Source organism: Nyctereutes procyonoides, unplaced genomic scaffold (genome assembly GCF_905146905.1).
Source record: "Nyctereutes procyonoides isolate TBG_1078 unplaced genomic scaffold, NYPRO_anot_genome, whole genome shotgun sequence".
In the NCBI taxonomy this organism is placed as follows: domain Eukaryota; kingdom Metazoa; phylum Chordata; class Mammalia; order Carnivora; family Canidae; genus Nyctereutes; species Nyctereutes procyonoides.
Window position 1 is genome coordinate 60,522 of NW_026575034.1, and position 70,757 is coordinate 131,278.

General features: G+C 40.5%; 2 protein-coding genes across 2 annotated transcripts; both read right to left on the reverse strand.

Annotated features, from left to right (window-relative positions):
• Window positions 1-2,298: 2,298 nt before the first annotated feature.
• On the reverse strand, window positions 2,299-29,596 carry MS4A14 (membrane spanning 4-domains A14). The gene is made up of 8 exons (XM_055317584.1): window positions 29,459-29,596; window positions 27,440-27,568; window positions 21,050-21,100; window positions 18,073-18,222; window positions 15,032-15,130; window positions 3,739-4,347; window positions 3,124-3,678; window positions 2,299-2,970 (listed from the first exon to the last, which is right to left on the reverse strand). Exons 1-8 carry the CDS (start codon window positions 29,594-29,596, stop codon window positions 2,299-2,301), a joined length of 2,403 nt encoding a protein of 800 aa, XP_055173559.1.
• A 5,431-nt stretch (window positions 29,597-35,027) lies between these two features.
• Window positions 35,028-54,426, reverse strand: MS4A7 (membrane spanning 4-domains A7). Its single transcript, XM_055317927.1, has 7 exons — window positions 54,348-54,426; window positions 48,331-48,490; window positions 43,989-44,123; window positions 42,492-42,548; window positions 40,558-40,764; window positions 37,264-37,365; window positions 35,028-35,610 (listed from the first exon to the last, which is right to left on the reverse strand). The coding sequence occupies exons 2-7, from the start codon at window positions 48,475-48,477 to the stop codon at window positions 35,563-35,565; spliced, it is 696 nt and encodes a 231-aa protein (XP_055173902.1). The 5' UTR covers window positions 48,478-48,490; window positions 54,348-54,426; the 3' UTR covers window positions 35,028-35,562.
• Window positions 54,427-70,757: the final 16,331 nt, after the last annotated feature.

Below are 70,757 nucleotides of genomic sequence, written 5' to 3' on the forward strand. Positions count from 1 at the left end.
CGTTTATTGGCTCCTAAATACATTTGATTCATCCGCTCTAGACCCAAACTCATTGGTGGGACAGTGCAAGGTATCTCAAAAAGGGGAGGTAACGGGGGAGAATTGCCTTTGGAAAAGCAGAGAAAAGGGGAATTCCTGCGTTGTAAAGGTGCCTGTGGGCTCAGGGGACATTAGGGGCTTCTGACTTGCTCCCTAGCATTCTCAGTGGGATGGAAAAAACTCAGAGAGGATGATTTTTAACTTTCTTAAATTTTCACATTGTAAGTCCAGCACCTAGGAACTGTATTTTTTGCAATTTTGGAAGAAAATCCTGTATTCCAAGTGTGGTACAGGAGCGTCAAATTCACAGGGCACTTAGAGTCTAATAGAACTGAGTTTCTCAGCGCTCTTTGGTGTGGACTGGCCAATGATGACAGGAATCACCTCTCCAATGGCTTACACTGTTTTAAGACTACAAGACCCTCTGCATGGGTGCATCAGTGTGTTCATGTGTGAGTCTGTTGGATGGGTATGGAGAAAAATGGGAAGAACTGACTGCGTGGGTTGGATTCTCAAAGAATATGATTAAGAGTTGCAAATATCTATTTCCTGAACACCTGCATTTGTGGGCTGAAAGTTAAACACCTCATATAAGCACCATATAATATATGCTAATCTAGCTGAAGCAAATGGGGGAATTAGTATTATTCAGAGTGATTTGAATACAAAGTAGCAACGGTTTAGGAGCTGAAGGCCAACTCAGGTAAGGACCCTACCAAGGTTGAACCAGCTTGGGAAGCTCAGGCAGCTGACCTTACTACGGAGGCAAAGGCAACAAGGATTGCTCGTCTCTCTGTCTCCATGTCTCATTATTCTACCACAGATAAGTTCCCTCACCTGTAGATGGAGAGATTATGCTTTTAAAAATGATTGAGTGCTTATTCAAAGTGAGCCTTTGTATGGAATTCTGCTGAAGACATAGCTATGACACTGTCTGGGGTTATTCACAAGGATATGAGATAATTATGTGATGTGTGTATATGATTTCAAAAAAGGAGTAAGTTGGAGAAAATCCTGGAAATACTTATTTTAGACTTTTTGAAATGGGAAGAAAATTGCAGAAGCCAATAAGAGTGAAGATTGCAGAGAGGAGGGCTGGTTTACAACTCCAAATGTATCCAAGAAATTGAGGAGAAAGAGGATTGAAAAAAGTTATTAGCCTTGGAGTATGCAGGGTAACTCATGGCTTTTGACCACAGACCTTACTATTAAAGGTCAATTTCCTTTGACCACTGAGGTCATAGAATTGATAAATTACAAGTGAGTGCAGACATTTGGAAGTAGAACTTCACTCAATATATCACAGTTTGTCATACTTTGTTATGACATTTTCATCTCTGCCATTCCCTGCCTCCTACCTTCCTGTCCCTAAGTATGTTTCGTTCTCTTCCTATATACATTCTGGGCTCATTGCCACATTATATCTCATTAATAACTGGACAAACAGATTATACATATCCTGAACACAGATTTGTGGAGAGAGGAGTAAATTGGATGATTGGAAACAGCAAAGCAGGGGAAGGTGGGATTGATTTTTACTTCTGACTCTTGGTTCTTGAACCCTTAAAGAACCTACATAGATTTCTTCCTGTTTGACTTACTAAGCCCCTGTAATACACAGAGGAGGAGGGAAGGAGGATTAGCACCATAGAAAAGTAGGTCCATTAAATATTAAGCTGTACAACAGAAATAGGCTCATCAATAGAGAACTGGTCATTGGCAGGGGTTGGCAAAGTAGGTGAAGGGGATTAAGAGGTACAGACTTTTACTTTTACAATAAAGTCGTGGAGATGAAAAGTGCATCACAGGGAGTATAGTCAATTATACTGCCAATAACTTTGTATGGTGACCGATGGTAATCACACTTACCGTGGTGAGCATTTCATAATGTATATAATTGCAGATCACTGTTGTATACCTACAACTAATAGTGTTATATGTCAACTATACTTCAACAAAAAAATCATTAAGCTGTAAAATGAATTGGTGATCACACATTGAAACACTAACACTGATAACAAAGTTTAAATATGAACTACTTCTTCAAACTCAGAAAGTTCTGATACAGCATTAATATTAGCTACCATTTTATTTTAATTAAGGACAAATCCTTTGAGTGTTATGCATGGCCTTTGTTTTCTGCTGAGTGAAAAAGGTAGCAGCTATGCTTGAGAACATAGGTTGGAGGAGACTATATTGTTTTTCCTTATTTTGTTTTCATAATTGGGAGCAGTATGGCATTTGGGTAGATTATGCACGTTAGTCAGAGTCTTCAGAATGCTGTTGGTCTTTCGGGTAACATGAGGTGGTAGTTAAAGTTATATCTTCTTGGTATGTAGTTGAGCAAATTGAAATGTTTTTCTGAACATCTTGTTCTGAATTTATATCGGACGTAGAGGTGAAATGTGTGTCTTGCACTGAGCTTTGGCAGGAGGAACAATTACAATCTGGCTTTTTGTCTTCCAACTGCAGGTTGTATAGGTTTTGGCTCTCACTTTTCATGTCTTCTGATTTGTTGTCTGTTTGCATGGTGTTTGTTTGCATATCTTCTTTTTGGGTATCTGTGTATTTAAGGTCTTGTTGGTTCTTATCTTGATACTGACTGTCTTGAAATGGAATGCTCTGTAATTGTTGAGGTCGAGTTATGGCATGCACAGCTTGGACATCTTGGTGTAGAGCTTTCTGCTTTAGGGATTCTTTTTCTAATAGATCTTGGGTTTGCTGGATTTGAGATTCCCACTTTAGGGAATGCGGCATTTCTAATTGCATTTCCTGCACTTTCCAGTCTTTGCTTCTCCAGCCTTGAGCTTTCCAATCTTGGGATTGTTGGCCTGAAAATTGCCAGCCTTGGTGTTCCTGGATTTGGAGTTGCCCATCTTGATGTGGCTGCTTTAGAGATTTCTCCTCTTGGACCTGCAGGTCTTCAGTTTGCTGGTATTTGCTTTGTTTCTTGATGGCTTGCCCCTTATAAACCTGTAGAGCTTTATCTTGTCTTTCTTTGTGTTGTCTCATTGGAGATTGCTTCTCTCTGTCCTGTTGATCTTCACCTTGCCTTTGTAATTGTTCCCATTGGACCACCTGGACCTCAGCTTGCTGATCTAGCTGTTGCTGTCTGTCTTGCTTAACTTGGATTTGCTTATCTATAGAGTGCCTCTTTGGAGATAGCCAGTCCTTGATGTGCTGGTCTAGGGATTTCCTTTTTAGGGATTGTTGGCCTTGAATTTGCTGGTCTAGGGCTTTTTGTTTTGGAGATTGCAAGCTTTTGTTTTGTTGCTCTAAATTAGGTGACTTTAGAGATTGCAAATTTTCGTTTTGCCAGTCTAGGGATTGCCACTTGGAGGATTTCCTGCTATGGAAGTCCTCCTTAGATTTCCATTCTTGGGTCAGTAACTTGACTTCTGATTGCATATCTTGATATGCTGCTTGCATATATTGTTGGTTTTGTTGTTGAAGCTCTAAGGACTGCTGATTTAGGCGTTGTATATTAGAGGACTGTGCAGCATGGAATGTTGGGGCTTCAAATAGCATGACTTGTGTAGGCAGAGTTTGTATCTGGGAAAGCAGATTTTGGTTAGGTATGTCTTGGGGTGGTAGATCTTGGGATAGCATGTCTTGAGATGGTATGTTCTGGGATGATATGTCTTGATAAGGAGAATTTTGATGTGCAATGCCTAGGGATTGTAAGTCTTCGGATGATATGTCTTGGTATGGCATGTCTTCTGATGTTAGGCCATGAGGCTGCATGAAATGGGGTTTTGGGGCTTCAGATACTAGGACTTGGGCTGGCAAAGCTTGGGATGGAAAGTCTTTAGGTGATAACGGTTGGGGATTTTTTACAGAATAGGATGGAGAAACTAGGGACGGCAAAGCTTGGGACTGCTGCAGTTGGGTTTGCTTTTTTGGGAGTTGTGTGATAGCAGATTTTAGATCTTCATCTTTTATTTGTTTAGTAGGCAGAATATTTTCTGTGGGCTTTTTCTTTGATGCAGGAGGAAAAGGTTTCAGTTTAGTTTCTTCCTCATAAAGTTGTGAAAGTGGAGGGATACTTTTCCGTTGTTCATCTAGCACAGACTCAGAAGATGTATAATAAGTATTGCTACCTCTCCTCCTTGAATATCGAAAGGTTAAAGGATTTTTTGAGATTCTTAACTTGAAGAAAGTATAGCCTCCAATGAAAACAGGCTGAGTGTTTGATATTGAATCATTAGTAGAAGACTGTTCATGAAACTCAAATTGTATTGCAGCATTTTCTTCAGGGGCAGTTGGTGAACTATCTTGAGTAACATCCGAAGGCAAGAAAAATACAATCTATAAAACCAAGGGGTAGGGGAAACATTAATGTAACAATCAACTTTTGATATTCTTTTCTTCTTGTATTCCCAAGTGATTTTTCATCTCTGCCTTAAGATAGTAGATAGAACATAATACCTACACAAGGAGTCAGAAAACAAATATAACTACTAGCACTGGCTTTGCCATCAACTCATTGGTTTTATTTTGGACAAGTCATCACCTACTATTATCTCAAATATTGAAAAGGGGAATTTGATTAAGATTGTCTGAAGTATTCTTCCCATACTTAATATTATAAAGCTTCTCAGAAATTTAAAATTATCCACTCAGTATTCATATATTCAAGGTTTTTTTTAAAGATTTATTTATTTCACTGAGAGAGCGAGTACAGAAGAGAGGGGGAGAGGGGAGAGGAACAGAAGGAGAGAGAGAGAGAGAGACTCAGTCAGACTCCATTCTGAGTGTGGAGCCTCAGGGCTCAACCTCACAACCCTGAGATCACGCCTGAGCTGAAAGCAAAAGTCCATTATTTAACTGACTATGTCACCCAGGTGCCCCCATATATTCAGTTTTATGATTTACTGTTGACCTACTAGATGAACTAGATACTGGAGATAAAAAAAATATTAGACGTGGGTTTTGCCTATAAGGTGCTCACAATGATAGGTAACCACCATATAAAGAGATGGCAATACAATTTAGCAAATGCTCTTATAGAATAGGTATTAAGCTCTTTGTGGGAATGTAGAGGATGATCAGATTTTGAGGGCCATGAAATGTTTCACTGAGGAGTAATAGCTGATGGTTGAGTAGGAATTCCTTATCCAAAAAGGTCAGATGAAGTAAGATAGGAGTTGAAATCCAGGTAGAAATAAACAATGGGCACCAAAACATAAGGTTATGATGCAGTATTATGTGACGAGAGGGTAAGCAGTTAGACATTGCTAGATGGTGTGCTAGGCGCTATAAATTGAATGCTTGTGTCCCTCCAGATTTATATGTTGAAACCTAATCTCCAATGTGATGGTATTTAGAGGTAAGCTCTTTGGGAAGGAGATTAGATTATGGGGCTGGGTCTCCTGTAAATAGAATTTGTGCTTTTATAAAGGGACTTCAAAGAGCTCACTTGCCCCTTACTCCAAGCAAGGACACAGTGAGACTAACAACTATGAACCAGGGCTCTGAATCTGCGAGGACCTTAATATTGGACTTCCAGTTTTCAGAACTATGAGTAATAAATCTTTGTTGTTTAAGCCACTCTATCTGTGGTATAGCAGTACAAATAGACTAAGACACAAATCAATACCAAGAAGTGGGAGTGCTGCTGTAACAAATACCTAAAAATGTAGAAGTAGATATAGAACTGGGTGATGTTTGGAGCCTGGCAGACCTTGGAGGTGCTTGCTAGAAACAGCTTATCTTGCTGTGAATGGACCATTAAGGGCTGTCATGGTGAGGGTCCAGAAAGATAAAAGCCATAGATAAAGTATAAAGTCTTGGTCTTCTTTTTTTTTTTTTTTTCAAACCCTTGTGTTGAGGGCTAAGTCTCGGTCTTCTTAAAGAATACCTAAGTACTCCTGAACAAAATGTTGGTGGAAATATGAAAGATAAAGGTGATTCTGCTGAGGTCTCAGACAGAAATGAGGAATGGGTTATTGGAAGCTGGAAAAAAAGTGATCTTGGCTATAAAGTGCCAAAGAACTCGGCCAAATTGTATTTGAGTTCTGGTGTTAATGGAAGGTAAAACGTGCAATAGTGAATGAAATGATGAAATTTCATGTAGTAAATGATATTATTAATAATTAACAATAAGTATTTTATGAAATTTAGCCAAAGCTATTTCTAAACAGTGTTGAAAGTGAGGGTTGGCTCCTTCAGGCAGCTAATAGTAAAATGTGAGAAGAAAGAAATTACTTAAAAATGGAATTCTCTAGCAAAAGGGAAGCAGGACTTGATGGTTTGGAAGATTCCCAGTCTACCCACATTGCAAAAAATGAGAACACTAAGACTATGAGGCTTAATTTTTGCCTGATGAGGAAATTGGTATAGATCAGCTGTCTCAATAGAAGCCAGAACCTATTCTCCAAAACAATGGAAGAACGACACTGAAGGTGATTCAGAGTGTATCAGGGCTGCCACTCCTACCATGGGCCCAGAGTAAAGGGCCCTGGAAGAAGGATGATTTCTAAGGGTAGGACCACCTCTGTGGTTTCCAGCTGAGCCAGAATGCCTCTCCTCGGGGGCGCAGAGCTGTGCCAGTGTTGAGAACTGCTGCATGGGTTGCAACCAGCTGAGCCATGGGATTGCGACCACATCCACTGAGATTTCAAAAGACGGGACTTCCTGACAGAGCCGTGGGCTTGGGATTCCAGCCTGCAAGGACTATAGGGCCCAGTCAGAGAGCTGCTGCAGGGGGCAGAGCTCAGGGGGAGAATGACTGTGGAGCCTTCCTGCTCACCCATGAGGGTGATGTCACCTCCACAGTGAGCTTGGAAGTCAGAGCGTCTAGCTAAAGAGAATTATTCCTGAGCCTTAAGGTTTGTTTACTCTGTTAGGTATTAGACTTACTTGGGACTTGAATTTTCTTTTTCTCCTATTTCTCCCTTTTGGAAGAATACACCATAGCATTTTGGAAGTTTGGTGTCATAACATGTCTGGTTTCATAGGTTCACAACTAATGGAGAATGGATCATACGTTGAGTCTCACCATATCTGATCTAGATGATATTTAGATGAGATTTTGGACTTGACTTTAAAGTTAATGCTAAAACAAGATAAAGACTTTTGGGGCAATTGGGATGTAAATAATATATTTTTCATATGAAAAGGACAGGAATTTGGGGAGCAGGAATGGATGGAATATTATAGATTGAATTTGTTCCCCCTAAATTCATAAAACTTAATCCCCAGTGTGATGGTATTTGGAGGTGGGGGTCTTTGGGAGGTGATTAGATCATGAGGGTGAAGCCTTTATGAACGGAATTAATACTTTTATAGAAAGAAACCCAGATAGTACCCTTTCCCTTCCCTCCATCTGAAAGCACAGTGAGAAGATGGCATCTATGAACCAAGAAGTGGGTGCCCACCAGGCTCTGAATCTACTAGCACTCTGATCTTGGACTTCCGGCCTCCAGAACTCTGAAAAATTTTTGTTGCTTGAGCCACCTAGTCCATGGTATTTTTGTTACAGCAGCATGAATATATCAGGACACTAGGGCAGGAAATTTGCGCTTTCCTCTACAGACAAGTGAGATCTACGAAGTTTTTTAAGCAACTAAATGACAGCATCTGATACCACCTTTAGCCAATGCTTCCAGTTCTTCACAGTTTTGTTTTTATTTTTTGTTTGTTTTGTTTTTGAGAAAGGCTGTCATTACAGACCTATCTACTTAGTTTTGTCAGCCTATGTCCTTTCTTAGGTCATCCATAGAGTCAGAAGAGACTACTTGTTCTGTTCGATGAAGTGATTGGCACTCTGGGTGATTAAATAACCTAATTGTGACTACCTATTTGATTGATGGCTGGCCTAAAATGAGTCTCCGTGTTCTCTTATACTACACATTGTCATTCTCCACCTTCTAATTTGTTTTCACATCTATGTTTTATTGCCTTTGAAAGGCTATTTATGCAAAGATTAATAGCACTTTAGGGGATATTTCTGCATTTTTACTCATCCTCAAACATTCATTTCATTTGAATAGTATTTTTTTCATTTGTAAAAAGAAAGATTTGAAGGCATGAATTATAATTTCTTTAATTTTATTTAAGACTTTAAGTGTATAACTTTAAATGTACTCATCAGTGATTACCAAATGCTAGACAAGGTTCCAAAGTCATCTCAAAAAATAGTTATAATATCCTTATGCGGTTATTAACCTTGTTTTATGACTCAGAGAACTGAGGTTTCAGTCAGTGTCACAGAGCTATTACTTGTGAAGCTAGGGGTCATACATTGCAGTTGAATTCTAGATCCTGTGCTTTTCTCTCTATCTAATATATTTAATTTCTAATACATGCTTATTTATAATAACCACTTCAGTTACACTTTACTCCAGGATGGCTATGACTGAAGACTATATAAAATAATGCCTTGGGCATTGTGGTTGGCACAGAGAAGTTACTCGGTAAATATTAAGAGTTCACTTTCCCTTTCCTTTTCTTGAGATCAGGGTGCATATTACATAGTACCTTTGCATTCCCTGTTATACTTTGCACATTACTATGCCATTAGAAAACCCTTTTTGTGGAATTAAATCGAATAGTTATTCAGTGTAACTCATTTTAATATTGCTCGTAAAGAGTTTCATACTCTTCTGTGTTGTATCAAGAAAAGAAGAGTATGCCAAATACCTGGGCTCAGATGAAATAATAAAAGTGTAAGCATGAGATGAAAAATTATAAAAATTGATATTCATTCATGATAAAAAAGTTTCTTTACAAATGAGGATAAATTTAGTCTATGAAAACCCTATAGGCAATATCATAATTAAGGGTAAAATATAAACCTTTTCAATCTATGGTTGGGAATCAGAAAAGATTGTTGTTGAAAACCAACAAAGTTGCAAGATTTATACTATCTGATTTTAAGGATTATTATTCTAGGGAAGCCCCAGGGAAGAAAGCAGAATAGGAAACTCCTGGAATTAATGTGTTCATCTAGACAACAAATGTATTGGCAGAAACACTCTGAAATAACTATTTTGCAACTCTGGAGTCTATGTGAACACTTGCAACTTCCAGGGGAAAACTTGGCTAGTAAATCCATGTGTTATGTAAGTCAATTTAAGCCTTCAGCATCATAGTGACTACTTATCACCCACTCCGAGCCTTTGACAGGCAGCTGGGGGATGGCAACCCATATTTCAGGAGCCATGGTGGGCAATTAGGATTATGTCTTCCAAATATCAGGTTTCTGTGTTTTAATTGCAGATTGCTGCTTCTAATCACTGATGTGTAGGCTCAGAGGCTAGATTCCATTATTTCAACACATCCTAACTGAAATAGCTCTATAGGAAATTACTCAACTTCCACTATTTTCTTTTTGAATTTTTAAAATTTATTTTATTTTCTTGATATTTAGAAACAATGGTATTTATGGGAGAATGTAGAAACCCACTATGCATGCCCAGGAAAAGATGCAGGCTCAGAAAAGACCTGAGAAGTCCTGAAGCTTATCTCTGGCATAGAGATGCTCTACATCAATAAAAACAAACAAACAAAAACCACCAAAAGCCCTAAGGCAGATGGATAAGCTAATTTCCAGAGTTAACACAGTATAAGGCTCAAATGTTGACTTTTACCAAGGTATACAAAGAATCAGGAAAGTTTGGCCTATTCAGTGGAAGAAAATTAAGGAACACAAACATACCCAAGAAAACTCAGACTTCATGTTTACTAGACAAAGACTTTAAATCAACTATATTAAGGATGCTAAAAGAGCTAAAGAAAGTCATGGGCAAATATAGGAAAATGATGTATGAACAAAATGAGAATATCAGTAAAGAGATATAAATTATAAAACAGAACCCAAAGGAATTTCTGGAGATGAAAAGTACAATTAAATATACACTAGAGGGGTTCCAAAGTAGATATGAGCAGTCAGAAGAACTAATCAAGAAACCTAAAGATAGAACAGTTGAAATTATTGAGTCTGAGGAACAGAAAAATAATTTAAAAACATGAATAGAGTCTATGTGACCCACAATAAGGCATTTAGAAAATAAATAAATGGTAGAAGTAAGTTCATCTTTATTAGTATTTACTTTAAATATAGAAGGTTTAAGCTCTCCAATCAAGAGACAGAGATTGGCTGGATGGATAAAAACAAGACAAAAATAGTTCAGTTTTGTACTGTGTACAAGAGACTGTAGATTCAAAAACACAAAGAAATTGAAAGTGAAATTATTGAAAAAATAATTCCATGTAAAAACAACCAAGAGAATGCTTGGGGAGGGGGCTATATCAGAGAAACTTTAAACCAAAAAAAGATTATAGGAGACAAAGAAATACTTTATATATTAATGAAAGTTTTGATAGAACATGAAGATATAACAATTATAAACATTCACACATCTGATAACAGCAGCATGAATATAAGATCCTCAAAATATAAGAAGCAAAATTGATATAGTGGAAAAATAGATAGTTCTACAAGAATATTTGGAGGCTTCAATACCTTACTTTCAAAAAGGGTAGAATGACCACACAGATGATAAGTAAAGAAACAGAGGGATAACTAACACAGTAAACCAATTAGACTTGACAGACATACACTGAACACTCCAACCAACAAAAGCAAAAAGCACATTCATTCATCTTAAGTGCATGCAGGACATTCTTCAGGAGAGACTACATATTATGCCACAAAACAAGTTTCAATAGATTTGAAAGATACCATGCAAAATATCTTTTCTGGCCATACCTGGATAAAAATAGAAACTAATAATACAAGGAAAGCTGAAAAATTGACAAATATGTGGAAATTAAACAGCATATTCTTAAACAACCAGCAAGCCAAAAAAGAAATAAAAAAAAGAATTTAGAAAATACTTTGATATTGAAGAAAACAAAAATAGCATACTGAAACTTACGGCATGCAGCAAAGGCTTTGTTAAGAGGGAAATATATAGCTGTAAATGCCTATATTTGAAAAGAAGATCTCAAATCAGTACCCTAACTGTATATGGAATCAGGACAAGTAAAACAAACTAACCCAAAGCTAGAGGAAGGAAGAAAATAATAAATATTAGTGATAAAATAGAGAATAGAAAAACAATAGAGAGAATCATTGAAACCACATATTGGTTCTTTGAGAAGATCAACAAAATCAACAAACTTATGGCTGGATTGAAAAAAGTAAAGAAGATACAGCAAATAACTAAAATAAAAGATGAAAATGAGGAGGCACTCAGCTGGTTAAGCACCTGCCTTCACCTCAGGTCATGATCTCAGGGTCCTGGAATCGAGTCCCATGTCTGGGCTCCCTTCTCAACAAGGAGTCTTCTTGCCCATTTTCCTACCCTCTGCCCTGCTTCTGCACCTGCTCTCTCTCTCTCTCAAATAAATAAAAATAAAATCTGAAAAAAAAAATGGAAGTGAGGACATTGCTATATTATTACAGAGATTAAAATGATATAAAAATATTAAGAACAATAGTATGCCCATAAATTAGATATTCTACAAGAAATGAATAAATTACTTGAAGCACACAAAATATCTTCACTGACTCAAAAAGAAACATAAAAAAACCCCTCTTGGATCAGATAGATTAACTGGTGAATTCTATTAAAGATTTAAAGAAGAATTAATACCATTCATTCTCTTAACTCCTCCAAAAAATTGAAGAGAAGGGAAAATTTTTCAATTCATTCTATGAAGCTGACATTACCCTGATACTAAAGCTAGATAAAGACATTGCAAGAATAGAAAATTATCAATATCTGGGATCCCTGGGTGGCTCAGCGGTTTAGCGCCTGTCTTCGGCACAGGGAGTGATCCTGGAGTCCTGGGATCGAGTCCCACATCAGGCTCACTTCATGGGACCTGCTTCTCCCTTTGCCTGTGTCTCTGCATCTCTCTCTCTCTCTCTCTCTCTCTCTCTCTCTGTCTCTCATGAATAAATAAATAAAATATTTAAAAAGAAAAGAAAATTATTAATATCTCTTGTCAAACATTTTCAGCAAAACATCAGTAAGTCAAATGTAGCAATATATCAAAAGGATTATTCATCATGACCAAATGAGACTTATGCCACATGTATAAAGATGGTTCAATATGAAAAAAATCAATGTCACATTAATATAATGTAGGGGGAAAATCCACATGATCATCTCACTAGGAGAAGAAAAGGCATTTAACAAAATCCAATACCTATAAAAGATAAAAAAAAAGAAAACTCTCAGAAAATTAAGAATAGAGAGAAAATTCCTCAATGTGATAAATATACAACCAACGTAATACTAAATGGTGAATGACTGAAATGTTTCCCCCTAAAATCAAGATTCAGACAAGAATGCCTGATTTCACCACTGCTACACAACACGGTAGTGGGAGCTGTACATATTATTGCTAAACAAAAAGAAGTAAAAGTTATCCAAAATGGAAATAAATAGGTAAAGCTATCACTTTTCATAGATGCCATAATCCTATATAGGGAACATGACAAAGAAACAACAAGAAAGCTCAAATAAATTCAGCAAAGTACAACATACAAGACCAACACGTGATAATCAGTTTTGTTCCTGTATACCAGTCATTAGCATTCTGAAAAGAAAAGAAAATTCAGAAAACAATTCTATTTACAATACCATCTAAAATAATTAAATACTGAGGGATAAATATAACCAAGGAGATGAAAGATTTCTGTGCTAAAAGCTGTAAAATATTGCTGAAAATAATTAAAGTAGGTTTAAATAAATGGAAAGGCATCCTGTGTTCATCATAGGAACATCTGACATTGTTAAGATGCTAATACTACCCAAAGCTATCTACAGCTTAAATGCAATTCCTATTAAAATTCCAACAGCCTTTTTCTCAAAAATGGCAAAACCATTTCTCAAGTTCATGTGGAATTCCAGAGGGCCCAAAAGATCAAAAAAATATATCTTGAAAAAAGAAGAACGATGTTGAAAGAATCACACTTCCCAACTTTGAAATTTATTTTTTTTTAATTTTTATTTATTTATGATAGTCACATAGAATGAGAGAGAGAGAGGCAGAGACACAGGCAGAGGGAGAAGCAGGCTCCATGCACCGGGAGCCCGACGTGGGATTCGATCCCGGGTCTCCAAGATCGCGCCTTGGGCCAAAGGCAGGCGCCAAACCGCTGCGCCACCCAGGGATCCCCCCAGCTTTGAAATTTAATAAAAAACTATAGTAATTAAGAAAGTATAGTATTGACATAAAGGCAGATATATGGACCAATGTAGTCAAAATAAACTAATGTAAATAGACTAATGTGGTCCAGAAATAAACCCTCATATGTATGGTCAATTGATTTTTTTAAATTTATTTATTTTAGAGAGAGTGAGCAAGGAGCAAAGGGAGATGGAGAGAGAATTCCAAGCAGACTCTGCCCCAAGCACAGAGCTCAGTTCCAGTTCCACAACCCTGAGATCATGACCTGAGCCAAAATCAATAGCCGGATGCTCTATTGACTGTACTACACAGGCACCCTCAGAGATTAGAACAGATATTTCTATACCAGTGTTCCTAGCAGCATTATTCACAATAGCCAAAGAGTGAAAAAAAGCTGTCAACAGATGAATGACCAGGCAAAATGTGGAATATACACAAAACGGACTACTGTTTATCTATTATCTATAAAAAGAATGAAATTTTGATAAATAAATATGAATGAACCTGGAAAACATTATGTGTAGTCAAGTAAAACAGATACAGAAGAAAAAGTATTATATGATTCTACTTTTATGAATTATCTAGAATAATCAGTAAATAATGGAAAATAGATGTAGAGACATAAAATAGACTAGAAGTTACCAAGGGCTGGAAGGAGGAGGAAAGGGGAATTACGTTTATGGCACAGAGTTTGTATGGCGATGATGAAAAGTTTTAAGCATAGATAGTGGTGATGATTACACATCATTATGAATATATTTAATGCCACTGGATTGTATACTGAACAAATGGCTAAAATGACAGTATGTTATGAATATTTTACCATGATAAAAAAAAAGATTACTACTCTAAAGCTGCAGAAATTAAGACAGTGTGGAATATGTGGAAGGACAGATCTACAGATCAATGAGACAAAATAGTGTCCAAGAGAAAACTATAAATAAGAGGTCAATTGATTTTCAACCAAGATGCCAAGGGGGAAAACGTTGCATTTTCAACAAATAGCATTGGCATAGCTGGATATCTTCCTAGCAGGGGGTGCATGAACTTCTTACCTCACAGCTATATAATATGTAAAAGTTAACTTGAAATCTGTTACAGACATAACACAAAAGCTAAAACTGTGAGACCTCTACAAGAAAGTAGAGAAGAAAATATTTGCAATCTTGGTGTAGGCAAAGCTTTGTTAGAACACAAAAAAGACTAACCATAAAAGAAAATAAATCATAGATTGGACTTCAACAAGTTTTTTACTTGAAAGAAACTGTTAAGAAAATGGAAAGGCAAACAAAGGCTGGAAAAAAATAGCAATACACATCTCTTAAAAAAAAGAACTTATATTAAGAATCATTTAAAAAAGAATCATTTAAGTTTTTGTAATATTAATGCATAATAATGCAGTAACTGTTGGCTAATGGCGGTAACAGACACCTCCCCCCCCAAAAGATACCAAGGACAATAAACGCAAAAAAATCTCATTATCATTTGTCATCAAGGAGGTGAAAATTAAAATTACAATGAAATTCTACTATATGCCCACTAGAAGAGCAAAAGTATTGATACAGCTGGCACGTGCAAGTGAGGGTGGTTATATAGAGCAGACTGGCAGGGGGACGAGCTATGTCTGAACAGAGGTGACCGGATAGCAGAGAGGGCAGGAAAAAGAAGCGTAGTTATCTCAAAGGGTGGAGTGAACCATCATGTTAAAGTTCTCTCTTCCTGACCTCTCTCACTTTAGAAGCTGCAGTCAGCATCTGAGAATACTGCTCTGGCGACTAACAGGCCAGAGGGCTCCTTGCAGTGTCCCAGTGCGAACCCTTTCTTAGAACAACACTGAACGCACCTCATTGGAGTTTGTCCAGCACTTGCTTCTGAAGGAGACGATAGTCACAGCGATGCTGAGCTCTGCTATGCTGATGATCAGTAAGACTGACAAAATTCCCTGCAAATAATGAGGATAAATATATGGCATTTGGAATGAAAGCTCTATCATTTTAAAGATATAAGCCAAGGACTTCTTACACTGTAACTGTAACACCAACAAGGGGAAATAACACATTTTAGAAGCTCCCATAGCCGTCAGTGATTGGACAATTTTCATCTTACCTCTTTTTTATAAGCAGAGATAACAAACGTCAATGCTTATGGGGACCAGGCAACCATCCCAAATGAGTGGACCAGTTAGGAGGGGGAGATGATAGAGAATAAAGGTATTCCCAGAATGCATACATTACTCAGTTCTGAGCAATAGTTGTCATGTGGGAACGTGGGCCCCGTGACATATTTTCCTTTCCTATGGATGCAGGATGTGCATATTTTTAATGTGAAAATTTCTGGCTATTCATTCACCTGTGGGAACCAAATAGGACAAAATGCAGGCTGGATATAGCCCACAGACTGCAGTTTTGCCCACTGTGCCTTAATGTAATAGTTAGATCAAAAAGCAGTGTAAGAAATAGCACAATGTCTAGAAAGCTTGGGCGGGGGAGACGGGAAGATCTGGGTGCACTCAGGTCACACGTAACCTGGTCAAGCAACTGAGTCTGTCTGAACCTTGGTTTCCCTGCAACACATCCAGAAGCTTGGATATTCCATTTGTTAATAAAACCAAAATGACGTGTCTACCATAAAGTTGCCTCCTGGTCATTGTGAAACTTCTATCATAACAAGGAAGCAAACAGAGACAAATAAGTAGACAATTATTTACTTTGCTAAGTTGCATTAAGTGCTTTGAGAAAGTATTGGGAGCTACACACTACTGTAATGGGAGATCCAGACAGGCCAGCACCGGGAAAGGTAGAGGTGCAATCAGGAAGGATTCCCCAATGAAGTGAAGTTTAAACTAAGCTTCAAGAACAAGGAGGGGTTGTAATTGGGCAGGTGGAAAAGGGTAGGCACCAGACCGGGAACCGTTTGAAGCAAGAGACAGCTGGTCTGAAGGCCCTGGGCAGTGGGTATTTACCACATTAAGGAATTTGAGAAGGTGCCAGAAGTGTGGAGCGAGGAGGATAAAGACCTGAAACAATGTTGGAAAGGTAGACAAGATAGATGTTACAGGGTCTTGTACATCTTTGAAGATCTGAGTCTTAATTCTGTGTTTCACATGAAGCTATTGTGTAATGTGCTTAGATCTGCATTTTTGAATGATGGCTCTGGCAACAATGTAGACAGTGGATTAGCCTTTGAGACAGAGGTCCATTCAGGAGATGTTTAGAATCCACTGTTCTGGCTTAAAAATAAATAAATAAATAAATAAATAAATAAATAAATAAATAAATATAATAAATTTAAAAAAAAGCTTATTTGTGACACTGGAATTTCACCAAGGAATCATGAGTCATACACGTGGGGTCTCGGAACAGATCCTCCCTGATTTTGTATGTAAACACTAATCCTGCAGTTCTCATCTACACAGAGTCAAAAATCTGGAGATTTAACCCTGTCAGTATACAGTTTCTTCCTGATACGTACTAACATGTACAGCAGTGGTGATCTGTCCACTAGAAAAAAGAGTGAAGGATTATAATGTTGTATGTCTTGGCCCAATTAGGACAGGACTGTGTTCCTCTCATAGTTTTTCTGGCTTTGCTTAGTAACTTTTTTTGAGACTGATTCTGGAGTTTATCTCAGAACATATGAGAGTGTCCTTATGCTTGCTTTTATGGATCATTGTCAGGATCAAATAAGATCTTGTGTCCAGGAACTGGTAGCTCTTTTCTCTTTCCTTCTTTATTGGGAAAGACAGTTTCCTGTGATTCTCTTTCACTTCCATTCAAACAGGTCAAATCCCATTAAAGTTCAAGGACCAAAGGCTTCAAGATGTGGCTGACAGAAATAAAATGAAAGCCCAGGATTTACTTGGGGAAGTAAAGGGCAAGGCCTTTTGGAGGCATTGATATGTCAGCATAAAAGTGACAGCCACTGAATATTTACTCGATAAACACTAAAAATTACCCCTACAGTTGGGTTTCCTGGCTCATCTGCTGTGATGAATGAAATTGCTATATTGATATAAAATGACTTATGTTATAAAATAACAAAAATACTTTATGAAGTAGCTCAAACACCTTCTCCTACTATATTTTATTTTTAGTATTAATTGGGTAAACTTTTAGGGATCCCTGGGTGGCGCAGTGGTTTGGCGCCTGCCTTTGGCCCAGGGCGCGATCCTGGAGACCCGGGATCGAATCCCACGTCGGGTTCCCGGTGCATGGAGCCTGCTTCTTCCTCTGCCTGTGTCTCTGCCCTCTCTCTCTCTCTCACTGTGTGCCTATCATAAATAAATAAAAATTTTAAAAAAATGGGTAAACTTTTAAAAGAAAGATTTATTTATTTGAGAAAGAGAGAATGCATGCAAACAAGCATGGGAAGGGGCAGAGGGAGAGGGAGAAGCAGAACTCCCCACTGAGCAGGGAGCCTGTCTCAGGGCTTGATCCCAGAACCCTGAGATCATGACCTGAGCCCAAGGCAGCCAGTTAACTGACTGGGCCACCCAGGTGCCCCAATTGGGTAAACTTTTCAGACCATTTTGTTCTTTACTAATTCTGAAAAGGTAAAATTCAATCCAAATCCAGGTCAATACTACTAGTAATAGCTAGAACCTATTGACTGTTTACACTGTGCCAGGCAGTATTATTCTAATTTAAGTAACGCTCATGACAACCCAATGCAGGACATATTCTTATCATCTTCATTTTCCACACAAAGAAAACAGGTTCGGAGAGCTTACAAGATCAGGATCAGATCCTGCATCACAGTACACTTTCCAATAGTTCAAATGCTAACTAACTTCCGTTACAGGAATCAAAGTTAATGAATTGATGCATCATGATCCTAGTTCAAGTCAGATGGTATAGACTCACCGTACAGAGTAGGAGCACTTACATTGTAAAGAACTCTACCTATAACACAGATTCCTTCGAGGGAAGGCGTCTGGCAGTATTTGTGCTGATATCTGTAGCTGATAATGGTTAGAATAATCCCAGCCACTGCAACCAAGGAGCTGATAACATTCATGGCCGTGACACCTTGTCCCTAGAAAATAGTTTTAAAAATAATATTAAAATAAATAAAAATGAAATGACACCAAAAATAACCATGTAAGAAATTTGTAGTGCTTTTGTATTTCCAGATACCCCTCAGGGATGAATTACTCCATCAGGTCAGTATGCTTGAAAGGCATGGTAAGTTAAGTAGTGATTCACTGAAGTCAGAAGACAGACTAAGTTTTAGGATGAGCCAGTCAGCCAAGAAAGAGAATGAGTAGAGAAGAAGGAGTGCTCTATAGTTAGTGCTAAAAAAAATTTCATTTTATCCTGATGCACCATCTTTCATAATCTGCAAGCAAAATGGTATGTTAGGAAATATCTTCACCTTGTAATTAGACCCGAGTTTGAGTCCTAGTGAACTAGGACCTTGTGTAAGATAACTTAATCTCTTCAAATTTAAATTTCTACCTCAAAAAAAAAAAGAGAGAGAATAATGTCACCCAATTTTAGAGTAGTATCCATTTATTCATTTACTCTAATAAATTTTTAGTGTGCCCCAACTATGTGTCCAGGACTGCATAAGGCCCATGAGACACAAAGAGAGACACATGTCCTGCCTTCGTGTGACTTACATTCATTCCTCCAGGGATTCAAACAGTAGCCAACCACATCACCAACATATTTACTGATGGCAACAAATTTACACTGGGTTTTAATGATTTCCTTTTTTGATTGCAGTGTCCCAACATGGAAGGTATATAAAAAAGTCCAGATTGCCCCACCAAATTCCCTTCTCTTTCTCCCTACACACACACACACACACACACACACACACACACACACACACACGCTGGACTATCTTATTCATACCTCTCCCAGCACTGCTATCGCTTTTTTTTTTTAAGGAAAAACAACGAAAAACCTCATATTTCAAATCAGTAGATATTTACTAGATCTTGATTGTGTATGCCTGTTGTGAGGGCATGCAGTGATGCATTCACACAGCCTGTCCTATCCTGGAGCAGCTGTGGCTTAGGGCGGCAGGACTTGGAAGTATTCCTATGACTTAAGGGTTACCCCAAGCGCAGGCCTTTACAATAAATAGGCACTTTGGTGGAAAATGCACAGGATAGACAGATATTCTATCTCTATCAGTCCTCAGTCCTTTGCTCTTCTGGGCTCTGTTCTGGCTCCCATAGGACATTTAATGGACTAAAATTTCTAGATCCGCAATCCCCCAGTGTGTATTGTGCCTTATGGTTTACAGAGAATATGCCCAGTCTTTGTCTCATCTGACCCTCATTATGGTTTTGTGATGTAGGCAGATCACTTCCTATCCCCACAGTACAGCTGAGTAAGGTTCAGGGACGGAGTGATTGTAAGCAACCCTGCAGTTGGTGGAAGAGCTGAGAGGGAAGGCCAGATCTTCTGATGCCCGATTCAGTGTTTGTGCCTCCATAGTGATCTGCCTGCCTCTGTGTAGCTCTCACTGGGTCAGAGGTAGGTCCTTCGTTTATTCTTCCGCTCTGAAAGGAATTGATGTGGAGAGAAGAACAGGATTTGGGGCTTTATTTGCATTGTCTGTATTTATTTCTGCAGGTAGAGAGAGATGGGGACTTCTATCCCGTCAGAGCTGTCCTATGGTCTGTAGCTATCCCTAGAGGAAAATGGCAGAGGGCCATAAAAACATGGTTAAAATGGCTTCAAGAGAAGCCTTACATCTTCAGAGAGAAAAAAAAAGTTGTGAGAAAGAAGTACAAACTTTTAAGTATCTTTTATATGTAATATTTTTCTTAAAAGTTTGTCTTTATTTGTTTATTTGAGAGAGAGCAGAGTGAGAGTGACAGTGAGAGCACGAGGATGAATGGGGATGAGGGGCAGAGGAAGAGGGACGAGCTGACCACCTGCTATGCTGGGACCCTGATTGGGGCTTGATCCTGGGATCATGACCTGAACTCTAGGCAGATGCTTAACCGACTGAGCCGCTTGATGCCCCTATATGTAATATGTTACTAAATTTTCAGAATAACCCTTTGAAGTACTTTTCCCTTCAAGTTGACACAGCAATGAGTGATAGCCTTGATTCCAGCCCACAATGATCTGACATCAATGCCAGACTCTTTTCTTCAGACTTTGGGCAGGTCCCAAAGAAAATCTTCTGTAGGTGGGGGTGAGAGGCAGGGAGGTTACAGTGATCCTGAGATTGGTTTTGGTTAGAACAGGGTTTCTCAAACTTGGCACTACAGACATTTTGGGCTAGGTCACTTTTTTAAAGATTTTATGTAATTTACTTGAAAAAGAGAGAGCATACACACAAGCAGGCAGAGGGAGAGGGAGAAGCAGACTCCCCACTGAGCAGGGAGCCTGATGCGGGGCTCAATCCCAGGGTCCTGGGATCATGACCTGAGCTGAATGCAGATGCTTAACCAAGTGAGCCACCCAGACACCCTCAGATCATTATTTTTTGTTATGGGAGACTTTTCTAAGCACTTTAGGATGTTTAGAAACACTTCTACCCGCTAGATGACAATAGTAGCCTGCAACCTAGTTGTCCCACCTAAAAATATCTTCAGATACTGTCAGATATTTCTGGGGGAAGAGGCAAAATTATTCCCAGTTAAAAACCATTGAGTTAGAGGAATATAGAATGGTTTCCAACAAGAAACTCTTTCAGATTATTTGACCAGGGAAATGGGAACTAGTAGAAGGGTGAAGGTTAGTGGTGACATTGGCAAATAGGAATGACCGGAACTACAAAACTTGATGTTTAAGGATATTCCTGAGATCCTTTACTACTAAAGGTTTCATACACAAAGATGATGTAAAGTAAATAGATGATCTTAAATTACATAAAAGTCACAAAAGTAACTTACCATACATTTTGCCTTGTCATTGATTCCTGTGAGGTATCCTGTAATAACATACTGTTAAGAAGAAAAGAGATAAAAGTCAACAGGTGATGTGTTTTTGACTCCCTTACAATATAGTTTCCTTTGGAGGTTATATTGTAATCTGTATGTCTGCAAATCTCCTGGACCATGTAGTCTTTCCACCTGAGCATCAGGGAGGAAGAAGAGTAGGCACTGGCACCGATGCAAAATGAAATATTGTGCTCGGCATACTCAGCACTGAACAACAGGATCAGCTGAGAGAGGCAGGCCCCTCCTTACGGTCCAAAAGGTACCACTGAGATGTTTCTCCCAACTGGGCTCTAAATTGGAAGATAATTCTGGGCTCTGGGCCTGGTGGAGGGAAGGGAAGGGTGTTGGAGGTGTGGAAGGAGACTTTCTCAAGCAGAACACTCTAAAGGCTGATAAGAGGGCTTGTATCTAATATAATTATCTCAGCCACTTCTTTATCTGGGATATAGAGTCTAGTACAACTCAGGAAGATGAGAACTCTGTCACCCAAAGTGGAGTCCCTTACTTTTAATATTCTGGGCATAGAAACCTCTTTTGTAGGAATTGGTGTTGGACCTTGAGGACATCTGGATCTTGGTGTTCAGGGACCTCAAGGTGACAAGCAGAGATCAGAAAGTTACCTTTGATTTCTCCATTCACTTCATTGCCCACAATGGAACCCCACTGGATCAATTCTACCTCCAAATCACTCTCAAAGCTTTCTATCTCCACTGCCATTTCCATGCCTGGATTCTTGTAGCCTCCTCCCAACCAGCTGTCCCAGGTTTGCTGCTACCATCCTCGAATTCACTTACCACTCAGAAAAACCAATGATGTTTTAAAGATAACAGTCTTCAAATGTCACTCTCCTCTTTAAAGATTATTAGCAGGTTTTCTTTAATCTCATATTAAAATTCCATATTCTTGGGGTGCCTAGGTGGCTCAGGGGTTGAGCATCTGCATTTGACTCAGGGTGTGATCCCTGAGTCCTGGGGTCGAGTCCTTCATCGGGCTCCTGCAGAGACCCTTCTCCTCCCTCTGCCTGTGTCTCTGCTTCTCTCTCTCTCTCTCTCTCTCCTCTCTCGAATAAATAAATAAAATCTTAAAAAAATAAAAATTAAATAAAATTCCATATTGTTAATATGATTACAAAGGTCATGACCTATTTGCAGTCTACATTTTTGGTTTCATTTTGTACCACTGCCATAGGTCTTCTTTCTGTTGCTCTTTCCCACATCAAGCCTTTCACTTATGCTTTGCCTTTGTCAGGGCATGCTTTCCTTCCACTCCACCCATTGAACACCTATGTGCAAAGCACTTCCCTAATCTCCAAGCCAGGTGAATTCTTCCTTAAATATTCACAGGGCATCTAGAACTTCTCTCTTATTGAGTGCAAGTAAAATAACATATCTGTGGAGGGTTTTTTTGTTTTGTTTTGTTTTGTTTTTTACTTTTCCACTTCTAGCCTCCCTATTATATGACAAACCCCATCTATTTCTAAGAAGAGCAATTCATTACTTCCCTCAAAGAGAGCCTTGTTTGCCACTATGCTCAGTACCTGCAGCTCTACCAAAGACAGAGTACGGGCCTAGCAAATATCATTTTAGTGGAGAGTGGAGTTTTAAAGAGCGGTATGTGAGAATCTCACTAGAATTCATGCAAGTAGATCATACACAGTCACACTGGGGAAATTCTGTTGTGAAATGGGGAAGTGGGGCTTTGTCTTTTTGATTCTCTACAGTGCAGGATGTGTAGTATGAAAATTATAGTCATTATATTATTTATATTTGGAAAATGAAAACACTGCTAGTTGATTTTGAAATGCAGATTATAGAAAAGGTATGGCATATTTATATTTAACAAAAGAGATCTGGGTTTTTAATAGAGACAATAGCCTCATTTAGTTATTATTTCACTCATTTGTTCATTGAGTGATGAATTCATTTATATCTACTATACAGCAGGCATGATTCTAGCTTCTAAACAATTAAAACAGATAGTATTCTTACCATCCTGAGAGGGTATGTTCTGGTGGGGGAAGGTGTAATGAGTCTCCCCTTAAATATCGTAGTAGAAGATTAGGAACCAAAGCTGTGGGGATTGGATATAAATAACACTCTACTAAGAATTATATGTATGGCTCCATAATTAACTCGATGAGTGGCATTCATAAAATTGTCTCCGGGAATAATAAGGGGATGAAACCATAATAATCATCTTTATTTTTTAAATTTATTTATGATAGTCACACAGGGAGAGAGAGAGAGGCAGAGACACAGGCAGAGGGAGAAGCAGGCTCCATGCACCGGGAGCCTGACGTGGGATTCGATCCCGGGTCTCAGGATTGCGCCCTGGGCCAAAGGCAGGCGCTAAACCGCTGTGCCACCCAGGGATCCCAATAGTCATCTTTAGAATTCTTCTTAAGTTATGAGAGTCTATGATTCTATGAATGTTAGCTAGATATGTGTAAGGTATTATCTATTCTTGAGATTAAACTACATGATACTAAACAACCAATGAGTCAATGAGGCAATCAAAGAAGATATTAAAAAAAACATGTAGACAAATGAAAATGAAAACACATTGGTCCAAAATCTTTGGGATGCAGTGAAAGCAGTTCTAAGAGGGAAATAATATAGTGATACAGGCCTACTTCAAGAAGAAAAAACTCAAATAATTTAACCTTACATATAAAGGAACTAGAAAAAGAAAGAACAAACAAAGCCCAAGGTGAGTAGAGGAAGGAAATAATAAAAAGCATCGTACAAATAAATAGCATAGAGACTTTAAAAAATATAAAGAAAATCAGTAAAACCAAGAACTGGTTCTTTGTACAGATAAACAAAACTGATAAACAGCCAGATTTATCAAGAAAAAAAAAAAAAGGAAAAGGACCCAAATAAATAAAATCAGAAATGAGAGAGGGGAAGTAACAACTGACACCACAGAAATACAAAGGATTATAAGAGAATATCATGAAAATTTTATGCCAAATAATTGGACTACGTATAAGAAATGAATAAATTCCTAAAAACATCCAATCTTACAAAACAGAATTAGGAAGAAATAGAAAATCTGAACAGTCTGCTTACCAGTAACGAAACTGAATCAGTAATAAAAAATATTCTACTGCGGTGCCTGAGTGGCTCAGTTAGTTAAGCACCTGACTCTTGATTTTGGCTCAGGTCATGATCTCAGGTGAGACTGAGCCCCAGATTAGGCTCCGCAGTGTGTGTGGAGCCTGCTTAAAATTCTCTCTCTCCCTCTGCCCCTCCCCACATGTGCTTGTCCTCTGTCACAGAAACAAAAACAAAAACAAAAACAATCTATTCAAAAAGTGAAAGTCCAAGACCAGAAGGATTCACAGGTGAAATCTACCAAACATTTAAATAGGTTAACATCTCTTTTTCTCAAAATATTCCAAAGAATAGAAGAGGAAATAAAGCTTCTAAAGATATTCTATAAGGCCAGAATTATCCTGACACCAAAACCAGAGAAAGACACCACAAAAAAGGAAGACTACAGGCCAATATCCCTGATGAATATACTCAAAAATCCTCAACAAAACATTAGAAAGCTACATTCAACAATAACATTAAAAAGATAATTCACCATGATCAAGTGAGATTTATTGCAAGGGTGGTTCAATATTTGCAAATCAACATGATACACCACATCAACAAAAAGAATGATAAAAATTATATGATCAATTTGATAAATGCAGAAAAAGCATTTGATAAAATTCAATATCCATTCATGATAAAAACATTCAACAAAGTGGGTTTAGAAGAACAAGCCAGAATATAATAAAGGCCATGTATGAAAAATCCATAACTAACATCATACTTAATGGTGAAAAACTGAGAACTTCTCTGCTAAGATCAGGAACAAGACAAGGATGTCCACTCTCACCACTTTTATTCAACATATTACTGGAAGTCCTAGCCACAGCAATCAGACAAGAAAAAGAAATAAGAGGCAACACTATTGCTAAAGAAGTCACTATTTGCAGATGACATGATATTATGCATAGAAAAATCCTAAAGACTCTAACAAAACACTACTAGATATAATAAATGAATTCAGTAAAGTTGCAGGATACAAAATTAATACCAAGAAGTCAGTAGTGTTTCTATATACGAATACCAAAGTAGCAGAAAGAAAAGGAGACAACTCTATTTACAGTTGTACCAAAATGAATCAAATACCTAGAAATAAACTTAAGCAGGGAGGTGAAAGACGTGTACTCTGAAAACTATGAAACATAGCTGAAAGAAATTTAAGATGACACAATAAATGGAAAGATAATTCCCATGTTCATGGATTGGAAGAATTAATATTGCTAAAATGTTAATACTACCCAAAGCAATCTACAGATTCAATGCAATCTCTATCAAAATGTCAGCAGAATTTTTCACAGACCTAGAGCAAGTAGTACAGGAGTACTAAATTTGTATGGAACTACAAAAGACTCCGAGTAGCCAAATCAATCTTGAGAAAGAAAAACAAGCTGGAGGTGTCACAGTTCCAGATTTCAGGATATATTACAAAGTTGCAGTAATTAAAAGAGTATGGTAGTGGCACAAAAATATACACATAGATCATTAGATTAGAATAGAGAGCCCATAAATAAACCCATGATAATATGTTCAATTAATCTGTGACAAAGAAGATAAGAATATACAATGGGGAAAAGGCAGTCTCTTCAATGAATGAAGCTGGGAAAGCTAGACAGCTACATGTAAAAAAGTATGAAACTGAACCACTTTCTTCTCTGACACCATACACAAAAATAAACTCAAGATTAATCACACCTAAGCCTGAAACTATAAAAATATTAGAAAGGAACACAGGAAGTAATTTTTTCTGGCTATAGAAACATTTTTCTGGATATGTCTTCTAAGACAGGGGAAACAAAAGTAAAAATAAATTACTGGGACTACCTCAAAACAAAAGCTTTTGGACAGTGAAGGAAACCATCAACAAAATTTTAAAAGACTACCTAATGGATGGGAGAAGATATTAGCAAATGATATGTCAAATAAGGGGTTAATCTCTCAAATATATAAAGAACTTACACAACTCAACACCAAAAAACAAAACAAAACAAAAAACCAATCTGATTAAAAATGGACAGAGGACCTGAATAGATGTTTTCCCAAAAAGGACATTCACATTGCCAACAGACACATGAAAAGATGCTCAACATTATTGATCACCAAGAAAATGCAAATCAAAACCACAACTGGTGTCACCTTACATTTATAGATCAAAGAGAAATAACAAGTGTTGTTGAGGATGTGGAGAAAAAGGAACGCTCACGCAGTGTTGGTAGGAACGTAAATTAGTATTGCCACTGTGGAAAATAGTATGGAATTTCTTCCAAAAATTAAAAATAGAAAGACCATGTGATCTAGTAAATCCACTACTTATTATTTACTTAAAGAAAACAAAAAACCCACTAATTGGAAAAGTTATATGCACCCCTATGTTTATTGCAGCATTATTTACAATAGTCGATACAGAAGCAACCTAAGCGTCCATTGATAGATAAGGAAGATGTGGTACATACAGGGGAATATTACAAAGCTATAGAAAGGATGAAATTGTGCCATTTGAGACAACATGGATGGAACTAGAAGGTATTATGCTAAATGAAATAAGTCAAGCTGGAAAAGACGCCAAGTGATTTCACTCATGTGGAATCTCACAAAAAATGAATAAACAGATTCAGACCTATAAATACAGAGAACGAACTGACAGTTACCAGAGGAGAGGGGGTTGGGGCTGGAGAAAAAGGGTGAAAGGGAGAGGGGCATACAGGCCTCCAGTTATGGAATGAATAAGTCATGCGAATAAATGGCACAGCGTGAAGCATACAGTCGCTGATTCGCAGTAGAGATGTCTGGCGACAGGTGGAAGCTACGTTTGTGGTGAGCACAGGATAATGTATAAACTTGTGAAATCAGTATGTTGTTCACCTGGAAGTAATGTAACATTGTGTGTCATCCGTACTCAAATAAAAATTGTTATCTACTCTTAAATTCCATTTCCATATTTGCAAAGAAGAGAGTAGGATATTTATCCATCTGATCTCCCGTTGGTGATAAGGAGCAAATGACTTATTCTACGCACAGGGCTTTGGGAACTTTTAAGCACTGTACACCTAGGAGAAGTTACCGCTGTGATGATGGTAGTGCGATGACTAAATGAGTCACTTCTCTGGCCACAGAAGGGACAATCTGGTTTCCTTGGGGACTATATCCATGGGATTCATTATGCCAGGACCTGGGGCAGTTCAAACCAGTTTTGATCATAATCTTGACCATAATTTTTCCAAAGCTCCTAACTGACAGTACTCACAATAAGTGCTCCCCAGAATGGATATCCTGTGAGGAAAACGAGGGGAAACCTCTGGGAGAAATTGATGTAATTAAATGCAAATATACTTCCAACGCCCACAATGATCGATGCAAGCAGGATCTGGAGAGCCTGTGAGGAAAGAAATGGGTCCATGAGATCAGAAGTGCCCCAGCTCACTGGGCTCCTCCGGGTCCCTGGGCATACCACCTTGCTTACGTCACGCCTCCCTCCACATGAATGCCTTTCCCTTCCACCTGCCAGCTGCCCTCAGATTTTCCGTTGTCTGTTTCCTCACCACACTCACCTGGTCCTTCAGGTTCGTGACCCTCACTCTCGTCCTTCGCTACTTACTGAATCCCCCGTATTACCAATTTCCCTTGCACCAGACAGATTTAAATATAAGCTTGGCCTACTTGTAAGCTCCTTGAGGACAGAGACTGCAAACTATTCACCTTGCACGTTTTCCCGTCTATAGCTCCAGCATCCTCCTCCTGTCCCCAGTCCCCAGCACACACACATTTTCCGCACCCAGTGCATGCTTTTGGAGCCCACTTCTCTAAAAATTTGAAGTGTGCTGATCTAGAGTGGAGAGGCTGGGGTGAGTTCTCTTCTGCTCCTCAGACAGGAGCCTGTCTAGAGGTGACAGTAATCCACTGGGCTCATCAGGCTGTTAGGAGTCTGTGCCGTGGTGCTCTTGCAGAGAGGGCAGCTCTTCTTGGAACAGAGCTTCTCTTCAAGCATTCTGGATTTTTCCTCATGCATCGACCACAAGTAGTGATTTTCTTCTTTTACAAAGGGTGGAGGCTGTGTACACAGCCCTCCTCTAGGTGCATGTATGACTGAAAATATTTTGTCTAGTTTGTGGCTCACTATGAGCTTTGAATATAGTTTTCAAACAACTCCCAATGCCTGTGACAGCACAAAGGGGAAGTGTAACCTCTCCTTGAATGGCTTTTAGCTCCAAGGGAGGCGCCACCATGTCCTGAGGTCACCTCATCAATAAAATATTTGGAAAAATTATACCAGTTTCCTTCATCCTCTCTGATAGAATTCAAAGAGCAGTACTAACTCCTCATGAAACAGCCCTAGGATTTCCTCAGTGTTAGGAAGTTTTAGTCAAACTGTGGAAAGAGCCCAGATGCCCCTCAACAGATGAATGGGTAGAGAAGATGTGATAAATACACAATGGAATACTACCCAGCCAAAAAGAATGACATCTTGACATTTGTAATAATATGCATGGAAGTAGAGCAAAGCAAAATAAGTTAATCAGAGAAAGGCAATTATATGGTTTCACTCATATGTGGAATTTAAAAAACAAAACAGAGGAGCACAGGGGAAGGGGGGAAATAAAACAAGATGAAATCAGACAGGAAGACAAACCATGAGAGACTCTTAACTATAGGGAACAAACTGAGGGTTACTGGGGGGCGGGGGACGGGGCCACTGGGTGATGAGCATTAAGGAGGGCACGTGATGTGATGAACACTGGGTGTGATATGCAACTTACGATTAACTGAACTCTTCATCTGAAAATAATTTACTATATATAGTAAATTTACTATATATATTGTTGGCTAATTGAATTTAAAGAACAAAAATAAAGATGATAAATAAATAAATAAATAAATAAATAAATAAATAAATAAATGCTGTTTTTTCCAGCATTAAATAAGCCTCCAGAAGCATTTCTAAGACATGCTTATAAATAAGACATTTACAAGGCAAACTGTGCATTTCTAAGCAGAATTTTATTTCTCTTATTTATCAAATACCAGGGAAATGGTAATATTTGCTATATATTGGTTCTTCTACTGAAGATCAAGGTTATTTGTACAAGCAAGTGACTTAGAAGTTTTTATGATTAGTCAAGAAGGAAACATTAAGATGAAAAATGACAAAAAAAATAAAGAAGGGGAATCAAGTCCCTTCCTGAAAAAGCCTCCAGGCAGACACACCTGGAAAAAAACAGCTTCTTTTCTCCTTTCCAGGAAAACCCGCAGATGGGAGAGGACTTACCCCCAAGACTTTTGGCTCTCCCTTCAGGAAATCCAGCAGAGAGCTCTGAGGTCCATAGGGAAATGCAGTCAGTATTGTATCATTTGGTTGTATAGTGATGACATGGGCCGATCTTTTGACTTCAGATGATGACTCCATGATTCATTGGCAGAACTCTATTAAGAGTGAGTGAGTGAGTGAGTGATCGCTGCAGCCAAAACCATGGTCTTCCATCAGTCTTACATGGAGCGATGAACCTTCGTGGTTGCTCTCCTCGCTCCTAGAACCACAGAATCACAGTCATTGAGTCATAGAGTCTAAGAATTCTAGAGCACATCCAGCCCCCTGAATCCTGGTGGAAGATCCATCCAATTTTCCAGAAGACATACTTTCTTCTTTTTTTTTTTTTAGTATTTTATTTTTATTTTTATTTTTTTTTATAAATTAATTTTTATTGGTGTTCAATTTACCAACATACAGAGCAACACCCAGTGCTCATCCCGAAGACATACTTTCTTGTCAGTTTGATTATAAACAGTTTGCAAACACAAAACAAATAGACGATGTAGATGAAAACAAATCCCAATACCTAGGCTCACGAGATATAAAGGAACTAAAACTTATGGAATATCCATTATGTTCTAGGTACTGTAGACAGTGTTTGTTTTATTATCTATTAACCTTTATCCTTTTACAATTATATAGTGCCCAAATCGAGGCACAGAGAGACTATGTTACCCAAGGTAACACAATAAGGGATAAGGAAAGGAGCCAAACTCCACCTTTCTGTCTCTCAAATTCGTGCTTCTTCCACTCTCTTTCAAAAGGAGATTCCCACTTACAGTTGATAAATTGTCTCACTTGATGTTCAATCTTATTCCTTAGTAGTGTAAAAATCCATATTTAAGAAGGTACAGGACTAGATGTAGCTGACGCTTTAACAGAGCATATTTTAGCTTTCAGAAAGCCGCGTAAAGCTAACCCTGCTCAAAGCCTCCCTGATTTAAACTATACAAGTACAATGAAAAGAACAGAAAGTGCCTTTTGGAACTTTGCTTCTTACATTTAATCCTTTATATTCCTGTATTTATTAGAATTTTAACTATTTAAACCACAAAGGTAAATGATTTCACAGATTAAAAAAAAATGTTATCTTGAGTTTTTCCTAGTTTGTGGCAACCATGGATAGTGAGGTTTCTCAACCTCAGCCCTGCTGGCATTTGGGTTCTGCTAATTCTTTGCTGGAAGGAGTTGTTCTGTGCATTGTAGAATATTTGGCAGTGTCTCTGGCTAGTACATGTCCCCGTTGTGACAAGCAAAATTGTCTCCATACATTGCCAAATGTCCTGTGGGAGTAAGGGGCAAAATCATTTCAGGTTGAGAACCACTGATACAAAGAAATAATTGCAGACTGTGTTCTCTGTTAATTTTATTTTATTTTTCTGAAAGAATGACTCTGTGTTTCACATCCAAACTTCAGAGAGGATACATATTTCTCAATACAACATTTTTCTACCAACATTTATTCAAGTAAATTTTAATTTATGTACCCAAAGTGCAAGGCAACATTTTAAACAATGAAAAGTGTGGGACAAGTCTGTATTTAAATTGTAAGCAGAATTGATAGATCATCAGAATCATGTGGAGAAATTTTGAGAAGCGTACCGTCTCAATAAAGAGGAGGTGCACCCAGGATGGTGCTGACTCAGCCTGCACCCAAGCACTGAAAAAAAAAAAGGCATCTATTTGTTACTAACCATTGTGATGATTTGGCAATCAAGGAATTACAGTAGTTTAAGCGTTTTTATAACCTGTTAATTTACTATTCACACATGGTTATTTTACTTACATTTTGGGAAATTGGACAGGAGTGTGGATTGAGTAATAGCATATGATTTTTTTTCTTTTAAAATGATGGAAAAGAACTGTCTTCATGCAGAACACCTGATTTTTAGGAAGGAAAACTAATATTCAGTAGGAGACACTTAAAATTTTATCTGCCTTTTTTTAAGATTTTATTTATTTATTCATGAGAGACACAGAGAGAGAGGAGAGAGAGAGAGAGAGAGAGAGAGAGAGAGAGAGAGAGAGAGGCAGAGACACAGGCAGAGGGAGAAGCAGGCTCCATGCAGGGAGCCCGACGTGGGACTCGATCCCGGGTCTCCAGGATCAGGCCCTGGGCTGAAAGTGGCACTAAACCGCTGGGCCACCCGGGCTGCCCCGCCTTGGTTATTTCATAAACACATCTCATCTTATTATTTCAACTAGGTTATAGTTGTCAGCCTCAGCCCTATCTCCTGTTTCTTTTTTTTTTTTTTTTTTTAATATTTTTTTGAATTTTTATTTATTTACGATAGGCACACAGTGAGAGAGAGAGAGGCAGAGACACAGGCAGAGGGAGAAGCAGGCTCCATGGACCGGGAGCCCGACGTGGGATTCGATCCCGGGTCTCCAGGATCGCGCCCCGGGCCAAAGGCAGGCGCCAAACCGCTGCGCCACCCAGGGATCCCCTATCTCCTGTTTCTGACTTACATGCAGAACCTATGGGTGCTCTAATATCAGCCCACAGACTCACACCAGAAGGTAGGAATGAGGCTGTTCCTTGGAGAAGTGAAATGACAGTTACGGGCAGGGTGATATCCTTTGGGTGGAAGTGGCATTCTCCTTGCTTTTCACCTGCAGAAGACCACTCTTAGCATTTGACGGTAACACTTAGCATGTGCCAATACTGCTTTCATAAAGTGCGATGCGATATTTATTACTCCCTCATTAAATTCATCCTTCTGCATGCGCTACTGTGTCACTCTCCCAACAATCTTGGAAGGTAGGCTTTATTATCATATTCATTTTAAAGAAGAGGAAACTGGGGCCCAACATTACTGCTGGTAAGGGTGAAAGCCAAAATTTGAGCTTGGCTTCCCTCTTCCATTTTCAAGGCAACCATACTAGTTAGTTAGTTGTTAGTTTTATTGCTATGAACTACCATAAATTTAATGGCTCCAAATAACACACCTTTACTGTCTTACAATTTTTGGAGTTGAGTCATGGCCTAGTCAGTTGCCTCTGTTCAGGGTCTCATGTGGAGGACTACAATCGAGGTATTAGACAGCCTGTATTTCCATCTAGAGACTCAAGTGGGGAAAACCCACTTCCAAGCATAGTCAGGTTATTGACAGAATTTATTTCCTTGTGGTTGGATGACTCAGCCCTGGGCTTCTCCAGCTGAATGCCCTCAGTTCCTTGCTTTCTCAATATGACTGCTTACATCAGGCCACCGGAGAGAATCTTTCGCCTCGTTGGTTAAGATGGAAGGAAGGATGGAGAGTTTGTGATAAGGATTTGAGTGTGTGTGGCTCGGCCATTTTGAGTTTCCTTTTAGGGAAGCTGCAATTATTTCTAAAACACTGATAGAACCCAGAATTCTAGTATGTATGTTCAACATCTGCAAGGTCTGCTTGGACTTGGTTGGAACCATTCACTCTTCTTCCTGTGAATGTATTCGACCTTCCTGCTAGTGGTTCTTGCCTAATTGGAGTCCCAAAGTGAATATAGGAAGGCAAAAGGAGTCAAAAATGACTCCCAAATTTCTGACTTTAAAAACTGAGTGGCTGGTCATATCATTTATGAAAGACAACCAGGTTAGGGGGAACAGAGGGGAGTTGCAAATGAAATATGCATTGTCCTTACTGCGTCTACTATCAGTTTGGAATATTATTCCAGATAGTTCTAAGCACAATTCTCCAAATATTCTGAAGAGCCTTCCTATTAACAGAGAAACAAACAAATAAAAAAATAGATCTGGATTAGTTTATTGCATTGCTTGGTTTACAGAATAAGAAGGACTCTCTAAGGCTCTTCACCCCTCAGTGTAAAATATTAATACATACACACAAATATGCATTTGAAAACATACAAGGAGAGCTGAAAACCTCAGCAGAGAGCTGTGAGTGAGTGCCCTAGCTTACAGACTAGTAAGGGTAGACATACAATTAATGAACAAATAAAATACATAGTGTATCAGAACGTAGTAAGTGCTTTGGGGAAAAAAAATAACAAGTGAACAGGAGAGAGGCCCATAATTTTATGTAGACTGGTGGGGGAAATTTTATTGCAATTAAAAGATTTGAAGAAAGACCTAAAAGAAGTAAAAGAAGAAACAATGGAAAAAAATTGCAGGAAGAGTATTCAAGGTGGAGGGACTGCCAGTGTACAATTTCTAAACAAAGTATATGTCAAGTAATAGCAAAAGGCCTGTCGGACTGGGGTAGAGGGAACGAGGACGAGTAGTCAGAAGGTCAGAGCAGAAATGCGAGTTCCAGTTTTAGCATATGTGCTGCCGAAGCAAGCACAGAAATGAGAGTTCAGGTCCTATAAGGACATTTAGGGACTACAGCCTTTATTAGGAATGAAGGAAAGTGGGTTCGAGTAGAGGAATGACATGGTCTGATTTTAGATGGGGGGGAAAAATCTACATCTGCCAAATGGAAAATAGACCAAGTGGTGGGGGTGCCCAGTTGATTGCCCACTGCAGTAATGCCAATGGGAGATTATGAGCCAGAGTACTCATGAGATGATGACAAATAATCAGAATGAATATTTTTTGAAGTTAGAACTAGTAAGTTTTAATGATAGACTGGATGGGGTGTGTGAAAAAAATAGAAGCACCAAAGATGACTCCACGGCTTTTGGAAGATGATATTTCAAAGGGATTGAGAAGTGAAGGATGGCTTAATAACTAGACGGGCCAAGGGGTCAAAAGTAACTTTTTCAAAAAGTTTTTATTCAATTATAGCATAAAAACAAGAGAACACAAGTCATATATGCACAACACCAGCATCCAGATCAAGCCCATAGACTGTGTGGATTCCCTTCTAGTAACACCCTCTTCCCCAATGGTGACCGCTATCCTGCTTCTACACTCTCTTGGTTTAGCTTGTGTTTAAACTTTATACACATAGAATCATATCATATGTACTCTTTTGTACATGGCCTTTTCCCCACAAACATTATATTTGTGGGATTTGTCTATATGGCTGCATGTAATTATGGTCTGTCCACTCAGACTGTATTACTGGTTAGAACTCCATTGTGTGAACACACCACTATTTTTATTTCTCTCTTTCATTGTTTATAGTCATTTGGATAGTTTCCTTTTGGAGGCAATTATGTATATTACTTCTATGACCATTTCCGTATATGTCATTTGGAAAACATATGTGTGCATTTTGTAGCATCCTCCCCTTGGGGCAGGACCCAAAGTTTAGACCCAGGGGACAATATTGAGACCCTCTTTACTGGGTAGGTCGTGTTGTTTACTTCAATACAGTAATAAAGTGGATATTCTTTCCATATGGATGATTTCTTATTTGGTCTAGGACTTAGATGGGGAAGAGCATTGTTCTAAATTATAATCTTTGAAGCCAGATATTTCAGAATAAAGTCATTAAATGAGACAATATAGAGCCACATTCATTTGACAGAAATTGACTTCATTCAATTGGCAGAAATGGAGCCATGTATTTTTTTAAGATTTTATTTATTTATTCATGAGAAACAGAGAGAGAGAGAGAGAGAGAGAGAGAGAGGGAGAGAGGCAGAGACACAGGCAGAGGAAGAAGCAGGCTCCATGCAGGGGGCCCGATGCGGGACTGGATCCCAGGTCTCCGGGATCACCCCCTGGGCCCAAGGTGGTGCTAAACAGCTGAGCCGCCCAGGCTGCCCTGGAACCATATATTTTTAAAGTACTTTTAATTTAAAAGTTCTTGCAGTCCCTGATATCTAATGTTTAGCACTATGAGTGTGAAAATAATACAGGAGTGGAGCCTGCATAGGCACATGACTTGGCCTCTTCACACACACACAGGAGTGCACATTTTCTCTCCTTAGTCATGGGTAGATGAATCACTTTCTGTTCAGTTTATGCACTCAGGCTTTTGAGAGATTATTTTCAAGAGCAATGAAATTACATTGAGCAAGTGCAAAACAAAAGCTGTTTTCTAAAAGTTTATTTTGTTGTCTAAGTCGCTGAAATTTCAGGAAAGTCTAATCACACTTTGCCAGGAGCTCTGGATTTCTCCTCCTTTTTCTTCTAAGGTGTTACTCTTATCCATGACCTGGAAGAGCTTTTAGGCCTGTTGGATATGACCTAGTGACAGAGGCAAGGAAAATGCACTCTAGAAAAAAGAAAGTGTATTAGTAGTTATTAAAGTCTGATTTGGGAGGCTTTCTTTGACCCATATTTTATTTTATTTTATTTTATTTTATTTTATTTTATTTTATTTTATTTTTATTTTATTTTATTTTATTTTATTATTTTATTTTATTTTATTTATTTTATTTTATTTGTGTTTTTATTTTATTTTATTTTATTTTATTTTATTTTTTAATAAATTAATTTTTATTGGTGTTCAATTTACCAACATACAGAATAACACCCAGTGCTCATCCTGTCAAGTGTCCCCCTCAGTGCCCGTCACCCATTCACCCCCACCCCCCGCCCTCCTCCCCTTCCACCACCCCTAGTTCATTTCCCAGAGTTAGAAGTCTTTATGTTCTGTGTCCCTTTCTGATATCTCCCACACATTTCTTCTCCCTTCCCTTATATTCCCCTTCACTATTATTCATATTCCCCAATGAAGCATTTTATTTTTTTAATAAATTAATTTTTTATTGGTGTTCAATTTACCAACATACAGAATAACACCCAGTGCTCATCCTGTCAAGTGTGACCCATATTTTAGAATGCATTCCCCCCATATGTGGTACAGTAGTGGCCTTTACCAAAATGTATGATTGCATCAATAGTTCAAACAAATTTCATTCTTTAATCTGCTGATCATGCTACCATTTACTAAGACCATAATTGAACCATAATTTATTTAATCCCTTTAAATAGCTTCCTTTTAAAAAAATTTTTTTTTAATTTTTATTTATTTATGATAGTCACAGAGAGAGAGAGAGAGAGAGGCAGAGACATAGGCAGAGGGAGAAGCAGGCTCCATGCACCGGGAGCCCGATGTGGGATTCGATCCCGGGTCTCCAGGATCGCGCCCTGGGCCAAAGGCAGGTGCCAAACCGCTGCGCCACCCAGGGATCCCTAAATAGCTTCCTTTAAAAAATAAATTACTGCTTTTAGAAGAAAGGCAAGGATCTTTAAATTGTAAAGTCATGCCCTAAGAGGAGGTAAGGAAGAAAGCAGAAAAACATAAACATATCAGAGATGCCCCAGTAAGATCTTATCACATTAGCAAGGGAATGGGGCCATGGAGACTCCAGGGAGGCAGGTGGCTGCGTCTGTGAGAAGAGGGAGGAGATGCAAGCTTTCATTCTCAGCCTGTTTGCGTCATTCATTCTCCATGTGACTTTATGCAAGCCTTGATTCTTTTATAAGGGATTGGGGGAAGTGATCTCTTTTTTTTAAAGATTTTATTTATTGATTTGAGAGAAGCACAAGTGGAGGGTTGGAGGGGCAGACTCCCTGCCCAGCAGGGAGCCTGACTTGGGGCTTGATCCCAAGACTCTGAGATGATGACCTGAGGCAAAGGCAAACACTAAACCAACTAAGCCACCCAGGTGTCCTGGGGCAGGATTTCTAAAGCCATTTCAACTCCATATTAAGCAATTCTCTAACTGGCCTGCTGGCCAGAAGGTACCCGGATGCCAGTGTCACCATGAAGAAACCCATTCCTAGAACTCTCTCATCACTATGAAAGTCACCTTCTACATGAACCTCTTGACCCATAGTTGAGTCCTCTTTCTGACACCGGGATCATTATAGCTCAAAGTTGGGACCCAGCAGATGCCAGGTGACATTTCAGAATACTCACCCCAGGGTTGTTGGAGTGCACCTGTTTCCACCAAAGAGTAGAAGCATATGCAGCCATCAGGAGCTCCAGCACAGTGAAGATGAGCATCACCACCAGCAGCCCCTGTGAATCAAGCCAGGGATGGTTGGGCCTGACTGGAGAGAGGAGACTGGGAGGCGAAGGCTGAGCCCTGGCAGTGGACAGAAGAGGGAATAAGCAGCAACAGCTCTGTCTTAGAGCCGGGGAGTAACCCTGCCTTCATCTCCAGTCATTTTTACTGTTATGATGTTTCTAGTGTGGAATTCTTATTTATCCGGAAACAGTCTCCATTCATGCGTTCAATCTGAAATCTCATGAATTTTTTTAAATTCTGAAATTTTGCCAGTTATTTCTCTTCGCATGCTTCCCCCTGCCCTGGCCATTCTCTCAGAGCTCACATTACATGTTCACTGCGCCCTCCCTGTCTGTTAACCTGTCACTAAGATTTTCAGATTTCTATTGTAATGTGTTGTGCTCTGGATGATTAAACAGACCTAAGTTTCATCTCACTATTTCTTTGGATATGTTGAATCTGCTATTTAACTGATCTGCTAAACTTTTAATTTCAAAGATTATGCTTTGCATTTCAGTCATACTGTATAGTTCTTTCTCAAATCTACTTGTTCTTTTTTCTTACTGTCATGTAAGGTTTGGTTTTAATTCATTTTGGTTTTAATTCCTTTTTTATATCATTTAAAATATATTTTTATTATAGTCTTTGAAATTAGTATATAACCTCCAATTCTTGAGCAACTAACTTTCATATTTGTTCCATTTGCTGCTGTTCTCCATTTTTTCTTAATGTTTTTCAAAATATCTTTATTCTCAGATGATGTCAGTACATGGGGAGGGGAGAGAATTTTTTTAACACGGATTGGGTTTATGGATGACTCCTTAGATGGAAATTTTAGGTTTGATTCTTTTTTTTTTTTTTAGGTTTGATTCTGATAGAACCTCAGGAGTTCCACAGACCCAAGAACAAATTTTAAGTTAATCATTGTATTTTAAGATTCCTATATTTTATATGTAATTTCGGAATTGGATACTGTCTATATCTGCACATGGTTTGGTGAGATGAATTCATCCCAGAAACTTTTAGGGTGGAGTTTCTTAAAGCTTCGTGAGATGTTGGGCAGAGTTTTCCTTGTCTTGTTTTCATTAATAGTATAAACATTCAATCTCTGCTTCTAATGTTTTTTGCAGGGCGCTCAATGGGGGGCTAAAAAACTTCAGATTTGTCATGGGCATTAAAATGTCATAACCCAGCTTGAAACACCTGTGTTACCATCCAGATTTCTCTGGTTTTCTGGTCTTAGCTCTTGTTTGGTTACCTGGCTGCAGGATCCTTCTTAGCTCCTGGAGCATAAGATGCCTTTCTTCCTTGAGTTTTTCCTTGTTTCCATCCTCCCTTCCTTCCTTCTTCAACTTCAGATAGATATTTAAAATGTTTTTATGTGTTACTTTACTTAAGTTATCTTTGTATTGATAAAGAAAGAGTGGGCTTTTGGGGTCAGTCCTATGTGATTTATCTGATTTTGCAGGAAGTTCTCTGGTTGTCTGAAAGCAAGAGGCAGTTTAATGTATTGATAGTAGTTTTCATGGAGTTAAACCCTCAATGTCCCAACAGGGAGGCTGTCTCCTTCACCCTCATGGTTTTGCCTGATGTCTGCCCTGCACCAGGGTTATGCTAGCTCCTGGGCTTCCTGACACAGAGTTTCTAACATTCTGTTCCCTTCCACTTCCATGAGCTCCAAGATCAAAGGGATTGCTTTTGACAAACTCTGGGTCACATAGGCAGACTCACAGGAGGCTGTGAGTCTGGAAACTTGCACGCATTTTCTGGGATCCGTGAGAAGGGAATAAGAGATATTATATTTGTCTCCCTGGCTCCTGTTGGAGGAGTCACAAGGGAAGAATTTTTTTCTTCTTAAAAGGCCAAAGTTTGTGGTTTTAAAATTAAGAGACTGTATAGAGAGGATTGACTAAGTCAGGATTTTTTTTATCATGAACAAGTGATGACCATCCATGTGGGTTGAGGGGGGAGAAGTAGAAGAAAATGCTACCCAGAGATGCTGGCATTTATGCTAGGAGTGGAATCTATTGGGCAGTCTCCCATCCCCTTCTCCCTCTGCCAGACCTGCTCGGCCAAAGTGCAATAATTATGTGTTTGGGCTTAAAGTCCAAGTTCTATAGCTAACTTAATGTGGCTACATCAATCCCAAATCAAATTCAAATAAGGAGGGATATTTATGCTTGTGAGGAGGAAAATGCTTGCTCAACAAAGGGGGCGCCCTGAGAGCTAAACCAATTGAAAATGGAATATTTTTTAATGTAAGAAAGACTGCTGACCACCTCCTCTTTATCCATTCATCTGTGAATGGACTCCTCAGTTGCTTCCATAGCTTGGCTATTGTAAATAACGCTGCAATAAGCACAAGGGTGCATATATCTTTTCAAACGAGTGTTTTTGTCTTCTTTGAGTCAATACCTAGTAGTGGAATTATTGGATCATATGGTATTTCTATTTTTAATTTTCTGAGGAGCCCTCATACTGTTTTCCATAATGACTGGAAATGCACCAATTTACATTCCTACCAATAGTGCATATTGTCCCCTTTACCCCACATCCTTACCAACGTTTGTTGTTTCTTGTGTTTTTGATACTAGCCATTCTGACAGGTATGAGGTGATACCTCATTGTGGTTTTGAATTTCATTTCCGTGATGATAAGAGATGTTGAACATCTATTCACATGTCTGTCAGCCATCTGTATGTCTTCTTTGGAAAAATATCTGTTAATGTCTTCTGCCCATTTTTAATTGGGTTATTTGTTTTTTCAGTGTTGAGTTGTATAAGTTCTTATATATTTTGGATATTAACCCTTATAGGATATGTCATTTGCAAATATCTTATCGGATTTAGTATATTGCTTTTTCTCTTTATTGATGTTCTCTTTGCTGTGCAGAAGCTTTTTATTTTGGATGTAGTCCCAGTAGTTTATTTTTGCTTATTTCTCTTACCAGAGGAGAAATATCTAGAACCCACAGCCCTTCTTGATTTCCTATTTTGACTTGGCACAATTCATCCCCTGTATTTTGCAATCTGCTGACAGGACTCATTCAACCACATTTTTTTTTTATGTCTGCTTCCAGGATTCAGATCAAGAAAGTACAAACTGCTGAAAAACCAGAGATTATGTAAATAAGAGAAGCTGAGATTTCATATGACAGGATATTTTTTTTCATATGACAGGATATTGAATTTGAAATTACTTACTGTCAGACTGACGCTAGCCAGGAGACATTCCTTGAATTCATATATCTCATAATAGTACATCGAATAAGGCAGGGAGGATAGATATTCCCTTTGTGAATCACAGCGTTGAGAGACAGTCCCCAGGGCTACCAGACGATCAGCAAGGAGGAAGAGGCCTGCTCCAGCGGCGAGAGAACTCACCACGTTTGAGGTCAAGCTGCTCATGGCCTGAAAAAGAAGTTCTGCATGGGGATCTCATGGCAGAAGCAGCAAGTGGTGCTGGTAGCCCTCTATCCATCGCACTGCAATGGTGCTTCCTTGAGCCTGTTTGCCCTCTAACCCGCATACTCCAGTAGCACAGACTGTTTTATTCACCTCTGTATCCTGCTTCTCTATCTATTCACCTGATATAATTCATAAATGTCTGTTGAGTGAGAGAATGCATGAACAATTCCTTCTTCAGCATAGGGCTTCTGGATCCTTGACTCTCGGCAGCACTGAAGACAGACGTGGCACTGCTCAAGCCACTACCAGCATATTCCTTGACTTCCTCCACAGCCCTAGAATAATTCTTTCACTTTAAGGACTTCTCAGAGGGCCTAGACCAATCTATGGCTTTTCTTTCCTTAAAAGAGAAAACTGGAGGAGCTGGAATATCTATCTATAGGTGGATCAAGCCTGAGAACCACATGCACCAATGTGCTGCATGCTGGGTAACATTCTACATTTTGGGGTAAAGGGTTCTCACAGAATATGGTTCCTCTGTAAAGACACTGATGTCCTAGACTCTGTGCCAGGTTCTCCACACATGCTCTTTCCTATTTGAATATCACTGTAGGATGCCATGTGTTGGGAGGATGGTTGCTCTGCCCCCTTCTCCCTGGGCTTGGTAGCTCTGTGGCTTCAAGTGCTGAGTTACTTAAGGAAGAGCAGAAAGATTGGGCAGTGCCATTGCCCAGAGCTGCCATGTGAGCCGTGGAGCCCACGTATTTTCTTGTGTCCTATGTGTAGAGCCCACATTGTGCCAGGTCACCCCAAGTATTGTTTTCCTTTTTAGGGTACTCAGGACACTTGGGAAACCACCTGTGAGATCCACATGTTTATCTTCCACATTTTATAAATGAGAAAACTGAAGCCGAGAGAAGGAAGGAATTTTTTAAGCACACAAATTGGTCAGTGACAGAGCTTGGACAAGAGTGTAGGTTTCCTGGTTCCAAGTCCAGAATTCTGACTCCATCCAGTGGGATGAACTCTTCAAAATTCTGTCCACTGGTTCTTAGATTTATATTCTAGCTTCAAGTATCAGGAACGTGTCCCATATTATGTACCCTCATCCATAGCTAACTAGACCCTGGACCTTCCTGAGTCAGGATGTGGCTTTTCCCTAAGTCATCTTTGTGAGCTTGTGACAGGGGAAAGGAGAGTGTTGTTATGGAGAGGATCAAAGGCCCCAACCACATATTTGTGACTTTTGTCAGGAAATTGACCACAGTCTGATAATTCCTTAGATCTACAGAATCTAAGCCTACATCCCTGTGCCTCTGACCTTGCCATTTAGGGAAATTGACTCATTATGAGACAGGTTTTTCCAGAAAAAGATCTCTAGGTTCTATCTGAGATGGTTGTTTACTATATTTAGGACCAAGATAACAAACTATAAAGACTCCATGGTATATTTAAAAAATTTCTACTGTTTAAGCAACTGAGGTAAATCTGCTCTAAGCTTGGAATATGACCCAGGAGTACGTTGTGTAGGAGAAGAGCACTGGTGTAGAAGGCAAATAATTTGATGTTTACATCCCATTCTGCCAGTGGACCAGCAGTGAGAACTTGGGCTCTCTCCCCTGCTTGGAGCCCTATTTCCTTAAGTTGTCAAATGGAAACTTTGAACGAGACTAACTCTGAAGTTCCTTTTTTTCCCCAATGAGCTGAGATTTGATAATTCTCATACTTACAAAGGGTTTAGTTGACTTTTTCCCAGAAATAATGGAGAGGGATCCCGTAATGGCAAACTGCTCAGAAAAGAGAGAAATAGTCAGTTCAGTTGTCTTGTGGAAATGTGACCACCATGTTATTATCCATCAATCAAAAAGTAATGTAAAACTTTTAGAGAGATAGCCTAGGAATGGCGTGGGTCCATATTGGTAGAGAGGCCCGAGTTCCACTCCCTGGATGCTTACGTTGACTCTGAAGCCTGGGCCGATACACAGTGGATCTGGATTTATGTTAGCAAAAATCACCATGAGCTAAGGCGGCCTGGAGAGGAGGTGCGCATGGATGGAGAGCAGGGCTGAGTTACAAGGTGGGAAGAGAAAGACCAAGGACTTGAAGTGGTAGGATGATGGGAGCGGCCAACAGAGGCACTTAGGAAAGGGGCTCTGATGGCACAAGCTACAGAAATGTGAGCTTCAAGCATTGCTGTAGGGGCCTGAGTTAGACTGGTTGCTGAGGAAGGTAGGAAGTACAGGGACAGATGTGAAGATCCCTTCATCCTGAAGCCCCAGAAGTCAGTAGTTGAGCCCAGTGCTGTTAAGGATCCAGCTTGTGGAGGGAGAATGTTCTGAGATGCTAAAGCATTGGCTGAGCTTGTGCCTTTGGGGGTTGGGTAGTCACAAGGGGGGTCCAGAGTGGCCATTTCTTCCTTTTGCAAGGGAATGTGGGAGCCACAGCTACTGACCAGGGAGAGATAGGAGGACAAGTTATGCTCTGGAGACAGGGCTTCCTTACGTCACTGCAGTTTGTGTTTGCACAAAGGCTTTGTGCGTGTAGACGTGGTGCTTTGGTAGAATCCATCTGCCCAGAACGTGCATTTCTTTCTCCTTTCTACAGGATACTACTTGGACAAATAAGTGGCCCTCAGTGAAAGGCATGACTAGGCCCTGGCTATCTCCAAAGAAAATGATCGCTTCTCCATGAGTATTTAGATAAAAAGCAGCAAAAAGTTTTCTAAGTTCTCAGGATTCCTCTAAACATATAAGTGTCCTTGCTTCCCACGAGTTATACCATTGCCAGTTTAATTCTCTGCAAACCTATGGCATCTACCAGTGGTGCTCATTCTATTTTAAAAATGACCTTTTCACTCTCTACTTGATTGTTCTTAAACTGGAGGAAATCCACTGGCCTTATCAAAGGCAGAAAAAAAGTGAAAACTCTTCCATTTTTCCAGTGGTAGGCTGTGAGGCCAGGGAAGAAATGCTGTACTAGTATGCCCACTGTATTACCCTCTTGCTGCCTGCCCCAACCAGCCACTCCCTGGGATGGTGACACAGGAGGAGGGATTAGGCCCCTCCGGTGCTCTTCTTGAGTTGAAGAACTGTGACACAGGAACTTAATGACAGAGGGAAAGTCAGAGGCTTGGCTGCCTTCTCCTCTCTCCCCACCTCTTGGGAGTCATTTAGCACCTACTTAGTGTTAAAAAGCATGTTCTTTCTTGGAGAACCCACTCTACTCACACATAGAGCTCCTACAAATGGGTACCCAGACATCAAAATGGTGGAAATTGTTGGCTTGACGTGGGAAGAGTAGGGACCAGAAACCAAAATGGCCCCCAAACTTGAAATCAACAGGCAACACAGGATCTGGATAATCTACAAGAGACAAGAAAGAAAATTCTAGGAACATTCTTTGAACAGATGAAAGTGATTGCTTGAATGTACATTGTGATTATAGAGTATAAAATATGTTATAATTTATCATATTAAAAAGGAAAAAAAAAGGGGTGCCTGCGTGGCTCAGTCAGTTAAGCATCTGACTCTTGATTTCAACTCAGGTCATGATCTCAAGGTTGTAAGATCAAGCCCCATGCTGGGTGTGGAGCCTGCTTAGATTCTCTCTCTCCCTCTCCTGCTTCCCCTGCTACACTTTTGTGTAAGCAATCTATCTCTAATAAAAAATAAATTAATTAAATCAAATTAAAAGGAAAATAAATTGTGTTAGAAGGAGCCAGAAGGCATTCTCTAAGAGAAAGTCATGTATAACTAACCTCTCCTTTTCTGATAGGATTATTAAACTAACAAGTCAGGGAGCGATGATATGTGCATTTTGACTTTATTTTGAAAAATATAGTGAACAATTTTTTGCTGTTGTTGTTCCAGGAAAAGCAAATGGAGGAAAATTTTTCTGGACAGTAGCCCAGTTGGATGGATGTAGAAAGCAAACTTATCAAGAGAGTTAATAAAAGGACTCAATTTCAGTTGAAATAAAATAGAGTAGAAAGTCTCTAGTGCCATAGTTCATCTTATGTTCATCATAATTGGATTTTAATAATAATTACTATTTTCATGATTACCAGTGATAATAATAATACTCTATATTTGTTGAACACTTTCTAAACTCTGATTATTCAACTCATCTTTTAAGGATAAGAAATATGGGGCACCAAGAGTTAAAACAGTTTGTACAAACCCACACAAATAATCAAGTGGAAGATCTAGGATTTAGCCCTGTTGCTTTGATCTAGAACCCACACTCAAACCTGCTGTTTAATGCACATGCAATTCAAAGATGATAGAAACATGGGAGAAATAACCTAAAGCCAAGAAAATTCAACCATTCATACAACTGATACTTATTAAATAGCTATTGTGGGCTAGCACCAGGGAAATGAAGCAAGTGAAAGTCACTGCCACTAGCCATTATTATGTCCTTTAAAGATATGTTCCTTGGAAAGTATGGAATGAGTTAAGAGCAAAGTATTAGGAAATGTGATCCGAGAAGTACTGAGGGTGTGGTACAAACCATTGTAAGGCTTTGTAGGCTATTTTACCAATGTTGCCTTTCATTCTTTTTTTTTTTTTAAGATTTGATTTATTTATTTATGAGAGACACAGAAAGAGAGAGAGGCAGAGACACAGGCAGAGGGAGAATTAGGCTTCCTGCAGGGAGCCTGATGAGGGACTTGATCCTGGGACTCCGGGGTCACGCCCTAGGCTGAAGGCAGGCGCCAAACCGCTGAGCCACCCAGGCATACCATGTTACCTTTCATTCTGAGTGAAAAAGGAAGCAAAGTGGATAATTTTGAGCAAAGAGATTACATGATGCAATTTGTATTTTTAAGAGATCATTCTACTGCTGCTTTGAGAATAGTTGATAAATTTTAAGGAAACATAGCAGGGAGATCAATAAAAAGGGTGTTGCAGTAATTCACATGTGAGATGATGTTGACTTGAAAGAACATGTTGACAGTGGAGATAGTAAGTAGTAGTTGGGTTCTAGATGCACAATGAAGATTAAACCTGTAGGATTTGCTAACACTTTAAATGTGGATTATAAAACATAGGAATGAAGGTTGTGTCCAAAGGTTTTGGTTTGAGCATCTGAAATGATGGAATTGACATTGATCTGAGCTGGGAAATGTTGTATGAGGGGTAGGTTTGGGGACAAAGATGAGGATTTCAGTCTGGGGCAGATTAGGGGAGAAATATCTAGAAGATAACCAAGTGGAAATGTACATAGGCTGTTGGATATATAAGAGGAGAGCCAGGTAAGGGGTATAGTCTTTTTTTTTCCTCCAAGTCATTAGGGAAGATAATATTTAAAATTATATGACTGGATGGGATCACCATAGCAGCAGAAGCAAAATAGGATCAATGACTAAGCTGTCGAACACTCCAAATATAGGATCTGGGAAATACATAGAAACAACAAGGGAGTATAAGAGGAGCAGCCAGGAGAGAAGGGGGACAACCAGAAGAATGTAGTGTCCACAAATCCAAGTGATTAAAATGTTTCAAGTAGGATAGAGTAGTTAGCTGCATTAAACACTTCTATTAGTTCAAGAACATTAACAACAGAGATTCAGAAATTGGGTTACTAATGTGGAGCAAAGGGGACAAATGCCATTGGATGTGATTCAAGAGAGAATATTATTCAAGAGAAACTGGAAACATTGACTTCCTGTCCCTTAAAGGAGTGTTGCTGGAAAGGCAAGTAGCCAGTGAGGCAGTAGCTGAAGGGCACGTGAAGTCCTAATAATTTGTTTCTACTTTTTAGTTCTCAAGATGGGAGAAATCACAATAAGATTCTCTGCTCATGGAACTGATAAAAAGAATGTGCAGAGGGAATAGGGAGAATTAATGGAATAAGTAATAAGGAATGGGATCTATTGCACAAAAGAGAAGGTTATAATCTTCAATTAGAAGATGGCCATCTTGTTGGTAATGGGGAGGGGAAGGAAAATATATGGCACAGATGTAATTGCAGACGTGTAGCAGCTTGTGGACATTCTCTCCAGATTGCCTCAATTTTCTCAGTATTTTAGGAAGCAAGGAAATTAATGGAGAAGGAAGAAGCATTAGGAGTTTCAGGGGAATAATAAAAGTGGCAATGACCCAGAGTTCCTCTGTATAGCAAGAGGACTTTGCAAATAGAGCTCTGTTTCTTTTTTTTTCCTTTTAACCTTATCATTGACCTATTATCCCAAGTGTGTAAAATAGTAGCCGGCACACTGAAAGTGCTCAAAAATGACAGCTGAATGTATGAATGAATGAGTGTATTCACAGAATCCCTTATTGGTTGCCGAAGCACACAGTGAAATGTGTTTGTGACTCTAGGCCACACGTAGGCTAGGTTGTAGGGAGCAGGGCAAGTCTGTACGGAACCTACTGTTGGAAGAAGAAAATTAAGGAGTGAGTATTGGTAAATGACAGGAGGATGAGAAACATTAATTGGTTTGATTTTCAAGCAACATATTCATCAAATAATTTTTCTAAGAATGATCACTTTTCAAAATTTGCCAGTACATCATTTAATGCTGTTTTCTAAAACATGGATCATTTTTAGATTTTTAAATTAAACTGTCTTCTGAAATTTTAATTCTCCTATCAATTCTCAATTATTCCTAATATTAGAATTACCTAACGGAAACTTTGAAGTTCATGACTGTTTAAATTACTTGAGGTAATAATTTTTTCCAGTACTCAAGAATTTTTCAAATACATTTTTTTTAAAAAGTGGGAGTGAATTACTTAGTTGGGTGACATGAGATTCTGAAGTAGGACCTTTTAGAGATTGAGAGGAGGAGATGGATCTGGAAGTGTCCTTGCCTAGAAGCGAGGGCCACAGTGGACAAAGTGCCCCTGGGAGCTGGATTTCTGTCTGCACAACCAATAAAGAGACCTTTGAGAAACAAATTGGGAAATAAAGAGGATCATGCTGTTCACTGACCCTGAATTCCAGAGACCACAACTAGACAGGTTTCCAAAGTTGGAAAGGAATAGATAGGAGTTAGGTCTTAAAAGGGGATAGTCAGAGCCATGTGGGAATTAAACTCCTAGATATGAAGGATTATGACTGTGAACACTTTGATGCATTGCAGTTAGGCAAAGAAGGAGAAAATGTACAATGAGGTCAGTCCAGATTGTCTCATCTCAAAATGGTTAAGAAATGAGCTCAAAATAGAAAGATCTAATTTAATCCTATTGAGTAAAATCACGTGGTTAAATCTAAAATCTATTATATTAGAAACAAATTACAGGAGACTTCCTTGTGTAGATTTAAGTGGACACCTAGTGGTTTTAGTTTACAGAAAAGCCTGAGGAGGGTAGAGTCTTCCCTTAAAACCCCATTTCATGTCCCAAAGAGGCTGGAGTCAGATAGAAGGGAAAAAAAGAGAAGAAAGAAAGAAAGAAGAAAGAAGAAAGGAAAGAAAGAAAGAAAGAAAGAAAGAAAGAAAGAAAGAAAGAAGAAAGGAAGAAAGAAAGAAAGACAGGCTTTCCCAGATCCACTGCAGATCTGTAGTCTGAGGACATTCCTAGTATTTTCCCCAGTGTCCCCCTTATAATGACAGCCACTTACTCCAAGGACTGTAGCTTCTTTCTGCAGATTGTCTTGTGGATTACCTTCTTTTTCGTAGCCGTGTCTAGGTTTCTCTCTTTTGAGGACAATAATTCCATTTGGAGTAGAAGAGTCACAGATTCCCTTGGTCTTCAGCTGTGATAGCATGGTGCTGACGATGCTGGAAGAGGCAGTGAACTCAGTTAGGACCCAAAGTTCGACTTGAAGAAGTGAAACCGTTTAAGGTTTTCTCCATTGTCCAAGGGGTGACCTGTCCTTTAGGACCAAAGGTGAATGTGGGAAGCGGTGGACACATTGGAAGGTCAGCATGCTTGGGTCCATTCACTGTGGGCAGAGAGCATGTCACTGGGAGAAAACTGTAAACATTTTGAGGAGTCCCACAATGGAGAGGTGAACAATTCACATAGAACTTGCCTTGCAGCCTTGAGAGTATCCATGTCACTGTCCTTCCAACAATCCCTGCTTCCAGCCTCCCTTGTGTACCTGTGTACCTCTGCTCCACTTGCGGTGCATCCCTGTATCACAGGTCCCAATATTGTACTTTTATGCTGTAACTATATTGCTCAGTCTTCCACCACTTGCCTATGTTAGCTCAATAATTGTTATATGAACATTTATTTAAATCCTGCTAGGGCAGCCTGGGTGGCTCAGTGGTTTAGCGCTGCTTTCAGCCCGGATGTGATCCTGGAGACCCAGGATGGAGTCCCGTGTCGGGCTCCCTGCGTGGAGCCTGCTTCTCCCTCTGCCTGTGTCTCTGTCTCTCTCTCTCTCTCTGTGTCTCTCATGAATGGATCAATTCTTAATAAACAAATAAATAAATAAATAAATAAATAAATAAATAAATAAATAAATAAATAAATAAACCCTGCTAAATTCCAGGCACTAGGGCCATAGTAGCTCTAGTATTTATAACAACTTAGTTGTTACTAACTCCACTTTTTTCATTAGAAACTCAGGACTATAAGTTCAAGTGATTTTCGTTATATGAAATACAAAAGTGCTTAGCTTGGCACATTGAAAGTGTTTAATACATGGTAGCAAATATAATTATTATTATCTGGTATTTGCAAAACTGTCTGACCAAATCCATCTGGCTCAGAAGCTTGTGAGAGTTGTCTCAATACCACGTTAATTATCCTCATCTTTCCTTCTTCTTTCCTAACATTGGGAGTTCCAATGTAGACTCAAGGGGCCTATCATCTGCTGCTCACCATCTTAACAGTGTTGCTGAGCCTTTGTGGTGTGAGCATCAGAGTCCAGCCACTGGGATTCTCCTTAGATCTGTTGTCAGCACAACATTTTCCCTCTTGAAGGCCATAGTTTATACTGTATAAAGGTCTGTGATAATCTGATGGTGCCTCAGTTCTGTTCCCTGATCCTTCCCCTCAATGTCCAAGCTCTCTTGGATGGAGTACAAACATATAAAGATTGGACCTGGCATCCACAATCTCATTACTGGTGAGGAAGATGGGATAAGACATTGATCTAGAAGTCCAATGCCTCAGCATCAAGTTACACGTCTGAACATATGTCCAGTCCTGTGCTCATATTCTATACTCACCAGCTACTACTAAACTCACCATAAGCAAGTTGTTTTAGCCACTTCATAGGTTCATGGTAAGGAAGTGATGAGATGATGCATATGGTTCAACATAGAGCGGGACGTATGATATACTCTCAATAAATATTGGTTATATCTAAAGCTCATTGGAATTCCAGCTCAAATATGTATTAGTTGGCCACAGGCAGGTTACTTCCCTTCATTTATCCTCAGTTTCATTATGCATAAAAAAGGGATAATAATGCTGTCATGAAGGACTCTTGTGAGGATTTGAATGAGGTGATTTAGAGAAGTGTCTTTTGCTGTGTCCATGTGATCTTTATCAGGTGTTCCATAATACTCAATAAAACGTTGGTGACCTGTACCCCACTCCTAGATCCATGCCCTGGTCATTTCTCATGCCCTCTGGGCATCAAGTACCTTATTTGAAAATTTATTAAAAATATAGTTCTCCTTGTCTAAGGAGTTCATTTTCATTGGGAGGATTTTAGAATCTGAACATAAGAATGGTTGCAGTAACATGAACAAGGAGGGGAATAGTGTTGACACTGCATCCTTTGAAGTAGAGCGGGGGCAAAAGGCCATCGATCAGCATTCTAGCACAAAAGCGTCAGGTTTGGAGAGATTCTGAGTTTCAAAATCAAACAGTAAAATGACAATAATTGCTAACATTTACTCAGCTCCCACTGTGAGTCTGGCACTCAAGTAAGAGTTTTGTGTAGAATCTCGTTTAGTCTACACAGGGACTCTCAAAGAAAGGTGCTATTTTTACTTGAAATCTATAGATAAGAAAGTGAGGCTTAGATTTTCCTCTGTGGTTAGGAACACAACAGGGCTGTCCACTATCACCATTGTTATTTAACACAGGACTGAAACTCTCTGCCACAACCATCAGACAATAAAAAGAAATAAAAGGCATCCAAAACAACAAGGAAGAAGTCTAACTTTTCCTATTTGCAGATGACACGATACTCTATATAGAAAGTCTGAAAGTCCACCAAAAATTTCCTAGAACTGATACACGAATTCAGTAAAGTAGCAGGATACAAAATCAACATACAGAAATCTGCTGGATTTCTATATACTAATAATGAAACAGCAGAAAGAGAAATCAAGGAATTGATCCCCTTTACCACTGCACCAAAACCTGTAAGATACCTAAGAATAAACCTAACCAAAAAAAGGAGTAAAAGATCTGTACTCTGAAAACTATACAACACTAGTGAAAGACATTGAAGATGACACACACACAAAAAAAATGGAAATGCATCCCATGCTCATGGATTGGAAGAAAAAAATACTATTAAAATGTCTATGTTACCCAAAGCAATTTCCACATTTAATCCAATCTCTATCAAAATTCTAACAGCATTTTTCACAGAGCTACCTGTAACAAATGATTCTAATTTTTTTTGGAGCCACAAAAGACCCCAAATAGCCAAAGTAATATTGAAAAAAGAAGACAAAGCTGAAGGCATCACAGTTCTGGACTTCAGGTTATATTACAAAGCTGTCGTGTTCAAGACAGTGTGGTACTGGCACAAGAACAGACACATAGATCAATGGAACAGGACATAGAACTCAGAAATGAACCCACAACAAATGGTCAACTAATCTTTGACAAATTAGGAAAGATTTTCCATTGGAAAAAAAGGCAATCTCTTCAACAAATGGTGTTAGGAAAACTGGACAAAAAAATGCAGAAGAATGAAACTGTACCACATTCTTACACCATACACAAAAACAAATTCAAAATGGATGAAAGACCTAAATATGAGACAGGAAACTGTTAAAATCCTAGAGAACATAGGCAATAGCCTCTTTGACATCAGCCGTAGCAACTTCTTACTAGTCTCGTCTCCAAAAACAAGGGAAACAAAAGCAAAATTGAACTATTGTGACTTCATCAGACAGAAAGCTTCTGCACAGTGAAGGAAAACATCAACCAAACTAAAAGGCAGAATAAATCAATTCTGTTGAATCACTAAATTGTACACCTGAAACTAATATTACACTATATGTTAAGTAACTGGGATTTAAATTTAAAAAAGAAAGAAAATGAGGCTTATAGAGGATGAATAGTTCGCACAAGATTATATATCTAGCATATGATGGAGGCAATATTTGAACCCAGGCCTTGTGGTGTCAGGGTTCCTCTATATCCGGGTAGGTGTGGACATGCCCATCTAGCCACACACAACCCTCAGCCCCTCTACCCTCCCTCCCTCATAGCCCGAGTCCATTGATTACCACTCTCCAGCTCCATATTCACTCACAGGAGCATTTCTGGCCTTAGACATCTGTTCCCATATTCTGGTAAACTGGCTTCTGCTGCATTCCTGCAGTTTACTAACCCCAAATGTGCTAAGTAGACCCCTCCTCTTTCTAATCTTAGTCCCTGGTCTCTTGGGGTTTGCCCACATTGTCACAAATTTCAGGAGTTCCTCCTTTGTGAGGCTGACCATGAGGATGCTGTGCTAAGTGAATGAGCTGATCATAGAAGGACATATGCTGAGCGACTCACTTGCATGCGGTATCTAAAACAGACTAACAGAGGCAAAGACTTAGAGTGGTGGTTGCCAGGCTCTAGGGAGGAAGAAATGGGGAGTTGCTGTACAACGTGTATAAAATTTCAGTTGTGCCGGATAAATTCTAGAGATCTGCTGCACAGCGTTGGGCCTATAGGTAGACATACAGTACTGTACACTTGGAGATCTGTTAGAGAGTAGATCTCATGTTAAGTATTCTTACCACAGCAAAAAACTAACAAATAAATAAAAGATAGATAGATGATGATGATGATAGATAGATAGATAGATAGATAGATAGATAGATAGATAAATCCCCAACTTAAGGATTTAAAAACACAAGTCTCTAGTCCTAGATTCTTTCCTATAGGATTTCTCCTTATAGTTTTCAGTCCTCATACCCAAGGACCACAGGATATACTTGATTCTGGCTCCAAGGCTAGGATGTGGAAGACGCTTGGGACGCTTACAATACTCTCGGATACCATGTACATTTATTTTCTTTTAATATTTTTTAACTGTTTTGTTTAGAAAAGTGTATAACATAGCAAACAGAATCAAAAAAAAGAATACATTTTGAAGAGGAAAACGAAATTCCTTAAATCTCAACTTCCATGCAATAACTACCATTTTTTACATATCCTTTGCATTCTTGCATTTTCCCCTTCTCTTTCTTTAAACGTGCTTCCACATGTTCATTGCTCTATCTAAACAGAATCATTCCATCCACGGCAGCCAGAAATCTTTTCGCACTCAGCATTATTCTGTGGATACCTCTGATGCTAATGAATGTAGGTAATAAAAATCCTAAATTCAAAAGCCAAATGCTACACTCTGACATATGGTACAGCATAGATGGGCCTTGAGGACAATATGCTCAGTGAAATAAACCAGTCACAAAAGGTCAAATACTGTACAATTGCACTCTGGAAGGCACCTGGAGAGCTCAAAATTTCATCAGGACAGAAAGAGCGATGGCTGCCAGGAGGAGAGGAAAGTGTGGAGTTAGTGCTTAATGGGCGTGGAGCTTCAGTCTGTGGAAGGAAAAGTTCTGGAGTTCAGTTGTGGGGATGGTTGCACAGGATGAGGATGTACTAAATGCCACTGAGTGATACACTTATAAATGGTTGAAATGCTTAATCTTGTGTTATGTATATTTTACCACAATAAAAAAGCCAATGTATTCAAATGAATAGATGTCTCAAGATTCATTTAACCAGTCACGGTTATTTAGATTCTCTCTCTCTCTCTATTATTATAAACAATGCTATGGATAGTGAACATCATTGCACTCCTGTGCTGCCTCACCTATTCAGTTATCTCCTTAGAGTAACATTTAGAAGTGGATTTATGCAGTTTAAGGCTACGACATACATAGCGCTACTTTTTAGAAGGAATCCTGCGGCGCCAGCGTTCTTTATGGTTCCACAGGAAGACTCCAGACTGATGCCATCATGCCCAGACTCCACAGTCTGAGAGGGATGCTTGGTCCCTCCACATCCATCAAGCAGAGGCAAACTTAGGATGGCCCACAACTTTTCCAGACATTTCTAAAACCTCCACTTTGGGGACAAATCATAGCTTAGAGGACAATTGCTCTGCATGCAGCAATTTTTTATATGACAGAAGTCGAATGGAACAATGGGTCCTAATGCAGGATCCAGTCTAATCGCACAGTATTTTCTGAGAGCACATTCTGTGCAGAGAATTGTAGAAAATCATCACCTCAAATCTTAGAGGAAACCTAAGGATTGCTTCACTCAGTTCTCTTGTTTGAACAGTGGGTACACCATGACCAGAGCAGGGAATTGCCTCATTGGCCAGGCAGGTGCTCAGAAGAAAGATAGAATAAGAATCTGATTCCTGGCTGGCTATTCCAAGAACAGTCATCTCCCCCCAAAATTCAGCTTCCCAACCAAGATGCCTACCTGTTTTGCAGCGCAGTCCTGTGAGTGGTAGCGGGTCGGCCAGCTCTCTGTTGGGGAACTCTCAGCCAGAACTTCCTACTGGCCCTTCCTGCCAGAATGACCTTGCTCCTCTGCTCTCCAGCCTCTGAGACTTCCCGCCCCTTTCTCAGATCAGTAGTCATGATTACACAAGACATGGGCTCTGCTGTGCTTACATCCATGCATGAATTTATCTTGGCTTCCCCTTTCTAAGTTTCAAGTTCTGGAAGCTGGCGCAGAATGCAAGTAATGCACAAGAATAAAGAGCTTGTGAAGACTAGTGACTTACATGATCCTCGTTAGAATTCATTTCCCGCAGAGCCTTCCTGCCCCTTTCTCAGAGAAGTAGTTGTGATCACACAAGACATGAGCTTCCCTGTACTTACATCTATGCAGGGGAAGTACCTCTGCTTCCCCTTTCTAAGTTTTAAGGTCTGGAAACTGACACAGAATACAAGTAATGCACAAGAATAAAGAACTTGTGAAGACTAGTGACTTGCATGATCCCAGATGCAATTCATTTCCCCCATTCCTCTAGGCAAGTCAACTGGTTTAGCTTAGACCGAGTTTTCTGTCTACTAAGAGGGATGAGTAATAATGCTCCCACTGTTGGCTGTTGGGAGAACTAAAGAGCAAGGAAGCAAAGAGCTTACAAAGAACAGGCGCACAGTAACTAGGGATAGCAATGATGTTCATTTTGGATTTGGGGAAATTTATTTATTTTTCCATTTCCCAGGCTCTTGGCAAACTGAAAGCAACCTATGTGGACTTGCTGCCCAACTGTCACTGCTTTGGGTAGCTCTTTCTTCTCTTGGGTACTTCTTCTTCTCTGGCTTCATATCTTCCTAAGGACTCTGTGCTCAGGGAAGTCCAGGCACATTTGGGGAAGGATGCAATGAATGAGGGTCTGAAGCAGAGCCATCTGGGCTGCATGCCAGCTCGCATGGTGGGAAGTACAGGGTGTTGAGGAGACATTGTTGCCACCTTAACACACCTTTTAAAACTCCTTGGAGAACAGCCTCTGCTCAGGTGGCTCAGGGAAGTATGGCCTATAGCAATAGCTGGCAGCATAATATGCTCCATACTTTATCAATTTCCTGAAGATGCTTCCCTGAGAAAGGAGCAAATCTAAGCCGGGGGTGTTTAAGAAACTCATAAAATGCTTGGAGAGAATTTTAGTCCAATAGTCTATTCTCCAAATGAGGTGACAGTACTGAAAGAGCCTAACACAGATCACTCATCACGTCAGCAGAAGAAGTAGGACTAGAATCCAAGGCCTGGTGGCAGCTGGGTCCAGGTGTGCATCGGGGCCACAGTCTGTCATTTTGTCATCATCTTCATCCCCATGGCCAACATCATCATCATCATCATTGAGGAAAACTCTCATGGTCCAGACTTTCCTCTGGGTCTGCGACCTGCTTTGAACAAATTGTCAAAGAAGGATGTTGGTTGCTGGGCTTTCTCTTACACCTCTTCTGAGTCTGAGAAGGAATTTGTGGGAAAACCCATTTTCTCATATATAAAATGATAATAAAAATGTTTTCAGAATTTTTGTGAGGACTTAGTCATATGTTAAGTCATACATGTAAGTCTATATAACGTGCCCAGCATAAGTCTGACGTATATTAGAATTCAGAAAAATCTGTGTTCTTTTCCCAACACCTTCTCCAACCCCCTTTACAGAAAAGTGCATTTCATGTCTAGATTGATCTCTGGTCTCTATGTGTAGTTTTTCTACATTTACTCTATATTCCTGCTCCTGTGTATTGATTAGAATTTCCTCAGCCCTTCTCAGAGTCCTGGTGCTGTAGATGGCAAATGACTCACGGCTCTAAATTTGCTTCAAGGGTGAAAGTCTAGTGATTTCCCAATTTCCCACCTTCCTTGACCCAGACTGACCCTGAAGTTATTACATGAAGTATATCTCAGATCTACAATCTGGAACAGAGATGACTGAGATTTCTTTTCTCCAGAAACAGGAGATGCAGACTATTCAGGAGAGCATAGTTCATTGTATTCTTTGACATTTGAGCTCCTCCTTTCCCTCTTTCTGCTCAGATATCCATAATCAGTGTAGAATTTCATCCTCATGGAAGCTGCATGGTAGTAGCAAGTTGGGTGCTCCCCCATCAGGAGGCAAAAGGAAGATAACACAGAAGAAGGTTATCACCTAAACAGGAAATTGACCCATTTCCAAGAATCTTCAGCAAAATTTTTCTTAAGTCTCATTGGCCAGAACCATGTCGCATTGCCGTTTCCATCCACAAGGGGGGCTAGAAAATACTGTTTTTTAGCTATACTGGGCACCATTCCTGAATGAAATCACCATGGTTTTGTGAGAAAGATAGGGAGGCCCTACAATGAAGAAGCAAATTATCTTGCTACAATTAGTGTTGAATTGTGAGCTCATTTCTGTTGAAGTGTGTGCATTCATCTTGGTGAGCTGGATTCTGTCCATAGTTCACATAAGCTGGTTATGAACTCATTTGAAGATATAGCTGAAAATACCTGAAAAACTGTGAAATGACACATCTTGAGAAGATTTCTTTCCTATTTTCTTAAGCCAGACAGTAGCAGTGTAAGGGTATAAAATCATTTTACCATCACGTTGCAGATATCATTAAAATGCATTTGGAAGAATTTTATATTTCATTTTTAAACACACACCCACACCTATATTATATCAAATTTTAATGGCAGTTTGAAGACCAAAATTTCTTCACCATTTTTTTCCTATAATTTTGGCTAGCAATTAACTTTGAGTGTGAAAGGTAAATATTTCTAGGAAATAAATCAAAACTGAATATTGTGTCTTCTAACAACTGATTCAACCAACTGAAGCTGATAAATGATTATAAACTTTGAATGGCAGGACTTGTCCTAAACAACTCATTTTCCCCAGCCGGAGTGCTAGTTTTCAGTCTTTAATTTACATAACCATCATGAAACATCCTTCTTTTAAAAAAAAATATTTAAATTCAATTTGCCAGCTTATAGTCTAACACCCAATGCTCATCCCATCAAGTGCCCTCTTCAGTGCCCATCACCCAGTCACCCCTATCCCCTCCCCTTCTGCAGCCCTTTGTTCGTTTCCCAGAGTTAGGTGTCTCTCATGGTTTGTCTTCTTCTTTAATTGTTCCCCACTCAAGTTCCCCCTTCCTTTAAGGTCCCTTTCACTATTTCTTATATTTCATGTATGAGTGAAACCATATGATTATTGTCTTTCTATGATTGACTTATTTGACTCAGCATAACACCTCCCAATATGAAGCATCCTTCTTATAGTTGGAAAAAAACCTGACTTTCCTCACTCAGTGATTTCTTAATGAATTTCCTTTCCAGGTTGCTTCTTTACTGGGCACAGATAAAAACACATAAACTTAGTTTCTTTCTTCTTTCTTTCTTTCTTTCTTTCTTTCTTTCTTTTCTTCTTTCTTTCTTTCTTTCTTTCTTTTCTTCTTTCTTTCTTTTTCTTTCTTTCTTTCTTTCTTTTCTTCTTTCTTTCTTCTTTCTTTCTTTCTTTCTTTCTTTCTTTCTTTTTTCTTTCTTTCTTTTTTCTTTCTTTCTTTCTTTCTTTCTTTCTTTCTTTCTTTCTTTCTTTTTTCTTCTTTCTTTTTTTTTCTTTCTTTCTTTCTTTCTTTCTTTCTTTCTTTCTTTCTTTCTTTCTTTCTTTTTCTTTCTTTCTTTCCTTTCTTTCCTTTCTTTCTTCTTTCTTTCTTCCCTTTTTCCTTTCTGTTTGGTAGCTCTGATGACGTTTATTTTAATCTTATCTGATAAAATCTTTTTTTTAATTTTTATTTATTTATGATAGTCAGAGAGAGAGAGAGAGAGAGAGAGAGAGAGGCAGAGACATAAGCAGAGGGAGAAGCAGGCTCCATGCACCGGGAGCCCAACGTGGGATTTGATCCCGTGTCTCCAGGATCGCGCCCTGGGCCAAAGGCAGGCACTAAACCGCTGTGCCACCCAGGGATCCTGATAAAATCTTTATGAACCTTCTGGTTCCATACACATGTGATTTGAGATTCCTAATATTGGTTAAATTTTCATAAAGCTACCTTATTGATATGAAACGCCATTTTCAATTTAAGTAAGTGGTATTCAGACAAAATCCCTTCACCACTTAACCAGTTATAATCACACTAGTTTTTGCCATTAGTCAACAAGATTTATTGCTACAGATATTTGTTATTTGTTTAATATGCAGTGATTTTCATATAAAATCACATTTATTTGTGGTTGTTTTTATTGTAACAAATAATACCACATAAAAATGTACAGTGATGACATTTATTTTTTTAGTGCATTTATTAAGTAGAAAAAATGATTAGTTAAAATAGCTAAATTACAACTGGTTTAAACTCATGGTTCTTTAATCATAGAATTTGGGCATAGAGCACTTTTCCTAAGATGTGCACTTTATTTTTATTTTTTATTTTTTTTAAGATTTATTTATTTATTTATTTATTTATTTATTTATTTATTTATTTATTTATGTATTTATTATAGACACAGAGAGAGAGAGGCAGAGACACAGGAGGAGGAGGGAGAAGCAGGCTCCATGCTGGGAGCCCAACGTGGGACTCGATCCTGGGACCCCGGGGTCACGCCCTGGGCCAAAGGCAGGAGCTAAACCTCTGAGCCCCCAGGGATCCCCAAGATGTGCACTTTAAAAATCCCAATTCTTCTCTAAGGAACATCCCATGGTGTTAAGGAATTTAATAGCTCAATTTCTCAAGCAGGAGTGTATGCACTATGGAGAACACAAAAATTATATAGCACTTTTTCTCTTTGACTTTTCAAAGTCTTTGTAACTTGTACTTGAATAAGCAGGACTCACAGAATTCAAAGAAAACAACCTCATTCTTTCCCGCAACTGTCCTATCCAAGCATCCTCAGTAAGACTAGATATCCCCAGATTCTTATTTAAGATATGTTGCTTCCTGGGACTAGAGAGCTCTAGCCCCTTGAGGATTTAAAATGTTCTGTTTTACATAAGAATTAAATTCCAACTGTCATTTACTATGAAAGCTTCCCTCTCACTTGGTATGCAGTGATAGACAAATACGATGTGGCCACTAGAGTTGAGACCAAGCCTCAGCCTCTCTTGGTTCTCAAGTGTTAGCCTCACATCTACCTTCTTCCCCAAATAATGAGTCTCCACATGAAGTTCCCCACATGGTCCCATTACAGCCTCTATTTCTGAGCCTAGAAATGAGGGAGAAGTCCTCCTTCCTTCTCCTACAGTGGGAAGGCAGGAAAACCCACAGAACCTCAGCAGTTTTCTTCCAGTGAAATTCTCAGTAAAGTTTTCAAGAGATAATTCTGTGGGTAATGAAATTCTCTGAGTTCTTGGGGATCCCCGGGTGGCTCAGCGGTTTAGTGCTGCCTTCAGCCTAGGGTGTGACCCTGGGGTCCCGGGATGGAGTCCTACATCGGGCTCCCTGCATGGAGCCTGCTCCTCCCTCTGCCTGTCTCTGCCTCTCTCTGTGTCTTTCATGAATAAATAAATAAAATCTTAAAAAAAAAAAGAAATTCTTTGAGTTCCAACTCAGTATTTAAATTTATTTTATAAGCTGCTTGAGAAAACCATTTTTTTCCTTTTTCTTTTGCAATTTCTGCATGGGCAAATGGCATTTGGGGGGCAATTATTAACTCATTGGCAAATCAAGAAGGGGTGAGGGTGGGGGTGGTGATGGGTGTGGTCCCTCCAAAGGCACACAATCGAGGGAGCATTGTGTGTAGGAAATTTTTAAATTATAACAAAACTGCCATCTGCCTTATGTCGTCTGAGTGCAAGCGTTCTAAACACTATTGATAATGAAATACTCTCTGGGGGGAACATCTTTCATTGATCGAAATTCTAATGTAAACGTGGCCTATTCCTGGGGCAGACCCCTCCCTCTGCTCCGCCTGCAATGTCTTTGGGCCTCAGGTGGCCTGTGTGAGGCCTGGTAACACCCGGGATGGAGGACTCAGCTTCCAGCCTTTGCAGAGCCTTCTCCAGACACTGCTGCCATCTGCTGGGAAGCTTAGAAAGCAGGCAAGTCTGTGATGGTTGCAAGAGTGAAGAGCCTCTTAGTTCTGCCTTCCCCCTGTGTGCTCACCCGTGGTGGTTCCGTGCACGGTACGTGTGCACGTGTGTACATGCAAGTTCAGAAAGTAGATGGAGCACTCAGCACCGGCTAATCTGTAAAGAGTTGGATGCAAATTTTCCACCACACATGGCTCCTCTTTTTTCCTTTGGGCCAGCAGGAAAGGCACGGGAAGGCCGCCTGGGTGGGTGTAGGATAAGTGTGGTGGGAGGTGGGCAGGAGGAGGTGAGGCTCCCCGGAGAGGGAAGGAGCCAGGCTCTGCTGGGTGGCCTTGTCTTCACTGAAGGCAAAGCAGACAAAGCAACAAAGAGGAGGAGGAGGAAACCCATGATCACCAGCCTGGAAGGGCCGGGCCGGGCTTGCCAGGCGCCGGCTCATCGTCCTGACCCTGTGGGTGGGGAGCTTGGCTCCCGTGATTCCCTCTCCCTGTTCCACGGAGAGCAAGGCTCTGAGGAGTGGAGGAACCCACTCAAGATCCTATTTTTTGTTTGTTTGAGGAAGCAAGAGGCTCCTGGAGGGAGGGATGTGATCTGCGGGGCTAGTCATGCATGTGCGTCTCCCGAGCCGCCCTGGGCCCCAGTGAGGCCTGGGGCAGGTCCTGAGCCAAGGGACGGTGGCAGCACCCGGCCGCTGGCCATGGCCCGGGGACAGGCCTTGCCCCACCGGCAGCCCCTGTCGCTGCGGCTCCTGCAGAGGCAAAGGCCGATGGGCCGTTCGTGTTTCCTGCAAGGGCGTGAGGGGGGTAGTTTCCTGGGCTTCTGCCTTTGAAAATAAAAGCAAGTCTCCAAGCCAGCCTTAGCCGTGCCCTGCTGCCTGCCCCGCCGTCACCTCACCTCCCAGCCACCGGGCGAGATCCGCCTGGGCCTCCTGGTTGGCCAGGACCCTCACGGTGCCTCGTGTGAGGTGGGGACGGGGAGGGAAGCGCGGCCGTACCTGCGGGAGACGGAAGCTCGGGGTGTGCTCCTGAGACTCGTCCTTCAGCTACTCTCAGTTCCTTGACGTGAAATCTCCGATTTTCAGGCCTTGGATTCAGGCTGAGTCTGCTACGAGCTTCCCGGTTCCCAGCCTGCAGGCAGCCAGCCCTGGGACTCTGCGCCTCCCTAAGGCGGGAGCCAGCTGCCCCAGCGCCTCTGCTCTCCTCCTTGCCCCCTGCCCCCTCCCTGCCCTCCCCCTCCTCTCCTCCTCCCTCCCGTCCTGTAGTGTCTGTCTCTCTAGAGAACTCTAATAGGGAACCTGGATGTCTCAAAGCCCACCCTCCGAAAGACAAAGCAGTGCACCCCGTACCCCACAGACAGCACTAAAAGGTGCCCAAATTCCATGTTAAGTCATTTTAAACTCAGCCATTATCATTTCTGGAAAACTGGGATTGACTCGCATCCTTGAGGAGGAAAGTCCAGGTTTCCTTTCCTCCGTCCACCCTCCCTCCTTCAGCTCCTTCTGAGCCATGACTTTGGTGCTGGGTCAAAGGTCGAGATTACCTACGGGGTTCAGAAACATAGCTCTTCATGGGATAACTGTCCAAATGGTTTGTTTTACACTTTTTTTCCCCCTAAACTTTGTAAATTTGGAGCTGAGGAAAGTTGGAATGCTGCTAAAAAAATCTCCAAAGCTGTACAGAATCTGAAGGAAGCATCTCTGGGTGAGAGTTAGTGAAATCAGAAAATGCAGCAGGATGAAAACGGGGCAACACGCTTGTCTCCTCAGAACCACGTTCCCCTTTGGGCTTCCTAAGGCGGGTGACAGCTTGGTGGAGATTTCTGTGGTTTGAGGAACTGACCCCCCCTCCCCAGGGGCTCGGGTTCCAGGCTGTCGTCAGCACAGCGACCAGGTCAGCATGGGCCAGTCACGGGGACTCTCAGCAGTCTCCTTCTGAAGCTTCAGGCCGAAAGAATAGTGGGTTGGGTTTTTCTGTTTTGTTTTTAAAGAATCCTTGGTATAAAATCTAAATGTCTAGGGTGCGATCTGTCATGCAATACATCACTTTCTTGCTTCTTTCAGTGATTGGCCTGTGGTACAAGGAAAACGGGGATCGGGGGGCCTGAGACGTCCTCCTGAGGCCAATGAAACAAAAACCTCACAGGGGTAAGAGCTACAAAACCCTCTGGAAAAACAAAAGCCCTCTTCGATTTTCTTTTGGTTAGTGAAAACAGGCACTCATGTAGTTCCTTCATAAAAGCGAAGTGGCGTAATGTAAACTTTTGAAAAATGGGAGTTCCTGTATTCCGTTGAATCTAGCATATTTTAATCTAATTAAATATTCTTCCTTAAATAGGTGTATGAAGCTTTTTTATATGATAAATAATGCAGTTTCCTTATGTTGCTTTTAGAAAAAATTATTTGCTTACTGTCACAAAGACCCCGTCTCTCCAATTCAGATTGTAATTTGGGTAGATCGCTTTCCTATTCCTTTGCTCTGGACCCTAGATATGAAGTGTAGACAATGAGGAGAGGAAACCAAGCTGTTCTTGAGGAAAGACATGAGAAAAGGTCCTGGAGAGAAACGGTAAAGTTTTCCTTCTCCGGGACAACCAAAGAAAAAATGGGGTCCCCTCCCACCAGGAATTTTTGCTTCCCCTACGGGGACTTCAGCTGGTAAGTGTTCTAGGCTGTGGAACACGGATACCAAGCTGAGGAGCCCATGAAGGGCTGTCACATTTGATTTTTATTTATTCATTTGCGTTTGTGCCCAAGAAACGCAAGGGGATGCCTCGCACTGATGCCATGTAAGCACTGCCTACAGCGGCTGCCTTGTCGTACTTCGCTTTTGCTCCAAATTCAGATCATCTTCCCTGTCGCTTCACTACTCTCTTACTATGACGGCATTTTGTTCCATGAGTGAAGATGTGCTGGAAAACAGATTTGTCACGGCTCTTTCCTGCTTCACGCAGGTTGGATGCTTGGCATTTGACAGACAGTCACGCCGTTGTCCCCCGAGTCCACATCCTTCCAGCAAATATTACTTGAAGGCGTCCTCAGTGCCAGTGACGGTGCTCGTGAGCGGAATCCTTCACGTTGGCCCTACGGTGCTGCAGCTCTCCTGGGTCACTGTGCAACGCCAACCGCCATTCACAGTCACTTACCTACTCAGCCTGTGTTTGTGGGGTGCCGCCGTGTGCCCGCTGCGCGGGAGACTAGGATGCATCAGATCTTGTCCTTGCCCTGAAACACTGTGTGGAGAGCGCAGTGGGCGCACACAGCTGGGAGCAGCCAGTCAAGCAAGGAGGGGAGCAGGCCTTTCCAGGTGCCGTGTAGGTGGCACTTTCTAAGAAAAGCAGGTGCTTGTGGCCGTATGGATTCTAGGCGGACAGATCAGTGTAGGCAAAGGCCAGGGCTCTGGAGCAGGAAGCAATGTGCTATGATTCCATTGCACAGTGAGCTGAGAGACCAGACTGGGGGAGGCAAGGTCTTGGATGCCCAGAGCATTGAATGCCTCCCGGAGGGCTTGTCCCAGAGGCATAGCAGCTGCAGGAGGACGTCAGCAGTGTGCCGACAAAATCACGTGTGCATTTCCAGAGGCCCTTAGTGCAGTGGTGTTTGCAAGGGTAACGAGGAACAAAGATCGGTCAAAGAATGCAAAATTGGAGACCAAGGGATGCCATACTACTACTAGACGACTTGTTGTTGTCTAGTAAGAACAAAAGGTTCTTGTGACCAAGTCACATAATATACAAATAATAAAAAATAATTGAAAGATTTGTCTAGAGATATGAACAATGAACAAAAACACAATATTCATGACAGCTTTTAACACGCAAGTTTTGAGAAATGAAGGCAAAAAAGAGACATTATTTGAATTATAAAATACTTGAATAAACCAATATAAAAGAAACATGGAGATGCTCACTGAGGAGTCACTTAAATTAAATCCAAACACACACACACACACACACACACACTTCTTATAATATGAAGGTGCTGGAGGGGGCTTTACTTGAGAAAACAATATGCATCTTATATACAAACATATGAACATAGGAATACAAACATCAGAGCTAGAAGGGAATCGGAGACCTCCCTGCACTGAAATAGGAGAAAACTGTGACCCCAAGAAAGAAAGTGACTTGTACTGTGAAGGTAATGGATTTATAACCAATTTCCCCAACTCTCTTTCTCAATAACCTGCCTCATTTTCTTTCTTTTTAAAAATTTTTTTATTTTTTTCTTCTTCTTTTTTTTTTAAAGATTGTATTAATTTATTCGTGAGAGACCCAGAGAGAGAGGCAGAGGCACAGGCAGAGGGAGGAACAGGCTCCCTGTGGGGAGCCCAGTGTTCCTGGGACCCCCGGGGTCAGGGCCTGAGCTGAAGGCAGAAGCTCAACTTCTGAGCCCCCAAGGGCCCAACCTGCCTTATTTTCTGAACATGGACTTGACCTACTTAATCGAGCCACAAGAGGGGATAGTGGGCAAGGAAATGTGCTTGGAATTCAGGCCTAAGCCCATCTTGGGGAGGCTCCAGGAGGCTCTCAGGGAGGCGGACCCACAGTTGTGCGGTGTGTACTAGATCTGGGTGGACCCTGTTCTGTCCCATATTACCTGAGGGCTTAGCGGATAAAGCATCCCTCTGATGTTGTCTGTCTGCTAAAAGGAGATACTATTCTACAGAAAGATGTTTGTAAGGATCGTTGAGATTGCAGATAAAAAACTGAGCACGAAGTTGAATCTCAAGATTGGTGTTAATGGTGCTGAAAGGGAGCACGTCCTGCTTTAATTTCAAAGAGCGCTTTTTGTGCCCTCATCTCACCTCATCCTCCTCCGTGGGTAAGGTGAAAGCGATCCTTTGAACTCGGTCTAATTGATACGTGCTCTAGCTCCTCTTTTCTCCACCTTCACATTCTGGAAAGTCTGAGCACCTGCCAGATGGAGGAGGGCATGGATTATGGTAGAAGGAGAGACCGAGATGAGTATCTCACCTGATCCCCTGTTCTGCATGGTCCGGGTTGTGGATAGGACGCCAGAGACATTGCCTGGTCCTGGTGTCCGTCTTATGGAAAGTGGACCTTGCCGCAGTCGAGGGTGGGGGAAGGCTCCAGGATGGGTCCACGTGGCACCACCAACACCTGGCTTCCTTCCATCTCCGTGGAGAGGCAGGAAACAGCCTGACCCAGACCCAGAGGCTCCTCACGCCGGGAGCTGGGCATCTGAACACACACACCAGGGAAATAGGTCGAGGGAGACATTGGAATAGCTCATGATCTCCGGGGCTGGAAATGTCTCTGGATGGGATTGAGCCAACCCGGTCATTCCCATGCAACCAACAGATGACAATAGACACTGGATGCCAGAGACTGGATCAGTGGAAGAGCCGAGAGGAACGTTAAAAAGGTGAAATAAAATCAGGACTGAATATTTTGTAATAGTCCATTCCCTCACGGCTGGGCCATTATTACCACTACCGGAGATTTTTTTTTGGTTTGTACTATTTGGTTTGGTTTTGATCCCCTCACTATTTCATACAGTACAGGGCTTCACGGGTTAATTCTGACTCTTCCACAGGAATTTTGAGTTTAGAATACCCCATTTTAGGCCAGCAATTGAATAACCACCTTGTGTTCCCTGAGTACCCCCTGGGGCTCTCATTCTTTATTCAAAATGGTTAATGAAGGGATTCCCCCCCCCCCCAAGGAATTGAGGTGAACACAATTTCATCTAACTTAAAACATGAGTACTATTATTTTTCTGACTGATCAGGTTGGACATCCATGAGTGGAATGAAGCAATTTTTGGGAACCTGATAATACAGATCCCTGGAGCTCACCGGCAGTTCTTTGGGCAGAGGAAATGGAAAGACCACAGCTGGCCAGGTGAGCGTGTTTGTGAGGAGGCAGTGGGTCTGGAGCAGGGAGCTGGGGGCCGGGCAGGGAGGACCAGGCCATGCTGGCTGCCCTGCCTGGGAACACATCAGCAAAAGGCTGGACTGAGGACTTGAGCTTTTCTTCTGAGTGAGGTGGGAGGCGTTGGGGGATTCTGAGCCAAGGAGACACAGGGTCTGTGTTTTCTCAGGATCACTCTGCCATTGTGCTGTGTTGAAAACAGGCCACAGGTGAGGCAGGACAGAAGGGAGCAGAGTGGTGAGGAGGCCATGCTCAGGACAAAGCATGATCCCACAGATCCTGGGAGGCACCATCCCTGCGTGCTCAGAACACACCCAGGGAAGTGCGCGAGGCACTTCCCCGTCGTCCTTCACCCCCCACGTTGGTGCCGCTGAATCCCCGGTTATCAGCCAGGATCTCACTGGGACACAGAACTCACCCCAAGGGACTCATTTGAAAGGACTTAAATGAATGCATAAGAAGAGATTTAAGGCAACAAAGATGAGGAAAGGCAGGAAGCTGCTCCCCCTTGAGGACTGTGGGCCTGGGAAGAAGCAAGCATTCCCGGAGTCCAGCAGCTTGAGCAGGAATCCGGGTGAGGAGCTGCTTTGCTGGCTGACTGTGAAGGACACGGCCCCAGCAGAAGCCATAGCTGGGGGGACAAATGCTTCTCTTAACCCTCCAGACAACCTTGCACGGTTTGCTTTTTCACTCCAAATTACAGATTTGAGGAGATTTTGGAGAGCCACAGTGGTGAGTGGCCAGATTACACTTGGAGCTCACGTCTGCTGCCCTGAGGTCTTCCCACTGGGGCACACGGGCCCCCATCCTGGGAGAAAGGATGAAATGGAGCTTGGCTTTGGCTCACAGGGCTAACGTGGAGACTGGATGCACCCGTAGGAGACAACAGCAAGTGTCTGCTCACTCCCTTCTGTCCCCTCCAGGGAGGAGAGAAGAGGTGACAGGAAGTCTAAATCCCAATTTGGGGTTGAGCCCTTGTGGATCCACTGGCGTCTCGCCGCTGTCCCTGGTGTTTCCGCAGCTGGTGTCTAGAGTCGCCTTCACAAGCGGCTCACTTAGGCTGGGGACACTCTAGGACGCTTACGACCAGGCTCTCAGGGTAAAGACCTGAGAAAACACCCCTGTGCTTCGGGCTTATCTCAGGCACCATCTGCTCTCTGCTACCAGACACACTGGACAAGATGTGGACCCCGAGCCCTTCCCGGGCGAGCCGCCGAGGGGCAGACAGCGGGCTGCAGACCAGGCTGCATCAGAGCCTGCACTTTGTGCATTAGGGCGCTCAGGTGTGCAGAAGTCAGGGTCACAAGATACCTGTGGGAGGTGGTATCGCTGGCGGGGGCAGGTGGGGGGGTCAGATCAGCTGCCAATCCTGGCCCAGTAAGCCAGGAGGACTAAGCAGGGGCCCTAACTGGCGGGTAGAACGAGTCTCTTTCAGCTCCTCGCTTGCAGGATGAAGAGACAAAACCTCACCGGCCTGCCTTCTGGGTTCAGCAGCTGAGCAGAAACGAAAATTGGGCCTTCCCGGGGAATCCTGCCCTCTCTCCTCTTGGCCCCTTGCCTGCCCGTCCCCCCGCAACAGGCTCTGGGACAGGCAGTGGGTCTCTGGTTCTGGTTGTCTCTTGCTGCCTCTGGCCTTCTCTGCTCCCTGTTAGCTCCTGCCCCTGTGCTTTCCATACCCTTTTCCTAAAACTCATAGCAAGAGCTCACATCTTACTGAGTCAGGCTTCACTGGCCTATCAAATCGTTTCTATAGAGTGGATCTTAATAGCTCCTATGGTAAGAAAAAAATGTAACTGTGTGGGGACAGACGTGATCATTTTGCGACGTATACAAATGTCGAATCATCCTGCTGCACACCTGGAACCGATAGGGCGGCACATGTCAATTCTGTCTCAAAGAAGTATTGAAACGTAGAAATCCAACCTCATAATTCACTGGGTGAGAATTTGTGCTGGGAATGGCCGGGGGCAAGCAGCAATCAGTTCGCATTTGCCTAGCGCTTGACAGTTTACAAAACACTTTCAAGGACGCCTGGTGGCTCAGCGGTTGACCTTCTGCCTTTGGATCAGGGCGTGACCCCGGGGTCCTGGGATCGAGTCCCGCTTCGGGCTCCCTGCATGGAGCCTGCTTCTCCCTCTGCCTGTGTCTCTGCCTCTCTCTCTCTGTCTTTCATTAATGGATGAATAAAAACTTAAAAATATATATATATATATTTAAAAATAAAACATACTATAATGATTGGCTGCTTGGGGATAGCATCTGTTTGGGTTAATGAATATACGATAGGAAACTTGAGATAACTGATCATTCTGGGTTCGGAATTTAGAGGAAATGAAACCGAGAGATATTGTATCAAGCCACTGAAGTTGGATTTGGAGAAGTGTTAAGATATATTATTTAGCTTTTTGCGGAATTTATTTTTTCCTGTCCAATGTCACAAGATAAAATCCAATGTACCAAGAATTTATTATCTCTTTTTTTAAAATTTTATTTATTTATTCATGAGAGATACAGAGAGAGAGACAGAGACGCAGGCAGAGGGTGAAGTAGGCTTCACGCAGGGAGCCTGACGTGGGACTCGATCCCGGGTCTCCAGGGTCAGGCCCTGGGCCAAAGGCAGACGTTAAACCTCTGAGCCACCTGGGCATCCCCCTGTCTTTATAACTCGAAAAAACAGAAGGGTTGGGGGAATTACTTGCCACAGACTGTTGATGTTTATTATTTTCTGTGAAACTCGGTGTTCAAAAAAAGTGATATTAGATTTCCCTGAAATTGTAGGCCTTTAGAGTTCACCTTTTTTAAACATTTTATTTATATGAAATGTATGTATGTATGCATATGGCGTGATTGGTCTGAAAGACATCCTCTGAGAAGTTCAAGTAAAAACCTAATTTACTTAATTGGCAAAATGATTGCAAAGCTATAAATGAGCAGAATTGAGTGAGCCGACAATGGTAAAGAGGAGACTGTGGTGAGCGTACCCGGCTTTGGTGCTGGTGTGGGTTAGTTGGGCGACTGTCACTAAACCGACTGTCTATATGGGTCTCTAGCAGTTGTTTTATATATTAGTCATGAATAAGGACAAGTGTCTGAGGTTGTTTATTAAACATTTTCAGAGTGACTTCCTAAGGAGAATACCTTTCTTTGCTGCGTATCTGCTATTTGCAGAACCATTTTTGTTCATCATCATAGAGGAAGCCCACACAGAAAAATATGCTGTGTTTGTGCTTTTAATTCAGAATTATGTAACACCAGAAAAAAAATCCTTTGTTAAAAGAAAGCAAAGCAATATCCTTCCTAGACTCGACATAATGAAGATCAGTGCTTAAATGTATCACCTCAACTTTACATGACCTCCGGGTTTCTAATATATTTGTCCTCACATTTTTCCTCTGCTCTAATCTTTAATACCAGATGTCTGAGGCTTTTCCTTTCTCTTTCACTGAGGCTGGAATTTAATTTCCTCTGATGATATATCTCAGTTCCCTCCTAAGTTATCACCTATATCCACTCCCTCCATTTGACTCTATTTTACTCAACCAATAGAATTCAGTAGAAATATATGCAGGTGGTATCAGATACCTCTAAATGAAATATTAGGATTTTATAGGATTTCTCTTATTTACTATTCATTGTGTTCTTCCAGAAGATAGTGAAGTTTCTGTCCCTTCTAAGCTTAATGATCCATGGAATCTACCCATTTCTATTTTACCCATCAAGGAATCTCAAGGGACTAGTTTTCAATCAAAACACTTTGGGAAATACCAGAATGACCCATTTTGAAACCAAGCAATAGTGGTAGAGGTGATCTTTGCCATCTGGTTGGGCTTGGCCAATGGCGGGAATTGGAGAATGGAAGGAGAGACAGGTTGAAGAATTTATTTATATAGATAGGGGTGACTTGCCATCTCTTGGAATTTTTCATTAATAATTGAAAATGATTAAAAAAAAAACTCAGAGAAATGAGCCAGGTATTTAGGATACTTTCTAATTAAGAGTATTTGCTGATTCTTATGTCCAGTGGTATCTATGGTTTTAACTTTCATTTTATTGATTACTAATGAAATTAAACCCATTTTCATATCTTTTTGTCCATTTGGGTATTATTTTTTGTGAAATGCCTGGACAAGTCTCTTGAACAATTTTCTGCTGAGTTGTCTCTTTTTAAGCTAATACTTATACAAGTCCTTTGTATTCTGGGTATATATCCTTTCTTGATTATACGTAAAAACTACCACTTAAAATTCTATTTTTACGGGTACTGTTTTTAACTATATACACATTTAAAACTGTTCCATCTTTCTAGAGATTTTGACTATAGTAATAATTTTATAAGGATGTAATATTCCTCTTTTGCATCAGTAATGCTTTCTGCTCTAAGGTTAACTCTGCATGATATCAAGAAGCCTTTGCTCTAGGACTTGTATGATATGTATTTTCTCATTCTTTAAACTATGTTGATTTATTAA

Bases quoted from the DNA above. Each gene is read 5' to 3' on its own strand.
- MS4A14 (XM_055317584.1), bottom strand. From the start codon at position 29,596: ATGGAGTCATCATCTGAAGTCAAAAGATCGGCCCATGTCATCACTATA. The intron at 18,223-21,049 runs GTAAGTTACTTT...ACTATTTTCTAG, and splicing joins ATGACAAGGCAAAATGTATG to GGACAAGGTGTCACGGCCAT. The intron at 15,131-18,072 runs GTAAGTGCTCCT...CATTATTTGCAG, and splicing joins TAGGTAGAGTTCTTTACAAT to GGAATTTTGTCAGTCTTACT.
- MS4A7 (XM_055317927.1), bottom strand. From the start codon at position 48,477: ATGCTATCACAGCTGAAGACCAAGGGAATCTGTGACTCTTCTACTCCA. The intron at 42,549-43,988 runs GTGAGTAGAGTG...TTTTCTGAGCAG, and splicing joins CATTTGTAGGAGCTCTATGT to TTTGCCATTACGGGATCCCT. The intron at 40,765-42,491 runs GTAAGTATGAGA...CTTCTTTTTCAG, and splicing joins AAAAGTCAACTAAACCCTTT to GCCATGAGCAGCTTGACCTC.